Here is a 60,948-nt window from a genome sequence, read left to right on the forward strand (position 1 = left end):
CTCTTGCTTTTCCATCTGGGACCCTTATGAATTCTAGTCTTTCATGCCCTGTCTTAACCCAGGGTTCAACAGCAATGTTTACATTGCTTTGCACTTGCTTTCCTATGTCTGCTTCTGACCGAGGTTTTTCTGATCCCATGTCTTCACAGTCATTCACGCGTCCCTCTGCATTATCTAGTCTGCTTACGACTAAATTTTAGCCCTGATATTATCACATCCATTGAGTTTCCTGATATTTTTTGGCTCGTCTTTAGACTTTCTCTTCCCCTTTTCCGGTATTCTGCCTTATGTGATTCTGAGACACTGTTGTTTTTCAGTGATTTCCTGACCTCCATTTTCAACACATGGTCTGGATAGCGTTTTGCAGTCTAGTTGTTTGAAAGCTTATCTTTTGGGCCTTCAATATCTTTGGAACTGAAAATGGTACTTCCTGTTTCTTTTACTGTACTTCTTCACCTCTACTGCTCAGGTAATATCAGGTATGTAATGTGGACTTCTAGGGCTTTGTTAAGTGAAAATTTTAGACTTTTGGCTCTACGCAATTCCATGGGATTTCTGTGCGGACAATTTCTCCTAGACATTGATGCCATATCGTGTTCCTGTGTGTGTTGTCTGGTATATCTCCAATTGCTGTTGTTGCATTAGTTTTGATGAAAAACCAATACTATTTCGATTTGCATAACTTCATTTTGATAATGCTTATCTCACAATTCTGAAAGTGCGCAGGACACTTCCTCTTGTGGAAATGAAGCTTTTAAAGGTTCTCAGCTCTGCATTCTGCTCTATGTCATTTTGGAGTGTTTCCAAAACAGCAAACTGAGAGTGCACTTGTGCTTTGTAGTTCCACGGGAATGTCCCAATGAAAGCAGTTCTTCTCAGAGCTTCTCTGTCTACAGAAACACCAGTGGAAGCATATCTATGGATGTCACATATCAGGGCCTGCTGGAATGATCCCGCAGACCTACCTTGGTGTCCTCGGTGCCGTACCGTGCTGGTGCCATCCAAAATGTAGCATCCGCTTTAGGGAGATAATGCTGTAGGTAATGCTTCCTCTTCTAACGCTGTGGACTTGGACCACTCTTCCTTGTCCTCTCATCCTTGTGGCACGGGTGCACGAAGGCAACCACACAGCTGTTGCGCATCCTGTGCCTCAAACCAAACCATAATCCCAGCCCAGGTTATGAATGTAGCAGATCCTAAGGCTTTTCATTCTGATTTCAAAACCAAGGCCCCCTGGATCCCTCAGACCAGATGAACGATATCTCTGATTCAGCCCCACACGTGCTCTATTGGCAAAATGCCCAATTGGTCCCTGGTCCTGCAGATGCACTGGGTGTGGCCATGGGACATATTGGTAATCTCAACCACGTGACCAGTTTTGATGCTTTATCATTGGTACACATTTTGGTTTGCTCTCTTGATTCGACCCACCACATCCCACAATGCACTCCAGATCCCTGAGACTCAGCGTGTGCCATCATTCGTAGCCCTATCCCTCACAGAACGTTGCCTCTGCTACCTCAAATGTGGCAGCTGGGATCTTGGACTCCGAATCAACTGTGGGGATATTTTGCGCTGGTTTCTTTGAGTTCTGTCAGCCAAGCATCTGCTGTGCACTCTTGTAAATCTCAGCACATCACCTTCTATCCCATGTCTCCTGTCCGCTTGAGAGTGTGCGTCCAAGTTAAACAGAGTTTCACCCTTGTTGCTCCATCACCAGGGGTCAGACCCTCACTGGATTCCATTTCCTGCTTTGCCTTCTCCTGCTTCCAGGTGTCCTGAGGCCTCATCCTGTCTTTGGAAGTAACAGACCTCTCTTCGGCAAGTGTCCTGTGCCAAGGGCTGGGTGAGTGGATGTTTCCATTGCTCTGTTCATGGGAGCGAGTGAGTGCAGGTTGCACTTCTTCTCTGCCAACTGGGCATCGATGAATCAACACTATCCAGATACATTTCACAGAAATGTGATATTTGCTTAGCTCTTTGTTTCTATACAGCCGTGGTGGGAGGGATGGTCCGAATACACCTGTTTTGACATTGTGTTGATATCTCATTTGCAGTCTTTAAGAAGTTTAAAAGAATTCATTTACATGTTTTGGGAGTTATACGAAAATGAAGTTATTTTTTGAAACACACTCAATCGACCTAGAAGCCAGACTTGTCAATTTTGGTAACATTTTGTCAGCTCGACGGAAAACCTAGACAGATAGAATGCAAATTGGCAGTCCAAACTGTTAAAGGGTTCATGTCGGCTCTTTACGGTTGAAGCCTCCGAAACCAACAGCAACCATGAAATAACTATTGGAAACTTGAAATAACCCCCAAACTTGGATACACTTGTGCATTGGTGCCCTTTACTCCCAATGACACCTACTGGCCAATATTGGCATTTCAAGGGGTAACATCCCTCTCTAGGAAAATACAAGAGGAAAGAAACCAAATATATACATTTAGGTTTGAATCCAAAAGCACCTAGAGGCATTCTAGCTAGGAGAACCCTGCTGCAATTATGCTAGTCTATGGAGAACCAGGTGTTCTTCTATCAGTGATGAGAACGCTTAATCATCCGATCATGTTGGGTAAAGCCATTTAACGCAACCAAGTCTGCACCCGCATGATATAGTGCCCACGGGGGCTTGACTCAAGTGAAAGACGATCCACATAAGCTGTGTCTTTTATATCATTGGCGACTTTTACAGTACAGTTCTCTTTCTGACTTGTATTATTTACCTATACTGTCTTGAAAAATTGAGGCCTAATACAGATTCAAGTTCAGTCAGATTCCCCTCTCTTACCACACTCCCTTCACCCCAGGGAAGACATAAACACAACATTTGCTGAATCTAGCGGAAGGCCATCGTTTCTAGGTGTGAGCTAAGTATTCAATTCCTATCTATTTCAGCCAAGTTTATTGGACCTTTAAGGAGTTCACTGTTGTTCACAGAGTGTGAAGCTGGAGGAACTCTGATTCTAGGAGGGGCTTGTTTTACTCGTAATGGCTTCATTGCAGCTCAGCTACTGATCCTTCAAAATGGATGCCTGTGTGGAGGGGAGGGAAGGCAAGTGCTTGCTAGCTAGGCCCAAACCTGGGAAAAGGCTTACCTGGGCTTGGTGAATTCTGGTCTGAATGGCTTGGGAAGGCCCCTTGGGAAGTGTGGATTCCCATGACCTCTTCCAGGAACAGGAGCGTTTTGATCATCTCTGCCATCTCTTCTCTTGCAGACGTCAGGGACCTTGGACCCGTTCTTGGAGAAGAGAATTGAGGAACTTCCTCAAGTCCACGTTGGCACTCCGTATGTTTCTGCCTGTATCAGTGAGGTTCAATATGTCTCATGAATGTCTTTTGAGCCTGGTATCCTCTACAGCTGTCTCCACGCCAGTATTCTCCATTGTAGCAGAACATCTCTCATCCATGTGTTCGCATCTCTCCTCAATCCGTTCAGCCAGCTTTTCGGCCAGCTTCTCTTCGTGTCTCCCCTAAAGTTGACTTCACCAGGACTGGGCAAGTCTGAAAGTACCTCGGAGCCTCACCAGTAAGCTGATGACAGGCAGATCTTCCACTGTCTGCCCTTTCAGGTTCTGGAAACTGACCTGTGACCTCAGGTCTTTGGGCAGCAGCAGTATCTCGAACTTACACAGCTTCCCGGACCAAACACCTAAGCCAAGCTCCACAGAGGGCGGCAGCCCCTCCATCACACTGATCCACCCACAGAACTCTGCCCGGTTACCTAGGATCCAACAGCCACAACAAGCCTCGCGGTACACACCAACATTCCACCTGGAATCCAACCGCTAACTGCCATCCCCAATGGCTGCTGCATCTTGTCAGTGTTGGGGGAGGGGCTGCATCCGACGAGAAGTTCCTAAGGTAAATGTGATTCTACCCACTAGCGTCCCATGGGCCTTTCTTCTTCCCTCTTTCCTTTTGTTCAGATCTCTATGCACAGTACCAATGGAGGGAAGTGTGTCCCTTTTCAGTTGATGGTTTCACACGTCTTTAAACTTCTAACAGTTCACAGTACACAGAGACCCACTAAAGGAGACTTATGTTCCTCTAATATCCGTACACCCGGAATACATATGCGTCGCCTGATTTCTGCTGAAACACCCGCACTCTCAGGACATGGATCCATTGGTTTCATGGGGGCTGAAATTCCAAGAAATGAAACCAACCCCAATGTGCACTTTGCTGTCAGTCTCTTTTGCTCTTAGTACACTTTGGCAGAGCTACTTGCCTTTGTTATAGGCTTCTTACAATTCTTCTCTACGTAGCCTAGAATATGGCATTCCTTCATCCTGTTGGAAGACATACAAGTCTACATCACGGACTAGGAATCCATTTGATTCCAAATCGGCATTAGGGTTAGGTCACGATATGTTCTTATGAATCAAAATTTACGAATATGAATGCACGCCTCCGAATACAAGTGTGCTGAGTACATGCAAGCCGCGATAATGGGTCGATGCATGCTGAATGATCCTTGACATCACCTTAAGTATTTTCTTTTGAATAATCATGGTTCCCTTGGTAAATATCAGCCAACCGTACCATTTTGGTGTTTGTTTGTTGGTTTGATTCTTTGTTGGTCTGCTTCTCGCTTGTATTGCAAACACGACAGGCCATGCATCTCTCCTTAAGCTTGAAACAGAGAGTCAAATAAGCTGATTCACTTAAGAGAGTGCTTCCAATCACCTATGATTTCCTGCTTCCCTCTCCCATCTTTAGGGTTTTGATGTCCTCCTTGCCTTCTTCTTGTTTCTTCTTTGCCACTCATGCTCTTCTTGCATTTCCAATAATGGTTTCTTCTTTCCATTTCATCTTGCTGCTTTTCTATTCAGGGTAGATTTCTCAACCATTCTTGTAGGATAAGTTTTGAACTGCTGAATTCTTTTAAGATTTGCCGGTTTGTGGAATTTTCTAGCTCTGCCGTTATTAGGACTGGCGGTCATGTGGCATAGGCTCCCCTAGGTGGCAGCATTTGGCCATTCAGGATATGGTCTGTGTCCTGGCACTCCTCCCTCTCCTGCAATATTGCTGCCGAGATATCAGCTGAATCCCCTCTTGAGGTTCCCTTGTGACTATGTTGTTTCCTCCAGGTGCATTTTAAATCACTGTGATATTCGTGAGCTTTGTTGATTTGAATCATACAGCTGCTGGTAGGTCTATTGGGATTCCACCTCCTTTGGATGCTGTGTAATTCCTGAATTCGCATACATGATTCTTTCTTGGCTTTCAGGAAGTTTCAGTCTGATTTTTCTACAGATAAATTTTCAGACATTTTTTGTTTCCTTATCTCTTGCTTTTCCATCTGGGACCCTTATGAATTCTAGTCTTTCATGCCCTGTCTTAACCCAGGGTTCAACAGCAATGTTTACATTGCTTTGCACTTGCTTTCCTATGTCTGCTTCTGACCGAGGTTTTTCTGATCCCATGTCTTCACAGTCATTCACGCGTCCCTCTGCATTATCTAGTCTGCTTACGACTAAATTTTAGCCCTGATATTATCACATCCATTGAGTTTCCTGATATTTTTTGGCTCGTCTTTAGACTTTCTCTTCCCCTTTTCCGGTATTCTGCCTTATGTGATTCTGAGACACTGTTGTTTTTCAGTGATTTCCTGACCTCCATTTTCAACACATGGTCTGGATAGCGTTTTGCAGTCTAGTTGTTTGAAAGCTTATCTTTTGGGCCTTCAATATCTTTGGAACTGAAAATGGTACTTCCTGTTTCTTTTACTGTACTTCTTCACCTCTACTGCTCAGGTAATATCAGGTATGTAATGTGGACTTCTAGGGCTTTGTTAAGTGAAAATTTTAGACTTTTGGCTCTACGCAATTCCATGGGATTTCTGTGCGGACAATTTCTCCTAGACATTGATGCCATATCGTGTTCCTGTGTGTGTTGTCTGGTATATCTCCAATTGCTGTTGTTGCATTAGTTTTGATGAAAAACCAATACTATTTCGATTTGCATAACTTCATTTTGATAATGCTTATCTCACAATTCTGAAAGTGCGCAGGACACTTCCTCTTGTGGAAATGAAGCTTTTAAAGGTTCTCAGCTCTGCATTCTGCTCTATGTCATTTTGGAGTGTTTCCAAAACAGCAAACTGAGAGTGCGCTTGTGCTTTGTAGTTCCACGGGAATGTCCCAATGAAAGCAGTTCTTCTCAGAGCTTCTCTGTCTACAGAAACACCAGTGGAAGCATATCTATGGATGTCACATATCAGGGCCTGCTGGAATGATCCCGCAGACCTACCTTGGTGTCCTCGGTGCCGTACCGTGCTGGTGCCATCCAAAATGTAGCATCCGCTTTAGGGAGATAATGCTGTAGGTAATGCTTCCTCTTCTAACGCTGTGGACTTGGACCACTCTTCCTTGTCCTCTCATCCTTGTGGCACGGGTGCACGAAGGCAACCACACAGCTGTTGCGCATCCTGTGCCTCAAACCAAACCATAATCCCAGCCCAGGTTATGAATGTAGCAGATCCTAAGGCTTTTCATTCTGATTTCAAAACCAAGGCCCCCTGGATCCCTCAGACCAGATGAACGATATCTCTGATTCAGCCCCACACGTGCTCTATTGGCAAAATGCCCAATTGGTCCCTGGTCCTGCAGATGCACTGGGTGTGGCCATGGGACATATTGGTAATCTCAACCACGTGACCAGTTTTGATGCTTTATCATTGGTACACATTTTGGTTTGCTCTCTTGATTCGACCCACCACATCCCACAATGCACTCCAGATCCCTGAGACTCAGCGTGTGCCATCATTCGTAGCCCTATCCCTCACAGAACGTTGCCTCTGCTACCTCAAATTTGGCAGCTGGGATCTTGGACTCCGAATCAACTGTGGGGATATTTTGCGCTGGTTTCTTTGAGTTCTGTCAGCCAAGCATCTGCTGTGCACTCTTGTAAATCTCAGCACATCACCTTCTATCCCATGTCTCCTGTCCGCTTGAGAGTGTGCGTCCAAGTTAAACAGAGTTTCACCCTTGTTGCTCCATCACCAGGGGTCAGACCCTCACTGGATTCCATTTCCTGCTTTGCCTTCTCCTGCTTCCAGGTGTCCTGAGGCCTCATCCTGTCTTTGGAAGTAACAGACCTCTCTTCGGCAAGTGTCCTGTGCCAAGGGCTGGGTGAGTGGATGTTTCCATTGCTCTGTTCATGGGAGCGAGTGAGTGCAGGTTGCACTTCTTCTCTGCCAACTGGGCATCGATGAATCAACACTATCCAGATACATTTCACAGAAATGTGATATTTGCTTAGCTCTTTGTTTCTATACAGCCGTGGTGGGAGGGATGGTCCGAATACACCTGTTTTGACATTGTGTTGATATCTCATTTGCAGTCTTTAAGAAGTTTAAAAGAATTCATTTACATGTTTTGGGAGTTATACGAAAATGAAGTTATTTTTTGAAACACACTCAATCGACCTAGAAGCCAGACTTGTCAATTTTGGTAACATTTTGTCAGCTCGACGGAAAACCTAGACAGATAGAATGCAAATTGGCAGTCCAAACTGTTAAAGGGTTCATGTCGGCTCTTTACGGTTGAAGCCTCCGAAACCAACAGCAACCATGAAATAACTATTGGAAACTTGAAATAACCCCCAAACTTGGATACACTTGTGCATTGGTGCCCTTTACTCCCAATGACACCTACTGGCCAATATTGGCATTTCAAGGGGTAACATCCCTCTCTAGGAAAATACAAGAGGAAAGAAACCAAATATATACATTTAGGTTTGAATCCAAAAGCACCTAGAGGCATTCTAGCTAGGAGAACCCTGCTGCAATTATGCTAGTCTATGGAGAACCAGGTGTTCTTCTATCAGTGATGAGAACGCTTAATCATCCGATCATGTTGGGTAAAGCCATTTAACGCAACCAAGTCTGCACCCGCATGATATAGTGCCCACGGGGGCTTGACTCAAGTGAAAGACGATCCACATAAGCTGTGTCTTTTATATCATTGGCGACTTTTACAGTACAGTTCTCTTTCTGACTTGTACTATTTACCTATACTGTCTTGAAAAATTGAGGCCTAATACAGATTCAAGTTCAGTCAGATTCCCCTCTCTTACCACACTCCCTTCACCCCAGGGAAGACATAAGCACAACATTTGCTGAATCGAGCGGAAGGCCATCGTTTCTAGGTGTGAGCTAAGTATTCAATTCCTATCTATTTCAGCCAAGTTTATTGGACCTTTAAGGAGTTCACTGTTGTTCACAGAGTGTGAAGCTGGAGGAACTCTGATTCTAGGAGGGGCTTGTTTTACTCGTAATGGCTTCATTGCAGCTCAGCTACTGATCCTTCAAAATGGATGCCTGTGTGGAGGGGAGGGAAGGCAAGTGCTTGCTAGCTAGGCCCAAACCTGGGAAAAGGCTTACCTGGGCTTGGTGAATTCTGGTCTGAATGGCTTGGGAAGGCCCCTTGGGAAGTGTGGATTCCCATGACCTCTTCCAAGAACAGGAGCGTTTTGATCATCTCTGCCATCTCTTCTCTTGCAGACGTCAGGGACCTTGGACCCGTTCTTGGAGAAGAGAATTGAGGAACTTCCTCAAGTCCACGTTGGCACTCTGTATGTTTCTGCCAGTATCAGCGAGGTTCAATATGTCTCATGAATGTCTTTTGAGCCTGGTATCCTCTACAGCTGTCTCCACGCCAGTATTCTCCATTGTAGCAGAACATCTCTCATCCATGTGTTCGCATCTCACCTCAATCCGTTCAGCCAGCTTTTCGGCCAGCTTCTCTTCGTGTCTCCCCTAAAGTTGACTTCACCAGGACTGGGCAAGTCTGAAAGTACCTCGGAGCCTCACCAGTAAGCTGATGACAGGCAGATCTTCCACTGTCTGCCCTTTCAGGTTCTGGAAACTGACCTGTGACCTCAGGTCTTTGGGCAGCAGCAGTATCTCGAACTTACACAGCTTCCCGGACCAAACACCTAAGCCAAGCTCCACAGACGGTGGCAGCCCCTCCATCACACTGATCCACCCACAGAACTCTGCCCGGTTACCTAGGATCCAACAGCCACAACAAGCCTCGCGGTACACACCAACATTCCACCTGGAATCCAACCGCTAACTGCCATCCCCAATGGCTGCTGCATCTTGTCAGTGTTGGGGGAGGGGCTGCATCCGACGAGAAGTTCCTAAGGTAAATGTGATTCTACCCACTAGCGTCCCATGGGCCTTTCTTCTTCCCTCTTTCCTTTTGTTCAGATCTCTATGCACAGTACCAATGGAGGGAAGTGTGTCCCTTTTCAGTTGATGGTTTCACACGTCTTTAAACTTTCTAACAGTTCACAGTACACAGAGACCCACTAAAGGAGACTTATGTTCCTATAATATCCGTACACCCGGAATACATATGCGTCGCCTGATTTCTGCTGAAACACCCGCACTCTCAGGACATGGATCCATTGGTTTCATGGGGGCTGAAATTCCAAGAAATGAAACCAACCCCAATGTGCACTTTGCTGTCAGTCTCTTTTGCTCTTAGTACACTTTGGCAGAGCTACTTGCCTTTGTTATAGGCTTCTTACAATTCTTCTCTACGTAGCCTAGAATATGGCATTCCTTCATCCTGTTGGAAGACATACAAGTCTACATCACGGACTAGGAATCCATTTGATTCCAAATCGGCATTAGGGTTAGGTCACGATATGTTCTTATGAATCAGAATTTACGAATATGAATGCACGCCTCCGAATACAAGTGTGCTGAGTACATGCAAGCCGCGATAATGGGTCGATGCATGCTGAATGATCCTTGACATCACCTTAAGTATTTTCTTTTGAATAATCATGGTTCCCTTGGTAAATATCAGCCAACCGTACCATTTTGGTGTTTGTTTGTTGGTTTGATTCTTTGTTGGTCTGCTTCTCGCTTGTATTGCAAACACGACAGGCCATGCATCTCTCCTTAAGCTTGAAACAGAGAGTCAAATAAGCTGATTCACTTAAGAGAGTGCTTCCAATCACCTATGATTTCCTGCTTCCCTCTCCCATCTTTAGGGTTTTGATGTCCTCCTTGCCTTCTTCTTGTTTCTTCTTTGCCACTCATGCTCTTCTTGCATTTCCAATAATGGTTTCTTCTTTCCATTTCATCTTGCTGCTTTTCTATTCAGGGTAGATTTCTCAACCATTCTTGTAGGATAAGTTTTGAACTGCTGAATTCTTTTAAGATTTGCCGGTTTGTGGAATTTTCTAGCTCTGCCGTTATTAGGACTGGCGGTCATGTGGCATAGGCTCCCCTAGGTGGCAGCATTTGGCCATTCAGGATATGGTCTGTGTCCTGGCACTCCTCCCTCTCCTGCAATATTGCTGCCGAGATATCAGCTGAATCCCCTCTTGAGGTTCCCTTGTGACTATGTTGTTTCCTCCAGGTGCATTTTAAATCACTGTGATATTCGTGAGCTTTGTTGATTTGAATCATACAGCTGCTGGTAGGTCTATTGGGATTCCACCTCCTTTGGATGCTGTGTAATTCCTGAATTCGCATACATGATTCTTTCTTGGCTTTCAGGAAGTTTCAGTCTGATTTTTCTACAGATAAATTTTCAGACATTTTTTGTTTCCTTATCTCTTGCTTTTCCATCTGGGACCCTTATGAATTCTAGTCTTTCATGCCCTGTCTTAACCCAGGGTTCAACAGCAATGTTTACATTGCTTTGCACTTGCTTTCCTATGTCTGCTTCTGACCGAGGTTTTTCTGATCCCATGTCTTCACAGTCATTCACGCGTCCCTCTGCATTATCTAGTCTGCTTACGACTAAATTTTAGCCCTGATATTATCACATCCATTGAGTTTCCTGATATTTTTTGGCTCGTCTTTAGACTTTCTCTTCCCCTTTTCCGGTATTCTGCCTTATGTGATTCTGAGACACTGTTGTTTTTCAGTGATTTCCTGACCTCCATTTTCAACACATGGTCTGGATAGCGTTTTGCAGTCTAGTTGTTTGAAAGCTTATCTTTTGGGCCTTCAATATCTTTGGAACTGAAAATGGTACTTCCTGTTTCTTTTACTGTACTTCTTCACCTCTACTGCTCAGGTAATATCAGGTATGTAATGTGGACTTCTAGGGCTTTGTTAAGTGAAAATTTTAGACTTTTGGCTCTACGCAATTCCATGGGATTTCTGTGCGGACAATTTCTCCTAGACATTGATGCCATATCGTGTTCCTGTGTGTGTTGTCTGGTATATCTCCAATTGCTGTTGTTGCATTAGTTTTGATGAAAAACCAATACTATTTCGATTTGCATAACTTCATTTTGATAATGCTTATCTCACAATTCTGAAAGTGCGCAGGACACTTCCTCTTGTGGAAATGAAGCTTTTAAAGGTTCTCAGCTCTGCATTCTGCTCTATGTCATTTTGGAGTGTTTCCAAAACAGCAAACTGAGAGTGCGCTTGTGCTTTGTAGTTCCACGGGAATGTCCCAATGAAAGCAGTTCTTCTCAGAGCTTCTCTGTCTACAGAAACACCAGTGGAAGCATATCTATGGATGTCACATATCAGGGCCTGCTGGAATGATCCTGCAGACCTACCTTGGTGTCCTCGGTGCCGTACCGTGCTGGTGCCATCCAAAATGTAGCATCCGCTTTAGGGAGATAATGCTGTAGGTAATGCTTCCTCTTCTAACGCTGTGGACTTGGACCACTCTTCCTTGTCCTCTCATCCTTGTGGCACGGGTGCACGAAGGCAACCACACAGCTGTTGCGCATCCTGTGCCTCAAACCAAACCATAATCCCAGCCCAGGTTATGAATGTAGCAGATCCTAAGTCTTTTCATTCTGATTTCAAAACCAAGGCCCCCTGGATCCCTCAGACCAGATGAACGATATCTCTGATTCAGCCCCACACGTGCTCTATTGGCAAAATGCCCAATTGGTCCCTGGTCCTGCAGATGCACTGGGTGTGGCCATGGGACATATTGGTAATCTCAACCACGTGACCAGTTTTGATGCTTTATCATTGGTACACATTTTGGTTTGCTCTCTTGATTCGACCCACCACATCCCACAATGCACTCCAGATCCCTGAGACTCAGCGTGTGCCATCATTCGTAGCCCTATCCCTCACAGAACGTTGCCTCTGCTACCTCAAATGTGGCAGCTGGGATCTTGGTCTCAGAATCAACTGTGGGGATATTTTGCGCTGGTTTCTTTGAGTTCTGTCAGCCAAGCATCTGCTGTGTACTCTTGTAAATCTCAGCACATCACCTTCTATCCCATGTCTCCTGTCCGCTTGAGAGTGTGCGTCCAAGTTAAACAGAGTTTCACCCTTGTTGCTCCATCACCAGGGGTCAGACCCTCACTGGATTCCATTTCCTGCTTTGCCTTCTCCTGCTTCCAGGTGTCCTGAGGCCTCATCCTGTCTTTGGAAGTAACAGACCTCTCTTCGGCAAGTGTCCTGTGCCAAGGGCTGGGTGAGTGGATGTTTCCATTGCTCTGTTCATGGGAGCGAGTGAGTGCAGGTTGCACTTCTTCTCTGCCAACTGGGCATCGATGAATCAACACTATCCAGATACATTTCACAGAAATGTGATATTTGCTTAGCTCTTTGTTTCTATACAGCCGTGGTGGGAGGGATGGTCCGAATACACCTGTTTTGACATTGTGTTGATATCTCATTTGCAGTCTTTAAGAAGTTTAAAAGAATTCATTTACATGTTTTGGGAGTTATACGAAAATGAAGTTATTTTTTGAAACACACTCAATCGACCTAGAAGCCAGAGTTGTCAATTTTGGTAACATTTTGTCAGCTCGACGGAAAACCTAGACAGATAGAATGCAAATTGGCAGTCCAAACTGTTAAAGGGTTCATGTCGGCTCTTTACGGTTGAAGCCTCCGAAACCAACAGGAACCATGAAATAACTATTGGAAACTTGAAATAACCCCCAAACTTGGATACACTTGTGCATTGGTGCCCTTTACTCCCAATGACACCTACTGGCCAATATTGGCATTTCAAGGGGTAACATCCCTCTCTAGGAAAATACAAGAGGAAAGAAACCAAATATATACATTTAGGTTTGAATCCAAAAGCACCTAGAGGCATTCTAGCTAGGAGAACCCTGCTGCAATTATGCTAGTCTATGGAGAACCAGGTGTTCTTCTATCAGTGATGAGAACGCTTAATCATCCGATCATGTTGGGTAAAGCCATTTAACGCAACCAAGTCTGCACCCGCATGATATAGTGCCCACGGGGGCTTGACTCAAGTGAAAGACGATCCACATAAGCTGTGTCTTTTATATCATTGGCGACTTTTACAGTACAGTTCTCTTTCTGACTTGTACTATTTACCTATACTGTCTTGAAAAATTGAGGCCTAATACAGATTCAAGTTCAGTCAGATTCCCCTCTCTTACCACACTCCCTTCACCCCAGGGAAGACATAAACACAACATTTGCTGAATCTAGCGGAAGGCCATCGTTTCTAGGTGTGAGCTAAGTATTCAATTCCTATCTATTTCAGCCAAGTTTATTGGACCTTTAAGGAGTTCACTGTTGTTCACAGAGTGTGAAGCTGGAGGAACTCTGATTCTAGGAGGGGCTTGTTTTACTCGTAATGGCTTCATTGCAGCTCAGCTACTGATCCTTCAAAATGGATGCCTGTGTGGAGGGGAGGGAAGGCAAGTGCTTGCTAGCTAGGCCCAAACCTGGGAAAAGGCTTACCTGGGCTTGGTGAATTCTGGTCTGAATGGCTTGGGAAGGCCCCTTGGGAAGTGTGGATTCCCATGACCTCTTCCAAGAACAGGAGCGTTTTGATCATCTCTGCCATCTCTTCTCTTGCAGACGTCAGGGACCTTGGACCCGTTCTTGGAGAAGAGAATTGAGGAACTTCCTCAAGTCCACGTTGGCACTCCGTATGTTTCTGCCAGTATCAGCGAGGTTCAATATGTCTCATGAATGACTTTTGAGCCTGGTATCCTCTACAGCTGTCTCCACGCCAGTATTCTCCATTGTAGCAGAACATCTCTCATCCATGTGTTCGCATCTCTCCTCAATCCGTTCAGCCAGCTTTTCGGCCAGCTTCTCTTCGTGTCTCCCCTAAAGTTGACTTCACCAGGACTGGGCAAGTCTGAAAGTACCTCGGAGCCTCACCAGTAAGCTGATGACAGGCAGATCTTCCACTGTCTGCCCTTTCAGGTTGTGGAAACTGACCTGTGACCTCAGGTCTTTGGGCAGCAGCAGTATCTCGAACTTACACAGCTTCCCGGACCAAACACCTAAGCCAAGCTCCACAGAGGGCGGCAGCCCCTCCATCACACTGATCCACCCACAGAACTCTGCCCGGTTACCTAGGATCCAACAGCCACAACAAGCCTCGCGGTACACACCAACATTCCACCTGGAATCCAACCGCTAACTGCCATCCCCAATGGCTGCTGCATCTTGTCAGTGTTGGGGGAGGGGCTGCATCCGACGAGAAGTTCCTAAGGTAAATGTGATTCTACCCACTAGCGTCCCATGGGCCTTTCTTCTTCCCTCTTTCCTTTTGTTCAGATCTCTATGCACAGTACCAATGGAGGGAAGTGTGTCCCTTTTCAGTTGATGGTTTCACACGTCTTTAAACTTCTAACAGTTCACAGTACACAGAGACCCACTAAAGGAGACTTATGTTCCTCTAATATCCGTACACCCGGAATACATATGCGTCGCCTGATTTCTGCTGAAACACCCGCACTCTCAGGACATGGATCCATTGGTTTCATGGGGGCTGAAATTCCAAGAAATGAAACCAACCCCAATGTGCACTTTGCTGTCAGTCTCTTTTGCTCTTAGTACACTTTGGCAGAGCTACTTGCCTTTGTTATAGGCTTCTTACAATTCTTCTCTACGTAGCCTAGAATATGGCATTCCTTCATCCTGTTGGAAGACATACAAGTCTACATCACGGACTAGGAATCCATTTGATTCCAAATCGGCATTAGGGTTAGGTCACGATATGTTCTTATGAATCAGAATTTACGAATATGAATGCACGCCTCCGAATACAAGTGTGCTGAGTACATGCAAGCCGCGATAATGGGTCGATGCATGCTGAATGATCCTTGACATCACCTTAAGTATTTTCTTTTGAATAATCATGGTTCCCTTGGTAAATATCAGCCAACCGTACCATTTTGGTGTTTGTTTGTTGGTTTGATTCTTTGTTGGTCTGCTTCTCGCTTGTATTGCAAACACGACAGGCCATGCATCTCTCCTTAAGCTTGAAACAGAGAGTCAAATAAGCTGATTCACTTAAGAGAGTGCTTCCAATCACCTATGATTTCCTGCTTCCCTCTCCCATCTTTAGGGTTTTGATGTCCTCCTTGCCTTCTTCTTGTTTCTTCTTTGCCACTCATGCTCTTCTTGCATTTCCAATAATGGTTTCTTCTTTCCATTTCATCTTGCTGCTTTTCTATTCAGGGTAGATTTCTCAACCATTCTTGTAGGATAAGTTTTGAACTGCTGAATTCTTTTAAGATTTGCCGGTTTGTGGAATTTTCTAGCTCTGCCGTTATTAGGACTGGCGGTCATGTGGCATAGGCTCCCCTAGGTGGCAGCATTTGGCCATTCAGGATATGGTCTGTGTCCTGGCACTCCTCCCTCTCCTGCAATATTGCTGCCGAGATATCAGCTGAATCCCCTCTTGAGGTTCCCTTGTGACTATGTTGTTTCCTCCAGGTGCATTTTAAATCACTGTGATATTCGTGAGCTTTGTTGATTTGAATCATACAGCTGCTGGTAGGTCTATTGGGATTCCACCTCCTTTGGATGCTGTGTAATTCCTGAATTCGCATACATGATTCTTTCTTGGCTTTCAGGAAGTTTCAGTCTGATTTTTCTACAGATAAATTTTCAGACATTTTTTGTTTCCTTATCTCTTGCTTTTCCATCTGGGACCCTTATGAATTCTAGTCTTTCATGCCCTGTCTTAACCCAGGGTTCAACAGCAATGTTTACATTGCTTTGCACTTGCTTTCCTATGTCTGCTTCTGACCGAGGTTTTTCTGATCCCATGTCTTCACAGTCATTCACGCGTCCCTCTGCATTATCTAGTCTGCTTACGACTAAATTTTAGCCCTGATATTATCACATCCATTGAGTTTCCTGATATTTTTTGGCTCGTCTTTAGACTTTCTCTTCCCCTTTTCCGGTATTCTGCCTTATGTGATTCTGAGACACTGTTGTTTTTCAGTGATTTCCTGACCTCCATTTTCAACACATGGTCTGGATAGCGTTTTGCAGTCTAGTTGTTTGAAAGCTTATCTTTTGGGCCTTCAATATCTTTGGAACTGAAAATGGTACTTCCTGTTTCTTTTACTGTACTTCTTCACCTCTACTGCTCAGGTAATATCAGGTATGTAATGTGGACTTCTAGGGCTTTGTTAAGTGAAAATTTTAGACTTTTGGCTCTACGCAATTCCATGGGATTTCTGTGCGGACAATTTCTCCTAGACATTGATGCCATATCGTGTTCCTGTGTGTGTTGTCTGGTATATCTCCAATTGCTGTTGTTGCATTAGTTTTGATGAAAAACCAATACTATTTCGATTTGCATAACTTCATTTTGATAATGCTTATCTCACAATTCTGAAAGTGCGCAGGACACTTCCTCTTGTGGAAATGAAGCTTTTAAAGGTTCTCAGCTCTGCATTCTGCTCTATGTCATTTTGGAGTGTTTCCAAAACAGCAAACTGAGAGTGCGCTTGTGCTTTGTAGTTCCACGGGAATGTCCCAATGAAAGCAGTTCTTCTCAGAGCTTCTCTGTCTACAGAAACACCAGTGGAAGCATATCTATGGATGTCACATATCAGGGCCTGCTGGAATGATCCCGCAGACCTACCTTGGTGTCCTCGGTGCCGTACCGTGCTGGTGCCATCCAAAATGTAGCATCCGCTTTAGGGAGATAATGCTGTAGGTAATGCTTCCTCTTCTAACGCTGTGGACTTGGACCACTCTTCCTTGTCCTCTCATCCTTGTGGCACGGGTGCACGAAGGCAACCACACAGCTGTTGCGCATCCTGTGCCTCAAACCAAACCATAATCCCAGCCCAGGTTATGAATGTAGCAGATCCTAAGGCTTTTCATTCTGATTTCAAAACCAAGGCCCCCTGGATCCCTCAGACCAGATGAACGATATCTCTGATTCAGCCCCACACGTGCTCTATTGGCAAAATGCCCAATTGGTCCCTGGTCCTGCAGATGCACTGGGTGTGGCCATGGGACATATTGGTAATCTCAACCACGTGACCAGTTTTGATGCTTTATCATTGGTACACATTTTGGTTTGCTCTCTTGATTCGACCCACCACATCCCACAATGCACTCCAGATCCCTGAGACTCAGCGTGTGCCATCATTCGTAGCCCTATCCCTCACAGAACGTTGCCTCTGCTACCTCAAATTTGGCAGCTGGGATCTTGGACTCCGAATCAACTGTGGGGATATTTTGCGCTGGTTTCTTTGAGTTCTGTCAGCCAAGCATCTGCTGTGCACTCTTGTAAATCTCAGCACATCACCTTCTATCCCATGTCTCCTGTCCGCTTGAGAGTGTGCGTCCAAGTTAAACAGAGTTTCACCCTTGTTGCTCCATCACCAGGGGTCAGACCCTCACTGGATTCCATTTCCTGCTTTGCCTTCTCCTGCTTCCAGGTGTCCTGAGGCCTCATCCTGTCTTTGGAAGTAACAGACCTCTCTTCGGCAAGTGTCCTGTGCCAAGGGCTGGGTGAGTGGATGTTTCCATTGCTCTGTTCATGGGAGCGAGTGAGTGCAGGTTGCACTTCTTCTCTGCCAACTGGGCATCGATGAATCAACACTATCCAGATACATTTCACAGAAATGTGATATTTGCTTAGCTCTTTGTTTCTATACAGCCGTGGTGGGAGGGATGGTCCGAATACACCTGTTTTGACATTGTGTTGATATCTCATTTGCAGTCTTTAAGAAGTTTAAAAGAATTCATTTACATGTTTTGGGAGTTATACGAAAATGAAGTTATTTTTTGAAACACACTCAATCGACCTAGAAGCCAGACTTGTCAATTTTGGTAACATTTTGTCAGCTCGACGGAAAACCTAGACAGATAGAATGCAAATTGGCAGTCCAAACTGTTAAAGGGTTCATGTCGGCTCTTTACGGTTGAAGCCTCCGAAACCAACAGGAACCATGAAATAACTATTGGAAACTTGAAATAACCCCCAAACTTGGATACACTTGTGCATTGGTGCCCTTTACTCCCAATGACACCTACTGGCCAATATTGGCATTTCAAGGGGTAACATCCCTCTCTAGGAAAATACAAGAGGAAAGAAACCAAATATATACATTTAGGTTTGAATCCAAAAGCACCTAGAGGCATTCTAGCTAGGAGAACCCTGCTGCAATTATGCTAGTCTATGGAGAACCAGGTGTTCTTCTATCAGTGATGAGAACGCTTAATCATCCGATCATGTTGGGTAAAGCCATTTAACGCAACCAAGTCTGCACCCGCATGATATAGTGCCCACGGGGGCTTGACTCAAGTGAAAGACGATCCACATAAGCTGTGTCTTTTATATCATTGGCGACTTTTACAGTACAGTTCTCTTTCTGACTTGTATTATTTACCTATACTGTCTTGAAAAATTGAGGCCTAATACAGATTCAAGTTCAGTCAGATTCCCCTCTCTTACCACACTCCCTTCACCCCAGGGAAGGCATAAACACAACATTTGCTGAATCTAGCGGAAGGCCATCGTTTCTAGGTGTGAGCTAAGTATTCAATTCCTATCTATTTCAGCCAAGTTTATTGGACCTTTAAGGAGTTCACTGTTGTTCACAGAGTGTGAAGCTGGAGGAACTCTGATTCTAGGAGGGGCTTGTTTTACTCGTAATGGCTTCATTGCAGCTCAGCTACTGATCCTTCAAAATGGATGCCTGTGTGGAGGGGAGGGAAGGCAAGTGCTTGCTAGCTAGGCCCAAACCTGGGAAAAGGCTTACCTGGGCTTGGTGAATTCTGGTCTGAATGGCTTGGGAAGGCCCCTTGGGAAGTGTGGATTCCCATGACCTCTTCCAGGAACAGGAGCGTTTTGATCATCTCTGCCATCTCTTCTCTTGCAGACGTCAGGGACCTTGGACCCGTTCTTGGAGAAGAGAATTGAGGAACTTCCTCAAGTCCACGTTGGCACTCCGTATGTTTCTGCCTGTATCAGTGAGGTTCAATATGTCTCATGAATGTCTTTTGAGCCTGGTATCCTCTACAGCTGTCTCCACGCCAGTATTCTCCATTGTAGCAGAACATCTCTCATCCATGTGTTCGCATCTCTCCTCAATCCGTTCAGCCAGCTTTTCGGCCAGCTTCTCTTCGTGTCTCCCCTAAAGTTGACTTCACCAGGACTGGGCAAGTCTGAAAGTACCTCGGAGCCTCACCAGTAAGCTGATGACAGGCAGATCTTCCACTGTCTGCCCTTTCAGGTTCTGGAAACTGACCTGTGACCTCAGGTCTTTGGGCAGCAGCAGTATCTCGAACTTACACAGCTTCCCGGACCAAACACCTAAGCCAAGCTCCACAGAGGGCGGCAGCCCCTCCATCACACTGATCCACCCACAGAACTCTGCCCGGTTACCTAGGATCCAACAGCCACAACAAGCCTCGCGGTACACACCAACATTCCACCTGGAATCCAACCGCTAACTGCCATCCCCAATGGCTGCTGCATCTTGTCAGTGTTGGGGGAGGGGCTGCATCCGACGAGAAGTTCCTAAGGTAAATGTGATTCTACCCACTAGCGTCCCATGGGCCTTTCTTCTTCCCTCTTTCCTTTTGTTCAGATCTCTATGCACAGTACCAATGGAGGGAAGTGTGTCCCTTTTCAGTTGATGGTTTCACACGTCTTTAAACTTCTAACAGTTCACAGTACACAGAGACCCACTAAAGGAGACTTATGTTCCTCTAATATCCGTACACCCGGAATACATATGCGTCGCCTGATTTCTGCTGAAACACCCGCACTCTCAGGACATGGATCCATTGGTTTCATGGGGGCTGAAATTCCAAGAAATGAAACCAACCCCAATGTGCACTTTGCTGTCAGTCTCTTTTGCTCTTAGTACACTTTGGCAGAGCTACTTGCCTTTGTTATAGGCTTCTTACAATTCTTCTCTACGTAGCCTAGAATATGGCATTCCTTCATCCTGTTGGAAGACATACAAGTCTACATCACGGACTAGGAATCCATTTGATTCCAAATCGGCATTAGGGTTAGGTCACGATATGTTCTTATGAATCAAAATTTACGAATATGAATGCACGCCTCCGAATACAAGTGTGCTGAGTACATGCAAGCCGCGATAATGGGTCGATGCATGCTGAATGATCCTTGACATCACCTTAAGTATTTTCTTTTGAATAATCATGGTTCCCTTGGTAAATATCAGCCAACCGTACCATTTTGGTGTTTGTTTGTTGGTTTGATTCTTTGTTGGTCTGCTTCTCGCTTGTATTGCAAACACGACAGGCCATGCATCTCTCCTTAAGCTTGAAACAGAGAGTCAAATAAGCTGATTCACTTAAGAGAGTGCTTCCAATCACCTATGATTTCCTGCTTCCCTCTCCCATCTTTAGGGTTTTGATGTCCTCCTTGCCTTCTTCTTGTTTCTTCTTTGCCACTCATGCTCTTCTTGCATTTCCAATAATGGTTTCTTCTTTCCATTTCATCTTGCTGCTTTTCTATTCAGGGTAGATTTCTCAACCATTCTTGTAGGATAAGTTTTGAACTGCTGAATTCTTTTAAGATTTGCCGGTTTGTGGAATTTTCTAGCTCTGCCGTTATTAGGACTGGCGGTCATGTGGCATAGGCTCCCCTAGGTGGCAGCATTTGGCCATTCAGGATATGGTCTGTGTCCTGGCACTCCTCCCTCTCCTGCAATATTGCTGCCGAGATATCAGCTGAATCCCCTCTTGAGGTTCCCTTGTGACTATGTTGTTTCCTCCAGGTGCATTTTAAATCACTGTGATATTCGTGAGCTTTGTTGATTTGAATCATACAGCTGCTGGTAGGTCTATTGGGATTCCACCTCCTTTGGATGCTGTGTAATTCCTGAATTCGCATACATGATTCTTTCTTGGCTTTCAGGAAGTTTCAGTCTGATTTTTCTACAGATAAATTTTCAGACATTTTTTGTTTCCTTATCTCTTGCTTTTCCATCTGGGACCCTTATGAATTCTAGTCTTTCATGCCCTGTCTTAACCCAGGGTTCAACAGCAATGTTTACATTGCTTTGCACTTGCTTTCCTATGTCTGCTTCTGACCGAGGTTTTTCTGATCCCATGTCTTCACAGTCATTCACGCGTCCCTCTGCATTATCTAGTCTGCTTACGACTAAATTTTAGCCCTGATATTATCACATCCATTGAGTTTCCTGATATTTTTTGGCTCGTCTTTAGACTTTCTCTTCCCCTTTTCCGGTATTCTGCCTTATGTGATTCTGAGACACTGTTGTTTTTCAGTGATTTCCTGACCTCCATTTTCAACACATGGTCTGGATAGCGTTTTGCAGTCTAGTTGTTTGAAAGCTTATCTTTTGGGCCTTCAATATCTTTGGAACTGAAAATGGTACTTCCTGTTTCTTTTACTGTACTTCTTCACCTCTACTGCTCAGGTAATATCAGGTATGTAATGTGGACTTCTAGGGCTTTGTTAAGTGAAAATTTTAGACTTTTGGCTCTACGCAATTCCATGGGATTTCTGTGCGGACAATTTCTCCTAGACATTGATGCCATATCGTGTTCCTGTGTGTGTTGTCTGGTATATCTCCAATTGCTGTTGTTGCATTAGTTTTGATGAAAAACCAATACTATTTCGATTTGCATAACTTCATTTTGATAATGCTTATCTCACAATTCTGAAAGTGCGCAGGACACTTCCTCTTGTGGAAATGAAGCTTTTAAAGGTTCTCAGCTCTGCATTCTGCTCTATGTCATTTTGGAGTGTTTCCAAAACAGCAAACTGAGAGTGCACTTGTGCTTTGTAGTTCCACGGGAATGTCCCAATGAAAGCAGTTCTTCTCAGAGCTTCTCTGTCTACAGAAACACCAGTGGAAGCATATCTATGGATGTCACATATCAGGGCCTGCTGGAATGATCCCGCAGACCTACCTTGGTGTCCTCGGTGCCGTACCGTGCTGGTGCCATCCAAAATGTAGCATCCGCTTTAGGGAGATAATGCTGTAGGTAATGCTTCCTCTTCTAACGCTGTGGACTTGGACCACTCTTCCTTGTCCTCTCATCCTTGTGGCACGGGTGCACGAAGGCAACCACACAGCTGTTGCGCATCCTGTGCCTCAAACCAAACCATAATCCCAGCCCAGGTTATGAATGTAGCAGATCCTAAGGCTTTTCATTCTGATTTCAAAACCAAGGCCCCCTGGATCCCTCAGACCAGATGAACGATATCTCTGATTCAGCCCCACACGTGCTCTATTGGCAAAATGCCCAATTGGTCCCTGGTCCTGCAGATGCACTGGGTGTGGCCATGGGACATATTGGTAATCTCAACCACGTGACCAGTTTTGATGCTTTATCATTGGTACACATTTTGGTTTGCTCTCTTGATTCGACCCACCACATCCCACAATGCACTCCAGATCCCTGAGACTCAGCGTGTGCCATCATTCGTAGCCCTATCCCTCACAGAACGTTGCCTCTGCTACCTCAAATGTGGCAGCTGGGATCTTGGACTCCGAATCAACTGTGGGGATATTTTGCGCTGGTTTCTTTGAGTTCTGTCAGCCAAGCATCTGCTGTGCACTCTTGTAAATCTCAGCACATCACCTTCTATCCCATGTCTCCTGTCCGCTTGAGAGTGTGCGTCCAAGTTAAACAGAGTTTCACCCTTGTTGCTCCATTACCAGGGGTCAGACCCTCACTGGATTCCATTTCCTGCTTTGCCTTCTCCTGCTTCCAGGTGTCCTGAGGCCTCATCCTGTCTTTGGAAGTAACAGACCTCTCTTCGGCAAGTGTCCTGTGCCAAGGGCTGGGTGAGTGGATGTTTCCATTGCTCTGTTCATGGGAGCGAGTGAGTGCAGGTTGCACTTCTTCTCTGCCAACTGGGCATCGATGAATCAACACTATCCAGATACATTTCACAGAAATGTGATATTTGCTTAGCTCTTTGTTTCTATACAGCCGTGGTGGGAGGGATGGTCCGAATACACCTGTTTTGACATTGTGTTGATATCTCATTTGCAGTCTTTAAGAAGTTTAAAAGAATTCATTTACATGTTTTGGGAGTTATACGAAAATGAAGTTATTTTTTGAAACACACTCAATCGACCTAGAAGCCAGACTTGTCAATTTTGGTAACATTTTGTCAGCTCGACGGAAAACCTAGACAGATAGAATGCAAATTGGCAGTCCAAACTGTTAAAGGGTTCATGTCGGCTCTTTACGGTTGAAGCCTCCGAAACCAACAGGAACCATGAAATAACTATTGGAAACTTGAAATAACCCCCAAACTTGGATACACTTGTGCATTGGTGCCCTTTACTCCCAATGACACCTACTGGCCAATATTGGCATTTCAAGGGGTAACATCCCTCTCTAGGAAAATACAAGAGGAAAGAAACCAAATATATACATTTAGGTTTGAATCCAAAAGCACCTAGAGGCATTCTAGCTAGGAGAACCCTGCTGCAATTATGCTAGTCTATGGAGAACCAGGTGTTCTTCTATCAGTGATGAGAACGCTTAATCATCCGATCATGTTGGGTAAAGCCATTTAACGCAACCAAGTCTGCACCCGCATGATATAGTGCCCACGGGGGCTTGACTCAAGTGAAAGACGATCCACATAAGCTGTGTCTTTTATATCATTGGCGACTTTTACAGTACAGTTCTCTTTCTGACTTGTACTATTTACCTATACTGTCTTGAAAAATTGAGGCCTAATACAGATTCAAGTTCAGTCAGATTCCCCTCTCTTACCACACTCCCTTCACCCCAGGGAAGACATAAACACAACATTTGCTGAATCTAGCGGAAGGCCATCGTTTCTAGGTGTGAGCTAAGTATTCAATTCCTATCTATTTCAGCCAAGTTTATTGGACCTTTAAGGAGTTCACTGTTGTTCACAGAGTGTGAAGCTGGAGGAACTCTGATTCTAGGAGGGGCTTGTTTTACTCGTAATGGCTTCATTGCAGCTCAGCTACTGATCCTTCAAAATGGATGCCTGTGTGGAGGGGAGGGAAGGCAAGTGCTTGCTAGCTAGGCCCAAACCTGGGAAAAGGCTTACCTGGGCTTGGTGAATTCTGGTCTGAATGGCTTGGGAAGGCCCCTTGGGAAGTGTGGATTCCCATGACCTCTTCCAGGAACAGGAGCGTTTTGATCATCTCTGCCATCTCTTCTCTTGCAGACGTCAGGGACCTTGGACCCGTTCATGGAGAAGAGAATTGAGGAACTTCCTCAAGTCCACGTTGGCACTCCGTATGTTTCTGCCAGTATCAGTGAGGTTCAATATGTCTCATGAATGTCTTTTGAGCCTGGTATCCTCTACAGCTGTGTCCACGCCAGTATTCTCCATTGTAGCAGAACATCTCTCATCCATGTGTTCGCATCTCTCCTCAATCCGTTCAGCCAGCTTTTCGGCCAGCTTCTCTTCGTGTCTCCCCTAAAGTTGACTTCACCAGGACTGGGCAAGTCTGAAAGTACCTCGGAGCCTCACCAGTAAGCTGATGACAGGCAGATCTTCCACTGTCTGCCCTTTCAGGTTCTGGAAACTGACCTGTGACCTCAGGTCTTTGGGCAGCAGCAGTATCTCGAACTTACACAGCTTCCCGGACCAAACACCTAAGCCAAGCTCCACAGAGGGCGGCAGCCCCTCCATCACACTGATCCACCCACAGAACTCTGCCCGGTTACCTAGGATCCAACAGCCACAACAAGCCTCGCGGTACACACCAACATTCCACCTGGAATCCAACCGCTAACTGCCATCCCCAATGGCTGCTGCATCTTGTCAGTGTTGGGGGAGGGGCTGCATCCGACGAGAAGTTCCTAAGGTAAATGTGATTCTACCCACTAGCGTCCCATGGGCCTTTCTTCTTCCCTCTTTCCTTTTGTTCAGATCTCTATGCACAGTACCAATGGAGGGAAGTGTGTCCCTTTTCAGTTGATGGTTTCACACGTCTTTAAACTTTCTAACAGTTCACAGTACACAGAGACCCACTAAAGGAGACTTATGTTCCTCTAATATCCGTACACCCGGAATACATATGCGTCGCCTGATTTCTGCTGAAACACCCGCACTCTCAGGACATGGATCCATTGGTTTCATGGGGGCTGAAATTCCAAGAAATGAAACCAACCCCAATGTGCACTTTGCTGTCAGTCTCTTTTGCTCTTAGTACACTTTGGCAGAGCTACTTGCCTTTGTTATAGGCTTCTTACAATTCTTCTCTACGTAGCCTAGAATATGGCATTCCTTCATCCTGTTGGAAGACATACAAGTCTACATCACGGACTAGGAATCCATTTGATTCCAAATCGGCATTAGGGTTAGGTCACGATATGTTCTTATGAATCAAAATTTACGAATATGAATGCACGCCTCCGAATACAAGTGTGCTGAGTACATGCAAGCCGCGATAATGGGTCGATGCATGCTGAATGATCCTTGACATCACCTTAAGTATTTTCTTTTGAATAATCATGGTTCCCTTGGTAAATATCAGCCAACCGTACCATTTTGGTGTTTGTTTGTTGGTTTGATTCTTTGTTGGTCTGCTTCTCGCTTGTATTGCAAACACGACAGGCCATGCATCTCTCCTTAAGCTTGAAACAGAGAGTCAAATAAGCTGATTCACTTAAGAGAGTGCTTCCAATCACCTATGATTTCCTGCTTCCCTCTCCCATCTCTAGGGTTTTGATGTCCTCCTTGCCTTCTTCTTGTTTCTTCTTTGCCACTCATGCTCTTCTTGCATTTCCAATAATGGTTTCTTCTTTCCATTTCATCTTGCTGCTTTTCTATTCAGGGTAGATTTCTCAACCATTCTTGTAGGATAAGTTTTGAACTGCTGAATTCCTTTAAGATTTGCCGGTTTGTGGAAATTTCTAGCTCTGCCGTTATTAGGACTGGCGGTCATGTGGCATAGGCTCCCCTAGGTGGCAGCATTTGGCCATTCAGGATATGGTCTGTGTCCTGGCACTCCTCCCTCTCCTGCAATATTGCTGCCGAGATATCAGCTGAATCCCCGCTTGAGGTTCCCTTGTGACTATGTTGTTTCCTCCAGGTGCATTTTAAATCACTGTGATATTCGTGAGCTTTGTTGATTTGAATCATACAGCTGCTGGTAGGTCTATTGGGATTCCACCTCCTTTGGATGCTGTGTAATTCCTGAATTCGCATACATGATTCTTTCTTGGCTTTCAGGAAGTTTCAGTCTGATTTTTCTACAGATAAATTTTCAGACATTTTTTGTTTCCTTATCTCTTGCTTTTCCATCTGGGACCCTTATGAATTCTAGTCTTTCATGCCCTGTCTTAACCCAGGGTTCAACAGCAATGTTTACATTGCTTTGCACTTGCTTTCCTATGTCTGCTTCTGACCGAGGTTTTTCTGATCCCATGTCTTCACAGTCATTCACGCGTCCCTCTGCATTATCTAGTCTGCTTACGACTAAATTTTAGCCCTGATATTATCACATCCATTGAGTTTCCTGATATTTTTTGGCTCGTCTTTAGACTTTCTCTTCCCCTTTTCCGGTATTCTGCCTTATGTGATTCTGAGACACTGTTGTTTTTCAGTGATTTCCTGACCTCCATTTTCAACACATGGTCTGGATAGCGTTTTGCAGTCTAGTTGTTTGAAAGCTTATCTTTTGGGCCTTCAATATCTTTGGAACTGAAAATGGTACTTCCTGTTTCTTTTACTGTACTTCTTCACCTCTACTGCTCAGGTAATATCAGGTATGTAATGTGGACTTCTAGGGCTTTGTTAAGTGAAAATTTTAGACTTTTGGCTCTACGCAATTCCATGGGATTTCTGTGCGGACAATTTCTCCTAGACATTGATGCCATATCGTGTTCCTGTGTGTGTTGTCTGGTATATCTCCAATTGCTGTTGTTGCATTAGTTTTGATGAAAAACCAATACTATTTCGATTTGCATAACTTCATTTTGATAATGCTTATCTCACAATTCTGAAAGTGCGCAGGACACTTCCTCTTGTGGAAATGAAGCTTTTAAAGGTTCTCAGCTCTGCATTCTGCTCTATGTCATTTTGGAGTGTTTCCAAAACAGCAAACTGAGAGTGCGCTTGTGCTTTGTAGTTCCACGGGAATGTCCCAATGAAAGCAGTTCTTCTCAGAGCTTCTCTGTCTACAGAAACACCAGTGGAAGCATATCTATGGATGTCACATATCAGGGCCTGCTGGAATGATCCCGCAGACCTACCTTGGTGTCCTCGGTGCCGTACCGTGCTGGTGCCATCCAAAATGTAGCATCCGCTTTAGGGAGATAATGCTGTAGGTAATGCTTCCTCTTCTAACGCTGTGGACTTGGACCACTCTTCCTTGTCCTCTCATCCTTGTGGCACGGGTGCACGAAGGCAACCACACAGCTGTTGCGCATCCTGTGCCTCAAACCAAACCATAATCCCAGCCCAGGTTATGAATGTAGCAGATCCTAAGGCTTTTCATTCTGATTTCAAAACCAAGGCCCCCTGGATCCCTCAGACCAGATGAACGATATCTCTGATTCAGCCCCACACGTGCTCTATTGGCAAAATGCCCAATTGGTCCCTGGTCCTGCAGATGCACTGGGTGTGGCCATGGGACATATTGGTAATCTCAACCACGTGACCAGTTTTGATGCTTTATCATTGGTACACATTTTGGTTTGCTCTCTTGATTCGACCCACCACATCCCACAATGCACTCCAGATCCCTGAGACTCAGCGTGTGCCATCATTCGTAGCCCTATCCCTCACAGAACGTTGCCTCTGCTACCTCAAATGTGGCAGCTGGGATCTTGGACTCCGAATCAACTGTGGGGATATTTTGCGCTGGTTTCTTTGAGTTCTGTCAGCCAAGCATCTGCTGTGCACTCTTGTAAATCTCAGCACATCACCTTCTATCCCATGTCTCCTGTCCGCTTGAGAGTGTGCGTCCAAGTTAAACAGAGTTTCACCCTTGTTGCTCCATCACCAGGGGTCAGACCCTCACTGGATTCCATTTCCTGCTTTGCCTTCTCCTGCTTCCAGGTGTCCTGAGGCCTCATCCTGTCTTTGGAAGTAACAGACCTCTCTTCGGCAAGTGTCCTGTGCCAAGGGCTGGGTGAGTGGATGTTTCCATTGCTCTGTTCATGGGAGCGAGTGAGTGCAGGTTGCACTTCTTCTCTGCCAACTGGGCATCGATGAATCAACACTATCCAGATACATTTCACAGAAATGTGATATTTGCTTAGCTCTTTGTTTCTATACAGCCGTGGTGGGAGGGATGGTCCGAATACACCTGTTTTGACATTGTGTTGATATCTCATTTGCAGTCTTTAAGAAGTTTAAAAGAATTCATTTACATGTTTTGGGAGTTATACGAAAATGAAGTTATTTTTTGAAACACACTCAATCGACCTAGAAGCCAGACTTGTCAATTTTGGTAACATTTTGTCAGCTCGACGGAAAACCTAGACAGATAGAATGCAAATTGGCAGTCCAAACTGTTAAAGGGTTCATGTCGGCTCTTTACGGTTGAAGCCTCCGAAACCAACAGGAACCATGAAATAACTATTGGAAACTTGAAATAACCCCCAAACTTGGATACACTTGTGCATTGGTGCCCTTTACTCCCAATGACACCTACTGGCCAATATTGGCATTTCAAGGGGTAACATCCCTCTCTAGGAAAATACAAGAGGAAAGAAACCAAATATATACATTTAGGTTTGAATCCAAAAGCACCTAGAGGCATTCTAGCTAGGAGAACCCTGCTGCAATTATGCTAGTCTATGGAGAACCAGGTGTTCTTCTATCAGTGATGAGAACGCTTAATCATCCGATCATGTTGGGTAAAGCCATTTAACGCAACCAAGTCTGCACCCGCATGATATAGTGCCCACGGGGGCTTGACTCAAGTGAAAGACGATCCACATAAGCTGTGTCTTTTATATCATTGGCGACTTTTACAGTACAGTTCTCTTTCTGACTTGTACTATTTACCTATACTGTCTTGAAAAATTGAGGCCTAATACAGATTCAAGTTCAGTCAGATTCCCCTCTCTTACCACACTCCCTTCACCCCAGGGAAGACATAAACACAACATTTGCTGAATCTAGCGGAAGGCCATCGTTTCTAGGTGTGAGCTAAGTATTCAATTCCTATCTATTTCAGCCAAGTTTATTGGACCTTTAAGGAGTTCACTGTTGTTCACAGAGTGTGAAGCTGGAGGAACTCTGATTCTAGGAGGGGCTTGTTTTACTCGTAATGGCTTCATTGCAGCTCAGCTACTGATCCTTCAAAATGGATGCCTGTGTGGAGGGGAGGGAAGGCAAGTGCTTGCTAGCTAGGCCCAAACCTGGGAAAAGGCTTACCTGGGCTTGGTGAATTCTGGTCTGAATGGCTTGGGAAGGCCCCTTGGGAAGTGTGGATTCCCATGACCTCTTCCAGGAACAGGAGCGTTTTGATCATCTCTGCCATCTCTTCTCTTGCAGACGTCAGGGTCCTTGGACCCGTTCATGGAGAAGAGAATTGAGGAACTTCCTCAAGTCCACGTTGGCACTCCGTATGTTTCTGCCAGTATCAGTGAGGTTCAATATGTCTCATGAATGTCTTTTGAGCCTGGTATCCTCTACAGCTGTCTCCACGCCAGTATTCTCCATTGTAGCAGAACATCTCTCATCCATGTGTTCGCATCTCTCCTCAATCCGTTCAGCCAGCTTTTCGGCCAGCTTCTCTTCGTGTCTCCCCTAAAGTTGACTTCACCAGGACTGGGCAAGTCTGAAAGTACCTCGGAGCCTCACCAGTAAGCTGATGACAGGCAGATCTTCCACTGTCTGCCCTTTCAGGTTCTGGAAACTGACCTGTGACCTCAGGTCTTTGGGCAGCAGCAGTATCTCGAACTTACACAGCTTCCCGGACCAAACACCTAAGCCAAGCTCCACAGAGGGCGGCAGCCCCTCCATCACACTGATCCACCCACAGAACTCTGCCCGGTTACCTAGGATCCAACAGCCACAACAAGCCTCGCGGTACACACCAACATTCCACCTGGAATCCAACCGCTAACTGCCATCCCCAATGGCTGCTGCATCTTGTCAGTGTTGGGGGAGGGGCTGCATCCGACGAGAAGTTCCTAAGGTAAATGTGATTCTACCCACTAGCGTCCCATGGGCCTTTCTTCTTCCCTCTTTCCTTTTGTTCAGATCTCTATGCACAGTACCAATGGAGGGAAGTGTGTCCCTTTTCAGTTGATGGTTTCACACGTCTTTAAACTTTCTAACAGTTCACAGTACACAGAGACCCACTAAAGGAGACTTATGTTCCTCTAATATCCGTACACCCGGAATACATATGCGTCGCCTGATTTCTGCTGAAACACCCGCACTCTCAGGACATGGATCCATTGGTTTCATGGGGGCTGAAATTCCAAGAAATGAAACCAACCCCAATGTGCACTTTGCTGTCAGTCTCTTTTGCTCTTAGTACACTATGGCAGAGCTACTTGCCTTTGTTATAGGCTTCTTACAATTCTTCTCTACGTAGCCTAGAATATGGCATTCCTTCATCCTGTTGGAAGACATACAAGTCTACATCACGGACTAGGAATCCATTTGATTCCAAATCGGCATTAGGGTTAGGTCACGATATGTTCTTATGAATCAAAATTTACGAATATGAATGCACGCCTCCGAATACAAGTGTGCTGAGTACATGCAAGCCGCGATAATGGGTCGATGCATGCTGAATGATCCTTGACATCACCTTAAGTATTTTCTTTTGAATAATCATGGTTCCCTTGGTAAATATCAGCCAACCGTACCATTTTGGTGTTTGTTTGTTGGTTTGATTCTTTGTTGGTCTGCTTCTCGCTTGTATTGCAAACACGACAGGCCATGCATCTCTCCTTAAGCTTGAAACAGAGAGTCAAATAAGCTGATTCACTTAAGAGAGTGCTTCCAATCACCTATGATTTCCTGCTTCCCTCTCCCATCTCTAGGGTTTTGATGTCCTCCTTGCCTTCTTCTTGTTTCTTCTTTGCCACTCATGCTCTTCTTGCATTTCCAATAATGGTTTCTTCTTTCCATTTCATCTTGCTGCTTTTCTATTCAGGGTAGATTTCTCAACCATTCTTGTAGGATAAGTTTTGAACTGCTGAATTCCTTTAAGATTTGCCGGTTTGTGGAAATTTCTAGCTCTGCCGTTATTAGGACTGGCGGTCATGTGGCATAGGCTCCCCTAGGTGGCAGCATTTGGCCATTCAGGATATGGTCTGTGTCCTGGCACTCCTCCCTCTCCTGCAATATTGCTGCCGAGATATCAGCTGAATCCCCGCTTGAGGTTCCCTTGTGACTATGTTGTTTCCTCCAGGTGCATTTTAAATCACTGTGATATTCGTGAGCTTTGTTGATTTGAATCATACAGCTGCTGGTAGGTCTATTGGGATTCCACCTCCTTTGGATGCTGTGTAATTCCTGAATTCGCATACATGATTCTTTCTTGGCTTTCAGGAAGTTTCAGTCTGATTTTTCTACAGATAAATTTTCAGACATTTTTTGTTTCCTTATCTCTTGCTTTTCCATCTGGGACCCTTATGAATTCTAGTCTTTCATGCCCTGTCTTAACCCAGGGTTCAACAGCAATGTTTACATTGCTTTGCACTTGCTTTCCTATGTCTGCTTCTGACCGAGGTTTTTCTGATCCCATGTCTTCACAGTCATTCACGCGTCCCTCTGCATTATCTAGTCTGCTTACGACTAAATTTTAGCCCTGATATTATCACATCCATTGAGTTTCCTGATATTTTTTGGCTCGTCTTTAGACTTTCTCTTCCCCTTTTCCGGTATTCTGCCTTATGTGATTCTGAGACACTGTTGTTTTTCAGTGATTTCCTGACCTCCATTTTCAACACATGGTCTGGATAGCGTTTTGCAGTCTAGTTGTTTGAAAGCTTATCTTTTGGGCCTTCAATATCTTTGGAACTGAAAATGGTACTTCCTGTTTCTTTTACTGTACTTCTTCACCTCTACTGCTCAGGTAATATCAGGTATGTAATGTGGACTTCTAGGGCTTTGTTAAGTGAAAATTTTAGACTTTTGGCTCTACGCAATTCCATGGGATTTCTGTGCGGACAATTTCTCCTAGACATTGATGCCATATCGTGTTCCTGTGTGTGTTGTCTGGTATATCTCCAATTGCTGTTGTTGCATTAGTTTTGATGAAAAACCAATACTATTTCGATTTGCATAACTTCATTTTGATAATGCTTATCTCACAATTCTGAAAGTGCGCAGGACACTTCCTCTTGTGGAAATGAAGCTTTTAAAGGTTCTCAGCTCTGCATTCTGCTCTATGTCATTTTGGAGTGTTTCCAAAACAGCAAACTGAGAGTGCGCTTGTGCTTTGTAGTTCCACGGGAATGTCCCAATGAAAGCAGTTCTTCTCAGAGCTTCTCTGTCTACAGAAACACCAGTGGAAGCATATCTATGGATGTCACATATCAGGGCCTGCTGGAATGATCCCGCAGACCTACCTTGGTGTCCTCGGTGCCGTACCGTGCTGGTGCCATCCAAAATGTAGCATCCGCTTTAGGGAGATAATGCTGTAGGTAATGCTTCCTCTTCTAACGCTGTGGACTTGGACCACTCTTCCTTGTCCTCTCATCCTTGTGGCACGGGTGCACGAAGGCAACCACACAGCTGTTGCGCATCCTGTGCCTCAAACCAAACCATAATCCCAGCCCAGGTTATGAATGTAGCAGATCCTAAGGCTTTTCATTCTGATTTCAAAACCAAGGCCCCCTGGATCCCTCAGACCAGATGAACGATATCTCTGATTCAGCCCCACACGTGCTCTATTGGCAAAATGCCCAATTGGTCCCTGGTCCTGCAGATGCACTGGGTGTGGCCATGGGACATATTGGTAATCTCAACCACGTGACCAGTTTTGATGCTTTATCATTGGTACACATTTTGGTTTGCTCTCTTGATTCGACCCACCACATCCCACAATGCACTCCAGATCCCTGAGACTCAGCGTGTGCCATCATTCGTAGCCCTATCCCTCACAGAACGTTGCCTCTGCTACCTCAAATGTGGCAGCTGGGATCTTGGACTCCGAATCAACTGTGGGGATATTTTGCGCTGGTTTCTTTGAGTTCTGTCAGCCAAGCATCTGCTGTGCACTCTTGTAAATCTCAGCACATCACCTTCTATCCCATGTCTCCTGTCCGCTTGAGAGTGTGCGTCCAAGTTAAACAGAGTTTCACCCTTGTTGCTCCATCACCAGGGGTCAGACCCTCACTGGATTCCATTTCCTGCTTTGCCTTCTCCTGCTTCCAGGTGTCCTGAGGCCTCATCCTGTCTTTGGAAGTAACAGACCTCTCTTCGGCAAGTGTCCTGTGCCAAGGGCTGGGTGAGTGGATGTTTCCATTGCTCTGTTCATGGGAGCGAGTGAGTGCAGGTTGCACTTCTTCTCTGCCAACTGGGCATCGATGAATCAACACTATCCAGATACATTTCACAGAAATGTGATATTTGCTTAGCTCTTTGTTTCTATACAGCCGTGGTGGGAGGGATGGTCCGAATACACCTGTTTTGACATTGTGTTGATATCTCATTTGCAGTCTTTAAGAAGTTTAAAAGAATTCATTTACATGTTTTGGGAGTTATACGAAAATGAAGTTATTTTTTGAAACACACTCAATCGACCTAGAAGCCAGACTTGTCAATTTTGGTAACATTTTGTCAGCTCGACGGAAAACCTAGACAGATAGAATGCAAATTGGCAGTCCAAACTGTTAAAGGGTTCATGTCGGCTCTTTACGGTTGAAGCCTCCGAAACCAACAGGAACCATGAAATAACTATTGGAAACTTGAAATAACCCCCAAACTTGGATACACTTGTGCATTGGTGCCCTTTACTCCCAATGACACCTACTGGCCAATATTGGCATTTCAAGGGGTAACATCCCTCTCTAGGAAAATACAAGAGGAAAGAAACCAAATATATACATTTAGGTTTGAATCCAAAAGCACCTAGAGGCATTCTAGCTAGGAGAACCCTGCTGCAATTATGCTAGTCTATGGAGAACCAGGTGTTCTTCTATCAGTGATGAGAACGCTTAATCATCCGATCATGTTGGGTAAAGCCATTTAACGCAACCAAGTCTGCACCCGCATGATATAGTGCCCACGGGGGCTTGACTCAAGTGAAAGACGATCCACATAAGCTGTGTCTTTTATATCATTGGCGACTTTTACAGTACAGTTCTCTTTCTGACTTGTACTATTTACCTATACTGTCTTGAAAAATTGAGGCCTAATACAGATTCAAGTTCAGTCAGATTCCCCTCTCTTACCACACTCCCTTCACCCCAGGGAAGACATAAACACAACATTTGCTGAATCTAGCGGAAGGCCATCGTTTCTAGGTGTGAGCTAAGTATTCAATTCCTATCTATTTCAGCCAAGTTTATTGGACCTTTAAGGAGTTCACTGTTGTTCACAGAGTGTGAAGCTGGAGGAACTCTGATTCTAGGAGGGGCTTGTTTTACTCGTAATGGCTTCATTGCAGCTCAGCTACTGATCCTTCAAAATGGATGCCTGTGTGGAGGGGAGGGAAGGCAAGTGCTTGCTAGCTAGGCCCAAACCTGGGAAAAGGCTTACCTGGGCTTGGTGAATTCTGGTCTGAATGGCTTGGGAAGGCCCCTTGGGAAGTGTGGATTCCCATGACCTCTTCCAGGAACAGGAGCGTTTTGATCATCTCTGCCATCTCTTCTCTTGCAGACGTCAGGGTCCTTGGACCCGTTCATGGAGAAGAGAATTGAGGAACTTCCTCAAGTCCACGTTGGCACTCCGTATGTTTCTGCCAGTATCAGTGAGGTTCAATATGTCTCATGAATGTCTTTTGAGCCTGGTATCCTCTACAGCTGTCTCCACGCCAGTATTCTCCATTGTAGCAGAACATCTCTCATCCATGTGTTCGCATCTCTCCTCAATCCGTTCAGCCAGCTTTTCGGCCAGCTTCTCTTCGTGTCTCCCCTAAAGTTGACTTCACCAGGACTGGGCAAGTCTGAAAGTACCTCGGAGCCTCACCAGTAAGCTGATGACAGGCAGATCTTCCACTGTCTGCCCTTTCAGGTTCTGGAAACTGACCTGTGACCTCAGGTCTTTGGGCAGCAGCAGTATCTCGAACTTACACAGCTTCCCGGACCAAACACCTAAGCCAAGCTCCACAGAGGGCGGCAGCCCCTCCATCACACTGATCCACCCACAGAACTCTGCCCGGTTACCTAGGATCCAACAGCCACAACAAGCCTCGCGGTACACACCAACATTCCACCTGGAATCCAACCGCTAACTGCCATCCCCAATGGCTGCTGCATCTTGTCAGTGTTGGGGGAGGGGCTGCATCCGACGAGAAGTTCCTAAGGTAAATGTGATTCTACCCACTAGCGTCCCATGGGCCTTTCTTCTTCCCTCTTTCCTTTTGTTCAGATCTCTATGCACAGTACCAATGGAGGGAAGTGTGTCCCTTTTCAGTTGATGGTTTCACACGTCTTTAAACTTTCTAACAGTTCACAGTACACAGAGACCCACTAAAGGAGACTTATGTTCCTCTAATATCCATACACCCGGAATACATATGCGTCGCCTGATTTCTGCTGAAACACCCGCACTCTCAGGACATGGATCCATTGGTTTCATGGGGGCTGAAATTCCAAGAAATGAAACCAACCCCAATGTGCACTTTGCTGTCAGTCTCTTTTGCTCTTAGTACACTTTGGCAGAGCTACTTGCCTTTGTTATAGGCTTCTTACAATTCTTCTCTACGTAGCCTAGAATATGGCATTCCTTCATCCTGTTGGAAGACATACAAGTCTACATCACGGAGTAGGAATCCATTTGATTCCAAATCGGCATTAGGGTTAGGTCACGATATGTTCTTATGAATCAAAATTTACGAATATGAATGCACGCCTCCGAATACAAGTGTGCTGAGTACATGCAAGCCGCGATAATGGGTCGATGCATGCTGAATGATCCTTGACATCACCTTAAGTATTTTCTTTTGAATAATCATGGTTCCCTTGGTAAATATCAGCCAACCGTACCATTTTGGTGTTTGTTTGTTGGTTTGATTCTTTGTTGGTCTGCTTCTCGCTTGTATTGCAAACACGACAGGCCATGCATCTCTCCTTAAGCTTGAAACAGAGAGTCAAATAAGCTGATTCACTTAAGAGAGTGCTTCCAATCACCTATGATTTCCTGCTTCCCTCTCCCATCTCTAGGGTTTTGATGTCCTCCTTGCCTTCTTCTTGTTTCTTCTTTGCCACTCATGCTCTTCTTGCATTTCCAATAATGGTTTCTTCTTTCCATTTCATCTTGCTGCTTTTCTATTCAGGGTAGATTTCTCAACCATTCTTGTAGGATAAGTTTTGAACTGCTGAATTCCTTTAAGATTTGCCGGTTTGTGGAAATTTCTAGCTCTGCCGTTATTAGGACTGGCGGTCATGTGGCATAGGCTCCCCTAGGTGGCAGCATTTGGCCATTCAGGATATGGTCTGTGTCCTGGCACTCCTCCCTCTCCTGCAATATTGCTGCCGAGATATCAGCTGAATCCCCTCTTGAGGTTCCCTTGTGTCTATGTTGTTTCCTCCAGGTGCATTTTAAATCACTGTGATATTCGTGAGCTTTGTTGATTTGAATCATACAGCTGCTGGTAGGTCTATTGGGATTCCACCTCCTTTGGATGCTGTGTAATTCCTGAATTCGCATACATGATTCTTTCTTGGCTTTCAGGAAGTTTCAGTCTGATTTTTCTACAGATAAATTTTCAGACATTTTTTGTTTCCTTATCTCTTGCTTTTCCATCTGGGACCCTTATGAATTCTAGTCTTTCATGCCCTGTCTTAACCCAGGGTTCAACAGCAATGTTTACATTGCTTTGCACTTGCTTTCCTATGTCTGCTTCTGACCGAGGTTTTTCTGATCCCATGTCTTCACAGTCATTCACGCGTCCCTCTGCATTATCTAGTCTGCTTACGACTAAATTTTAGCCCTGATATTATCACATCCATTGAGTTTCCTGATATTTTTTGGCTCGTCTTTAGACTTTCTCTTCCCCTTTTCCGGTATTCTGCCTTATGTGATTCTGAGACACTGTTGTTTTTCAGTGATTTCCTGACCTCCATTTTCAACACATGGTCTGGATAGCGTTTTGCAGTCTAGTTGTTTGAAAGCTTATCTTTTGGGCCTTCAATATCTTTGGAACTGAAAATGGTACTTCCTGTTTCTTTTACTGTACTTCTTCACCTCTACTGCTCAGGTAATATCAGGTATGTAATGTGGACTTCTAGGGCTTTGTTAAGTGAAAATTTTAGACTTTTGGCTCTACGCAATTCCATGGGATTTCTGTGCGGACAATTTCTCCTAGACATTGATGCCATATCGTGTTCCTGTGTGTGTTGTCTGGTATATCTCCAATTGCTGTTGTTGCATTAGTTTTGATGAAAAACCAATACTATTTCGATTTGCATAACTTCATTTTGATAATGCTTATCTCACAATTCTGAAAGTGCGCAGGACACTTCCTCTTGTGGAAATGAAGCTTTTAAAGGTTCTCAGCTCTGCATTCTGCTCTATGTCATTTTGGAGTGTTTCCAAAACAGCAAACTGAGAGTGCGCTTGTGCTTTGTAGTTCCACGGGAATGTCCCAATGAAAGCAGTTCTTCTCAGAGCTTCTCTGTCTACAGAAACACCAGTGGAAGCATATCTATGGATGTCACATATCAGGGCCTGCTGGAATGATCCCGCAGACCTACCTTGGTGTCCTCGGTGCCGTACCGTGCTGGTGCCATCCAAAATGTAGCATCCGCTTTAGGGAGATAATGCTGTAGGTAATGCTTCCTCTTCTAACGCTGTGGACTTGGACCACTCTTCCTTGTCCTCTCATCCTTGTGGCACGGGTGCACGAAGGCAACCACACAGCTGTTGCGCATCCTGTGCCTCAAACCAAACCATAATCCCAGCCCAGGTTATGAATGTAGCAGATCCTAAGTCTTTTCATTCTGATTTCAAAACCAAGGCCCCCTGGATCCCTCAGACCAGGTGAACGATATCTCTGATTCAGCCCCACACGTGCTCTATTGGCAAAATGCCCAATTGGTCCCTGGTCCTGCAGATGCACTGGGTGTGGCCATGGGACATATTGGTAATCTCAACCACGTGACCAGTTTTGATGCTTTATCATTGGTACACATTTTGGTTTGCTCTCTTGATTCGACCCACCACATCCCACAATGCACTCCAGATCCCTGAGACTCAGCGTGTGCCATCATTCGTAGCCCTATCCCTCACAGAACGTTGCCTCTGCTACCTCAAATGTGGCAGCTGGGATCTTGGTCTCCGAATCAACTGTGGGGATATTTTGCGCTGGTTTCTTTGAGTTCTGTCAGCCAAGCATCTGCTGTGCACTCTTGTAAATCTCAGCACATCACCTTCTATCCCATGTCTCCTGTCCGCTTGAGAGTGTGCGTCCAAGTTAAACAGAGTTTCACCCTTGTTGCTCCATCACCAGGGGTCAGACCCTCACTGGATTCCATTTCCTGCTTTGCCTTCTCCTGCTTCCAGGTGTCCTGAGGCCTCATCCTGTCTTTGGAAGTAACAGACCTCTCTTCGGCAAGTGTCCTGTGCCAAGGGCTGGGTGAGTGGATGTTTCCATTGCTCTGTTCATGGGAGCGAGTGAGTGCAGGTTGCACTTCTTCTCTGCCAACTGGGCATCGATGAATCAACACTATCCAGATACATTTCACAGAAATGTGATATTTGCTTAGCTCTTTGTTTCTATACAGCCGTGGTGGGAGGGATGGTCCGAATACACCTGTTTTGACATTGTGTTGATATCTCATTTGCAGTCTTTAAGAAGTTTAAAAGAATTCATTTACATGTTTTGGGAGTTATACGAAAATGAAGTTATTTTTTGAAACACACTCAATCGACCTAGAAGCCAGACTTGTCAATTTTGGTAACATTTTGTCAGCTCGACGGAAAACCTAGACAGATAGAATGCAAATTGGCAGTCCAAACTGTTAAAGGGTTCATGTCGGCTCTTTACGGTTGAAGCCTCCGAAACCAACAGCAACCATGAAATAACTATTGGAAACTTGAAATAACCCCCAAACTTGGATACACTTGTGCATTGGTGCCCTTTACTCCCAATGACACCTACTGGCCAATATTGGCATTTCAAGGGGTAACATCCCTCTCTAGGAAAATACAAGAGGAAAGAAACCAAATATATACATTTAGGTTTGAATCCAAAAGCACCTAGAGGCATTCTAGCTAGGAGAACCCTGCTGCAATTATGCTAGTCTATGGAGAACCAGGTGTTCTTCTATCAGTGATGAGAACGCTTAATCATCCGATCATGTTGGGTAAAGCCATTTAACGCAACCAAGTCTGCACCCGCATGATATAGTGCCCACGGGGGCTTGACTCAAGTGAAAGACGATCCACATAAGCTGTGTCTTTTATATCATTGGCGACTTTTACAGTACAGTTCTCTTTCTGACTTGTACTATTTACCTATACTGTCTTGAAAAATTGAGGCCTAATACAGATTCAAGTTCAGTCAGATTCCCCTCTCTTACCACACTCCCTTCACCCCAGGGAAGACATAAGCACAACATTTGCTGAATCTAGCGGAAGGCCATCGTTTCTAGGTGTGAGCTAAGTATTCAATTCCTATCTATTTCAGCCAAGTTTATTGGACCTTTAAGGAGTTCACTGTTGTTCACAGAGTGTGAAGCTGGAGGAACTCTGATTCTAGGAGGGGCTTGTTTTACTCGTAATGGCTTCATTGCAGCTCAGCTACTGATCCTTCAAAATGGATGCCTGTGTGGAGGGGAGGGAAGGCAAGTGCTTGCTAGCTAGGCCCAAACCTGGGAAAAGGCTTACCTGGGCTTGGTGAATTCTGGTCTGAATGGCTTGGGAAGGCCCCTTGGGAAGTGTGGATTCCCATGACCTCTTCCAAGAACAGGAGCGTTTTGATCATCTCTGCCATCTCTTCTCTTGCAGACGTCAGGGACCTTGGACCCGTTCTTGGAGAAGAGAATTGAGGAACTTCCTCAAGTCCACGTTGGCACTCTGTATGTTTCTGCCAGTATCAGCGAGGTTCAATATGTCTCATGAATGTCTTTTGAGCCTGGTATCCTCTACAGCTGTCTCCACGCCAGTATTCTCCATTGTAGCAGAACATCTCTCATCCATGTGTTCGCATCTCTCCTCAATCCGTTCAGCCAGCTTTTCGGCCAGCTTCTCTTCGTGTCTCCCCTAAAGTTGACTTCACCAGGACTGGGCAAGTCTGAAAGTACCTCGGAGCCTCACCAGTAAGCTGATGACAGGCAGATCTTCCACTGTCTGCCCTTTCAGGTTCTGGAAACTGACCTGTGACCTCAGGTCTTTGGGCAGCAGCAGTATCTCGAACTTACACAGCTTCCCGGACCAAACACCTAAGCCAAGCTCCACAGAGGGTGGCAGCCCCTCCATCACACTGATCCACCCACAGAACTCTGCCCGGTTACCTAGGATCCAACAGCCACAACAAGCCTCGCGGTACACACCAACATTCCACCTGGAATCCAACCGCTAACTGCCATCCCCAATGGCTGCTGCATCTTGTCAGTGTTGGGGGAGGGGCTGCATCCGACGAGAAGTTCCTAAGGTAAATGTGATTCTACCCACTAGCGTCCCATGGGCCTTTCTTCTTCCCTCTTTCCTTTTGTTCAGATCTCTATGCACAGTACCAATGGAGGGAAGTGTGTCCCTTTTCAGTTGATGGTTTCACACGTCTTTAAACTTCTAACAGTTCACAGTACACAGAGACCCACTAAAGGAGACTTATGTTCCTCTAATATCCGTACACCCGGAATACATATGCGTCGCCTGATTTCTGCTGAAACACCCGCACTCTCAGGACATGGATCCATTGGTTTCATGGGGGCTGAAATTCCAAGAAATGAAACCAACCCCAATGTGCACTTTGCTGTCAGTCTCTTTTGCTCTTAGTACACTTTGGCAGAGCTACTTGCCTTTGTTATAGGCTTCTTACAATTCTTCTCTACGTAGCCTAGAATATGGCATTCCTTCATCCTGTTGGAAGACATACAAGTCTACATCACGGACTAGGAATCCATTTGATTCCAAATCGGCATTAGGGTTAGGTCACGATATGTTCTTATGAATCAAAATTTACGAATATGAATGCACGCCTCCGAATACAAGTGTGCTGAGTACATGCAAGCCGCGATAATGGGTCGATGCATGCTGAATGATCCTTGACATCACCTTAAGTATTTTCTTTTGAATAATCATGGTTCCCTTGGTAAATATCAGCCAACCGTACCATTTTGGTGTTTGTTTGTTGGTTTGATTCTTTGTTGGTCTGCTTCTCGCTTGTATTGCAAACACGACAGGCCATGCATCTCTCCTTAAGCTTGAAACAGAGAGTCAAATAAGCTGATTCACTTAAGAGAGTGCTTCCAATCACCTATGATTTCCTGCTTCCCTCTCCCATCTTTAGGGTTTTGATGTCCTCCTTGCCTTCTTGTTTCTTCTTTGCCACTCATGCTCTTCTTGCATTTCCAATAATGGTTTCTTCTTTCCATTTCATCTTGCTGCTTTTCTATTCAGGGTAGATTTCTCAACCATTCTTGTAGGATAAGTTTTGAACTGCTGAATTCTTTTAAGATTTGCCGGTTTGTGGAATTTTCTAGCTCTGCCGTTATTAGGACTGGCGGTCATGTGGCATAGGCTCCCCTAGGTGGCAGCATTTGGCCATTCAGGATATGGTCTGTGTCCTGGCACTCCTCCCTCTCCTGCAATATTGCTGCCGAGATATCAGCTGAATCCCCTCTTGAGGTTCCCTTGTGACTATGTTGTTTCCTCCAGGTGCATTTTAAATCACTGTGATATTCGTGAGCTTTGTTGATTTGAATCATACAGCTGCTGGTAGGTCTATTGGGATTCCACCTCCTTTGGATGCTGTGTAATTCCTGAATTCGCATACATGATTCTTTCTTGGCTTTCAGGAAGTTTCAGTCTGATTTTTCTACAGATAAATTTTCAGACATTTTTTGTTTCCTTATCTCTTGCTTTTCCATCTGGGACCCTTATGAATTCTAGTCTTTCATGCCCTGTCTTAACCCAGGGTTCAACAGCAATGTTTACATTGCTTTGCACTTGCTTTCCTATGTCTGCTTCTGACCGAGGTTTTTCTGATCCCATGTCTTCACAGTCATTCACGCGTCCCTCTGCATTATCTAGTCTGCTTACGACTAAATTTTAGCCCTGATATTATCACATCCATTGAGTTTCCTGATATTTTTTGGCTCGTCTTTAGACTTTCTCTTCCCCTTTTCCGGTATTCTGCCTTATGTGATTCTGAGACACTGTTGTTTTTCAGTGATTTCCTGACCTCCATTTTCAACACATGGTCTGGATAGCGTTTTGCAGTCTAGTTGTTTGAAAGCTTATCTTTTGGGCCTTCAATATCTTTGGAACTGAAAATGGTACTTCCTGTTTCTTTTACTGTACTTCTTCACCTCTACTGCTCAGGTAATATCAGGTATGTAATGTGGACTTCTAGGGCTTTGTTAAGTGAAAATTTTAGACTTTTGGCTCTACGCAATTCCATGGGATTTCTGTGCGGACAATTTCTCCTAGACATTGATGCCATATCGTGTTCCTGTGTGTGTTGTCTGGTATATCTCCAATTGCTGTTGTTGCATTAGTTTTGATGAAAAACCAATACTATTTCGATTTGCATAACTTCATTTTGATAATGCTTATCTCACAATTCTGAAAGTGCGCAGGACACTTCCTCTTGTGGAAATGAAGCTTTTAAAGGTTCTCAGCTCTGCATTCTGCTCTATGTCATTTTGGAGTGTTTCCAAAACAGCAAACTGAGAGTGCGCTTGTGCTTTGTAGTTCCACGGGAATGTCCCAATGAAAGCAGTTCTTCTCAGAGCTTCTCTGTCTACAGAAACACCAGTGGAAGCATATCTATGGATGTCACATATCAGGGCCTGCTGGAATGATCCCGCAGACCTACCTTGGTGTCCTCGGTGCCGTACCGTGCTGGTGCCATCCAAAATGTAGCATCCGCTTTAGGGAGATAATGCTGTAGGTAATGCTTCCTCTTCTAACGCTGTGGACTTGGACCACTCTTCCTTGTCCTCTCATCCTTGTGGCACGGGTGCACGAAGGCAACCACACAGCTGTTGCGCATCCTGTGCCTCAAACCAAACCATAATCCCAGCCCAGGTTATGAATGTAGCAGATCCTAAGGCTTTTCATTCTGATTTCAAAACCAAGGCCCCCTGGATCCCTCAGACCAGATGAACGATATCTCTGATTCAGCCCCACACGTGCTCTATTGGCAAAATGCCCAATTGGTCCCTGGTCCTGCAGATGCACTGGGTGTGGCCATGGGACATATTGGTAATCTCAACCACGTGACCAGTTTTGATGCTTTATCATTGGTACACATTTTGGTTTGCTCTCTTGATTCGACCCACCACATCCCACAATGCACTCCAGATCCCTGAGACTCAGCGTGTGCCATCATTCGTAGCCCTATCCCTCACAGAACGTTGCCTCTGCTACCTCAAATGTGGCAGCTGGGATCTTGGTCTCAGAATCAACTGTGGGGATATTTTGCGCTGGTTTCTTTGAGTTCTGTCAGCCAAGCATCTGCTGTGCACTCTTGTAAATCTCAGCACATCACCTTCTATCCCATGTCTCCTGTCCGCTTGAGAGTGTGCGTCCAAGTTAAACAGAGTTTCACCCTTGTTGCTCCATCACCAGGGGTCAGACCCTCACTGGATTCCATTTCCTGCTTTGCCTTCTCCTGCTTCCAGGTGTCCTGAGGCCTCATCCTGTCTTTGGAAGTAACAGACCTCTCTTCGGCAAGTGTCCTGTGCCAAGGGCTGGGTGAGTGGATGTTTCCATTGCTCTGTTCATGGGAGCGAGTGAGTGCAGGTTGCACTTCTTCTCTGCCAACTGGGCATCGATGAATCAACACTATCCAGATACATTTCACAGAAATGTGATATTTGCTTAGCTCTTTGTTTCTATACAGCCGTGGTGGGAGGGAAGGTCCGAATACACCTGTTTTGACATTGTGTTGATATCTCATTTGCAGTCTTTAAGAAGTTTAAAAGAATTCATTTACATGTTTTGGGAGTTATACGAAAATGAAGTTATTTTTTGAAACACACTCAATCGACCTAGAAGCCAGACTTGTCAATTTTGGTAACATTTTGTCAGCTCGACGGAAAACCTAGACAGATAGAATGCAAATTGGCAGTCCAAACTGTTAAAGGGTTCATGTCGGCTCTTTACGGTTGAAGCCTCCGAAACCAACAGCAACCATGAAATAACTATTGGAAACTTGAAATAACCCCCAAACTTGGATACACTTGTGCATTGGTGCCCTTTACTCCCAATGACACCTACTGGCCAATATTGGCATTTCAAGGGGTAACATCCCTCTCTAGGAAAATACAAGAGGAAAGAAACCAAATATATACATTTAGGTTTGAATCCAAAAGCACCTAGAGGCATTCTAGCTAGGAGAACCCTGCTGCAATTATGCTAGTCTATGGAGAACCAGGTGTTCTTCTATCAGTGATGAGAACGCTTAATCATCCGATCATGTTGGGTAAAGCCATTTAACGCAACCAAGTCTGCACCCGCATGATACAGTGCCCACGGGGGCTTGACTCAAGTGAAAGACGATCCACATAAGCTGTGTCTTTTATATCATTGGCGACTTTTACAGTACAGTTCTCTTTCTGACTTGTACTATTTACCTATACTGTCTTGAAAAATTGAGGCCTAATACAGATTCAAGTTCAGTCAGATTCCCCTCTCTTACCACACTCCCTTCACCCCAGGGAAGACATAAACACAACATTTGCTGAATCTAGCGGAAGGCCATCGTTTCTAGGTGTGAGCTAAGTATTCAATTCCTATCTATTTCAGCCAAGTTTATTGGACCTTTAAGGAGTTCACTGTTGTTCACAGAGTGTGAAGCTGGAGGAACTCTGATTCTAGGAGGGGCTTGTTTTACTCGTAATGGCTTCATTGCAGCTCAGCTACTGATCCTTCAAAATGGATGCCTGTGTGGAGGGGAGGGAAGGCAAGTGCTTGCTAGCTAGGCCCAAACCTGGGAAAAGGCTTACCTGGGCTTGGTGAATTCTGGTCTGAATGGCTTGGGAAGGCCCCTTGGGAAGTGTGGATTCCCATGACCTCTTCCAAGAACAGGAGCGTTTTGATCATCTCTGCCATCTCTTCTCTTGCAGACGTCAGGGACCTTGGACCCGTTCTTGGAGAAGAGAATTGAGGAACTTCCTCAAGTCCACGTTGGCACTCCGTATGTTTCTGCCTGTATCAGTGAGGTTCAATATGTCTCATGAATGTCTTTTGAGCCTGGTATCCTCTACAGCTGTCTCCACGCCAGTATTCTCCATTGTAGCAGAACATCTCTCATCCATGTGTTCGCATCTCTCCTCAATCCGTTCAGCCAGCTTTTCGGCCAGCTTCTCTTCGTGTCTCCCCTAAAGTTGACTTCACCAGGACTGGGCAAGTCTGAAAGTACCTCGGAGCCTCACCAGTAAGCTGATGACAGGCAGATCTTCCACTGTCTGCCCTTTCAGGTTCTGGAAACTGACCTGTGACCTCAGGTCTTTGGGCAGCAGCAGTATCTCGAACTTACACAGCTTCCCGGACCAAACACCTAAGCCAAGCTCCACAGAGGGCGGCAGCCCCTCCATCACACTGATCCACCCACAGAACTCTGCCCGGTTACCTAGGATCCAACAGCCACAACAAGCCTCGCGGTACACACCAACATTCCACCTGGAATCCAACCGCTAACTGCCATCCCCAATGGCTGCTGCATCTTGTCAGTGTTGGGGGAGGGGCTGCATCCGACGAGAAGTTCCTAAGGTAAATGTGATTCTACCCACTAGCGTCCCATGGGCCTTTCTTCTTCCCTCTTTCCTTTTGTTCAGATCTCTATGCACAGTACCAATGGAGGGAAGTGTGTCCCTTTTCAGTTGATGGTTTCACACGTCTTTAAACTTCTAACAGTTCACAGTACACAGAGACCCACTAAAGGAGACTTATGTTCCTCTAATATCCGTACACCCGGAATACATATGCGTCGCCTGATTTCTGCTGAAACACCCGCACTCTCAGGACATGGATCCATTGGTTTCATGGGGGCTGAAATTCCAAGAAATGAAACCAACCCCAATGTGCACTTTGCTGTCAGTCTCTTTTGCTCTTAGTACACTTTGGCAGAGCTACTTGCCTTTGTTATAGGCTTCTTACAATTCTTCTCTACGTAGCCTAGAATATGGCATTCCTTCATCCTGTTGGAAGACATACAAGTCTACATCACGGACTAGGAATCCATTTGATTCCAAATCGGCATTAGGGTTAGGTCACGATATGTTCTTATGAATCAGAATTTACGAATATGAATGCACGCCTCCGAATACAAGTGTGCTGAGTACATGCAAGCCGCGATAATGGGTCGATGCATGCTGAATGATCCTTGACATCACCTTAAGTATTTTCTTTTGAATAATCATGGTTCCCTTGGTAAATATCAGCCAACCGTACCATTTTGGTGTTTGTTTGTTGGTTTGATTCTTTGTTGGTCTGCTTCTCGCTTGTATTGCAAACACGACAGGCCATGCATCTCTCCTTAAGCTTGAAACAGAGAGTCAAATAAGCTGATTCACTTAAGAGAGTGCTTCCAATCACCTATGATTTCCTGCTTCCCTCTCCCATCTTTAGGGTTTTGATGTCCTCCTTGCCTTCTTCTTGTTTCTTCTTTGCCACTCATGCTCTTCTTGCATTTCCAATAATGGTTTCTTCTTTCCATTTCATCTTGCTGCTTTTCTATTCAGGGTAGATTTCTCAACCATTCTTGTAGGATAAGGTTTGAACTGCTGAATTCTTTTAAGATTTGCCGGTTTGTGGAATTTTCTAGCTCTGCCGTTATTAGGACTGGCGGTCATGTGGCATAGGCTCCCCTAGGTGGCAGCATTTGGCCATTCAGGATATGGTCTGTGTCCTGGCACTCCTCCCTCTCCTGCAATATTGCTGCCGAGATATCAGCTGAATCCCCTCTTGAGGTTCCCTTGTGACTATGTTGTTTCCTCCAGGTGCATTTTAAATCACTGTGATATTCGTGAGCTTTGTTGATTTGAATCATACAGCTGCTGGTAGGTCTATTGGGATTCCACCTCCTTTGGATGCTGTGTAATTCCTGAATTCGCATACATGATTCTTTCTTGGCTTTCAGGAAGTTTCAGTCTGATTTTTCTACAGATAAATTTTCAGACATTTTTTGTTTCCTTATCTCTTGCTTTTCCATCTGGGACCCTTATGAATTCTAGTCTTTCATGCCCTGTCTTAACCCAGGGTTCAACAGCAATGTTTACATTGCTTTGCACTTGCTTTCCTATGTCTGCTTCTGACCGAGGTTTTTCTGATCCCATGTCTTCACAGTCATTCACGCGTCCCTCTGCATTATCTAGTCTGCTTACGACTAAATTTTAGCCCTGATATTATCACATCCATTGAGTTTCCTGATATTTTTTGGCTCGTCTTTAGACTTTCTCTTCCCCTTTTCCGGTATTCTGCCTTATGTGATTCTGAGACACTGTTGTTTTTCAGTGATTTCCTGACCTCCATTTTCAACACATGGTCTGGATAGCGTTTTGCAGTCTAGTTGTTTGAAAGCTTATCTTTTGGGCCTTCAATATCTTTGGAACTGAAAATGGTACTTCCTGTTTCTTTTACTGTACTTCTTCACCTCTACTGCTCAGGTAATATCAGGTATGTAATGTGGACTTCTAGGGCTTTGTTAAGTGAAAATTTTAGACTTTTGGCTCTACGCAATTCCATGGGATTTCTGTGCGGACAATTTCTCCTAGACATTGATGCCATATCGTGTTCCTGTGTGTGTTGTCTGGTATATCTCCAATTGCTGTTGTTGCATTAGTTTTGATGAAAAACCAATACTATTTCGATTTGCATAACTTCATTTTGATAATGCTTATCTCACAATTCTGAAAGTGCGCAGGACACTTCCTCTTGTGGAAATGAAGCTTTTAAAGGTTCTCAGCTCTGCATTCTGCTCTATGTCATTTTGGAGTGTTTCCAAAACAGCAAACTGAGAGTGCGCTTGTGCTTTGTAGTTCCACGGGAATGTCCCAATGAAAGCAGTTCTTCTCAGAGCTTCTCTGTCTACAGAAACACCAGTGGAAGCATATCTATGGATGTCACATATCAGGGCCTGCTGGAATGATCCCGCAGACCTACCTTGGTGTCCTCGGTGCCGTACCGTGCTGGTGCCATCCAAAATGTAGCATCCGCTTTAGGGAGATAATGCTGTAGGTAATGCTTCCTCTTCTAACGCTGTGGACTTGGACCACTCTTCCTTGTCCTCTCATCCTTGTGGCACGGGTGCACGAAGGCAACCACACAGCTGTTGCGCATCCTGTGCCTCAAACCAAACCATAATCCCAGCCCAGGTTATGAATGTAGCAGATCCTAAGGCTTTTCATTCTGATTTCAAAACCAAGGCCCCCTGGATCCCTCAGACCAGATGAACGATATCTCTGATTCAGCCCCACACGTGCTCTATTGGCAAAATGCCCAATTGGTCCCTGGTCCTGCAGATGCACTGGGTGTGGCCATGGGACATATTGGTAATCTCAACCACGTGACCAGTTTTGATGCTTTATCATTGGTACACATTTTGGTTTGCTCTCTTGATTCGACCCACCACATCCCACAATGCACTCCAGATCCCTGAGACTCAGCGTGTGCCATCATTCGTAGCCCTATCCCTCACAGAACGTTGCCTCTGCTACCTCAAATTTGGCAGCTGGGATCTTGGACTCCGAATCAACTGTGGGGATAATTTGCGCTGGTTTCTTTGAGTTCTGTCAGCCAAGCATCTGCTGTGCACTCTTGTAAATCTCAGCACATCACCTTCTATCCCATGTCTCCTGTCCGCTTGAGAGTGTGCGTCCAAGTTAAACAGAGTTTCACCCTTGTTGCTCCATCACCAGGGGTCAGACCCTCACTGGATTCCATTTCCTGCTTTGCCTTCTCCTGCTTCCAGGTGTCCTGAGGCCTCATCCTGTCTTTGGAAGTAACAGACCTCTCTTCGGCAAGTGTCCTGTGCCAAGGGCTGGGTGAGTGGATGTTTCCATTGCTCTGTTCATGGGAGCGAGTGAGTGCAGGTTGCACTTCTTCTCTGCCAACTGGGCATCGATGAATCAACACTATCCAGATACATTTCACAGAAATGTGATATTTGCTTAGCTCTTTGTTTCTATACAGCCGTGGTGGGAGGGATGGTCCGAATACACCTGTTTTGACATTGTGTTGATATCTCATTTGCAGTCTTTAAGAAGTTTAAAAGAATTCATTTACATGTTTTGGGAGTTATACGAAAATGAAGTTATTTTTTGAAACACACTCAATCGACCTAGAAGCCAGACTTGTCAATTTTGGTAACATTTTGTCAGCTCGACGGAAAACCTAGACAGATAGAATGCAAATTGGCAGTCCAAACTGTTAAAGGGTTCATGTCGGCTCTTTACGGTTGAAGCCTCCGAAACCAACAGGAACCATGAAATAACTATTGGAAACTTGAAATAACCCCCAAACTTGGATACACTTGTGCATTGGTGCCCTTTACTCCCAATGACACCTACTGGCCAATATTGGCATTTCAAGGGGTAACATCCCTCTCTAGGAAAATACAAGAGGAAAGAAACCAAATATATACATTTAGGTTTGAATCCAAAAGCACCTAGAGGCATTCTAGCTAGGAGAACCCTGCTGCAATTATGCTAGTCTATGGAGAACCAGGTGTTCTTCTATCAGTGATGAGAACGCTTAATCATCCGATCATGTTGGGTAAAGCCATTTAACGCAACCAAGTCTGCACCCGCATGATATAGTGCCCACGGGGGCTTGACTCAAGTGAAAGACGATCCACATAAGCTGTGTCTTTTATATCATTGGCGACTTTTACAGTACAGTTCTCTTTCTGACTTGTACTATTTACCTATACTGTCTTGAAAAATTGAGGCCTAATACAGATTCAAGTTCAGTCAGATTCCCCTCTCTTACCACACTCCCTTCACCCCAGGGAAGACATAAACACAACATTTGCTGAATCTAGCGGAAGGCCATCGTTTCTAGGTGTGAGCTAAGTATTCAATTCCTATCTATTTCAGCCAAGTTTATTGGACCTTTAAGGAGTTCACTGTTGTTCACAGAGTGTGAAGCTGGAGGAACTCTGATTCTAGGAGGGGCTTGTTTTACTCGTAATGGCTTCATTGCAGCTCAGCTACTGATCCTTCAAAATGGATGCCTGTGTGGAGGGGAGGGAAGGCAAGTGCTTGCTAGCTAGGCCCAAACCTGGGAAAAGGCTTACCTGGGCTTGGTGAATTCTGGTCTGAATGGCTTGGGAAGGCCCCTTGGGAAGTGTGGATTCCCATGACCTCTTCCAGGAACAGGAGCGTTTTGATCATCTCTGCCATCTCTTCTCTTGCAGACGTCAGGGACCTTGGACCCGTTCTTGGAGAAGAGAATTGAGGAACTTCCTCAAGTCCACGTTGGCACTCCGTATGTTTCTGCCTGTATCAGTGAGGTTCAATATGTCTCATGAATGTCTTTTGAGCCTGGTATCCTCTACAGCTGTCTCCACGCCAGTATTCTCCATTGTAGCAGAACATCTCTCATCCATGTGTTCGCATCTCTCCTCAATCCGTTCAGCCAGCTTTTCGGCCAGCTTCTCTTCGTGTCTCCCCTAAAGTTGACTTCACCAGGACTGGGCAAGTCTGAAAGTACCTCGGAGCCTCACCAGTAAGCTGATGACAGGCAGATCTTCCACTGTCTGCCCTTTCAGGTTCTGGAAACTGACCTGTGACCTCAGGTCTTTGGGCAGCAGCAGTATCTCGAACTTACACAGCTTCCCGGACCAAACACCTAAGCCAAGCTCCACAGAGGGCGGCAGCCCCTCCATCACACTGATCCACCCACAGAACTCTGCCCGGTTACCTAGGATCCAACAGCCACAACAAGCCTCGCGGTACACACCAACATTCCACCTGGAATCCAACCGCTAACTGCCATCCCCAATGGCTGCTGCATCTTGTCAGTGTTGGGGGAGGGGCTGCATCCGACGAGAAGTTCCTAAGGTAAATGTGATTCTACCCACTAGCGTCCCATGGGCCTTTCTTCTTCCCTCTTTCCTTTTGTTCAGATCTCTATGCACAGTACCAATGGAGGGAAGTGTGTCCCTTTTCAGTTGATGGTTTCACACGTCTTTAAACTTCTAACAGTTCACAGTACACAGAGACCCACTAAAGGAGACTTATGTTCCTCTAATATCCGTACACCCGGAATACATATGCGTCGCCTGATTTCTGCTGAAACACCCGCACTCTCAGGACATGGATCCATTGGTTTCATGGGGGCTGAAATTCCAAGAAATGAAACCAACCCCAATGTGCACTTTGCTGTCAGTCTCTTTTGCTCTTAGTACACTTTGGCAGAGCTACTTGCCTTTGTTATAGGCTTCTTACAATTCTTCTCTACGTAGCCTAGAATATGGCATTCCTTCATCCTGTTGGAAGACATACAAGTCTACATCACGGACTAGGAATCCATTTGATTCCAAATCGGCATTAGGGTTAGGTCACGATATGTTCTTATGAATCAAAATTTACGAATATGAATGCACGCCTCCGAATACAAGTGTGCTGAGTACATGCAAGCCGCGATAATGGGTCGATGCATGCTGAATGATCCTTGACATCACCTTAAGTATTTTCTTTTGAATAATCATGGTTCCCTTGGTAAATATCAGCCAACCGTACCATTTTGGTGTTTGTTTGTTGGTTTGATTCTTTGTTGGTCTGCTTCTCGCTTGTATTGCAAACACGACAGGCCATGCATCTCTCCTTAAGCTTGAAACAGAGAGTCAAATAAGCTGATTCACTTAAGAGAGTGCTTCCAATCACCTATGATTTCCTGCTTCCCTCTCCCATCTTTAGGGTTTTGATGTCCTCCTTGCCTTCTTCTTGTTTCTTCTTTGCCACTCCTGCTCTTCTTGCATTTCCAATAATGGTTTCTTCTTTCCATTTCATCTTGCTGCTTTTCTATTCAGGGTAGATTTCTCAACCATTCTTGTAGGATAAGTTTTGAACTGCTGAATTCTTTTAAGATTTGCCGGTTTGTGGAATTTTCTAGCTCTGCCGTTATTAGGACTGGCGGTCATGTGGCATAGGCTCCCCTAGGTGGCAGCATTTGGCCATTCAGGATATGGTCTGTGTCCTGGCACTCCTCCCTCTCCTGCAATATTGCTGCCGAGATATCAGCTGAATCCCCTCTTGAGGTTCCCTTGTGACTATGTTGTTTCCTCCAGGTGCATTTTAAATCACTGTGATATTCGTGAGCTTTGTTGATTTGAATCATACAGCTGCTGGTAGGTCTATTGGGATTCCACCTCCTTTGGATGCTGTGTAATTCCTGAATTCGCATACATGATTCTTTCTTGGCTTTCAGGAAGTTTCAGTCTGATTTTTCTACAGATAAATTTTCAGACATTTTTTGTTTCCTTATCTCTTGCTTTTCCATCTGGGACCCTTATGAATTCTAGTCTTTCATGCCCTGTCTTAACCCAGGGTTCAACAGCAATGTTTACATTGCTTTGCACTTGCTTTCCTATGTCTGCTTCTGACCGAGGTTTTTCTGATCCCATGTCTTCACAGTCATTCACGCGTCCCTCTGCATTATCTAGTCTGCTTACGACTAAATTTTAGCCCTGATATTATCACATCCATTGAGTTTCCTGATATTTTTTGGCTCGTCTTTAGACTTTCTCTTCCCCTTTTCCGGTATTCTGCCTTATGTGATTCTGAGACACTGTTGTTTTTCAGTGATTTCCTGACCTCCATTTTCAACACATGGTCTGGATAGCGTTTTGCAGTCTAGTTGTTTGAAAGCTTATCTTTTGGGCCTTCAATATCTTTGGAACTGAAAATGGTACTTCCTGTTTCTTTTACTGTACTTCTTCACCTCTACTGCTCAGGTAATATCAGGTATGTAATGTGGACTTCTAGGGCTTTGTTAAGTGAAAATTTTAGACTTTTGGCTCTATGCAATTCCATGGGATTTCTGTGCGGACAATTTCTCCTAGACATTGATGCCATATCGTGTTCCTGTGTGTGTTGTCTGGTATATCTCCAATTGCTGTTGTTGCATTAGTTTTGATGAAAAACCAATACTATTTCGATTTGCATAACTTCATTTTGATAATGCTTATCTCACAATTCTGAAAGTGCGCAGGACACTTCCTCTTGTGGAAATGAAGCTTTTAAAGGTTCTCAGCTCTGCATTCTGCTCTATGTCATTTTGGAGTGTTTCCAAAACAGCAAACTGAGAGTGCGCTTGTGCTTTGTAGTTCCACGGGAATGTCCCAATGAAAGCAGTTCTTCTCAGAGCTTCTCTGTCTACAGAAACACCAGTGGAAGCATATCTATGGATGTCACATATCAGGGCCTGCTGGAATGATCCCGCAGACCTACCTTGGTGTCCTCGGTGCCGTACCGTGCTGGTGCCATCCAAAATGTAGCATCCGCTTTAGGGAGATAATGCTGTAGGTAATGCTTCCTCTTCTAACGCTGTGGACTTGGACCACTCTTCCTTGTCCTCTCATCCTTGTGGCACGGGTGCACGAAGGCAACCACACAGCTGTTGCGCATCCTGTGCCTCAAACCAAACCATAATCCCAGCCCAGGTTATGAATGTAGCAGATCCTAAGGCTTTTCATTCTGATTTCAAAACCAAGGCCCCCTGGATCCCTCAGACCAGATGAACGATATCTCTGATTCAGCCCCACACGTGCTCTATTGGCAAAATGCCCAATTGGTCCCTGGTCCTGCAGATGCACTGGGTGTGGCCATGGGACATATTGGTAATCTCAACCACGTGACCAGTTTTGATGCTTTATCATTGGTACACATTTTGGTTTGCTCTCTTGATTCGACCCACCACATCCCACAATGCACTCCAGATCCCTGAGACTCAGCGTGTGCCATCATTCGTAGCCCTATCCCTCACAGAACGTTGCCTCTGCTACCTCAAATGTGGCAGCTGGGATCTTGGACTCCGAATCAACTGTGGGGATATTTTGCGCTGGTTTCTTTGAGTTCTGTCAGCCAAGCATCTGCTGTGCACTCTTGTAAATCTCAGCACATCACCTTCTATCCCATGTCTCCTGTCCGCTTGAGAGTGTGCGTCCAAGTTAAACAGAGTTTCACCCTTGTTGCTCCATCACCAGGGGTCAGACCCTCACTGGATTCCATTTCCTGCTTTGCCTTCTCCTGCTTCCAGGTGTCCTGAGGCCTCATCCTGTCTTTGGAAGTAACAGACCTCTCTTCGGCAAGTGTCCTGTGCCAAGGGCTGGGTGAGTGGATGTTTCCATTGCTCTGTTCATGGGAGCGAGTGAGTGCAGGTTGCACTTCTTCTCTGCCAACTGGGCATCGATGAATCAACACTATCCAGATACATTTCACAGAAATGTGATATTTGCTTAGCTCTTTGTTTCTATACAGCCGTGGTGGGAGGGATGGTCCGAATACACCTGTTTTGACATTGTGTTGATATCTCATTTGCAGTCTTTAAGAAGTTTAAAAGAATTCATTTACATGTTTTGGGAGTTATACGAAAATGAAGTTATTTTTTGAAACACACTCAATCGACCTAGAAGCCAGACTTGTCAATTTTGGTAACATTTTGTCAGCTCGACGGAAAACCTAGACAGATAGAATGCAAATTGGCAGTCCAAACTGTTAAAGGGTTCATGTCGGCTCTTTACGGTTGAAGCCTCCGAAACCAACAGGAACCATGAAATAACTATTGGAAACTTGAAATAACCCCCAAACTTGGATACACTTGTGCATTGGTGCCCTTTACTCCCAATGACACCTACTGGCCAATATTGGCATTTCAAGGGGTAACATCCCTCTCTAGGAAAATACAAGAGGAAAGAAACCAAATATATACATTTAGGTTTGAATCCAAAAGCACCTAGAGGCATTCTAGCTAGGAGAACCCTGCTGCAATTATGCTAGTCTATGGAGAACCAGGTGTTCTTCTATCAGTGATGAGAACGCTTAATCATCCGATCATGTTGGGTAAAGCCATTTAACGCAACCAAGTCTGCACCCGCATGATATAGTGCCCACGGGGGCTTGACTCAAGTGAAAGACGATCCACATAAGCTGTGTCTTTTATATCATTGGCGACTTTTACAGTACAGTTCTCTTTCTGACTTGTACTATTTACCTATACTGTCTTGAAAAATTGAGGCCTAATACAGATTCAAGTTCAGTCAGATTCCCCTCTCTTACCACACTCCCTTCACCCCAGGGAAGACATAAACACAACATTTGCTGAATCTAGCGGAAGGCCATCGTTTCTAGGTGTGAGCTAAGTATTCAATTCCTATCTATTTCAGCCAAGTTTATTGGACCTTTAAGGAGTTCACTGTTGTTCACAGAGTGTGAAGCTGGAGGAACTCTGATTCTAGGAGGGGCTTGTTTTACTCGTAATGGCTTCATTGCAGCTCAGCTACTGATCCTTCAAAATGGATGCCTGTGTGGAGGGGAGGGAAGGCAAGTGCTTGCTAGCTAGGCCCAAACCTGGGAAAAGGCTTACCTGGGCTTGGTGAATTCTGGTCTGAATGGCTTGGGAAGGCCCCTTGGGAAGTGTGGATTCCCATGACCTCTTCCAGGAACAGGAGCGTTTTGATCATCTCTGCCATCTCTTCTCTTGCAGACGTCAGGGACCTTGGACCCGTTCATGGAGAAGAGAATTGAGGAACTTCCTCAAGTCCACGTTGGCACTCCGTATGTTTCTGCCAGTATCAGTGAGGTTCAATATGTCTCATGAATGTCTTTTGAGCCTGGTATCCTCTACAGCTGTCTCCACGCCAGTATTCTCCATTGTAGCAGAACATCTCTCATCCATGTGTTCGCATCTCTCCTCAATCCGTTCAGCCAGCTTTTCGGCCAGCTTCTCTTCGTGTCTCCCCTAAAGTTGACTTCACCAGGACTGGGCAAGTCTGAAAGTACCTCGGAGCCTCACCAGTAAGCTGATGACAGGCAGATCTTCCACTGTCTGCCCTTTCAGGTTCTGGAAACTGACCTGTGACCTCAGGTCTTTGGGCAGCAGCAGTATCTCGAACTTACACAGCTTCCCGGACCAAACACCTAAGCCAAGCTCCACAGAGGGCGGCAGCCCCTCCATCACACTGATCCACCCACAGAACTCTGCCCGGTTACCTAGGATCCAACAGCCACAACAAGCCTCGCGGTACACACCAACATTCCACCTGGAATCCAACCGCTAACTGCCATCCCCAATGGCTGCTGCATCTTGTCAGTGTTGGGGGAGGGGCTGCATCCGACGAGAAGTTCCTAAGGTAAATGTGATTCTACCCACTAGCGTCCCATGGGCCTTTCTTCTTCCCTCTTTCCTTTTGTTCAGATCTCTATGCACAGTACCAATGGAGGGAAGTGTGTCCCTTTTCAGTTGATGGTTTCACACGTCTTTAAACTTTCTAACAGTTCACAGTACACAGAGACCCACTAAAGGAGACTTATGTTCCTCTAATATCCGTACACCCGGAATACATATGCGTCGCCTGATTTCTGCTGAAACACCCGCACTCTCAGGACATGGATCCATTGGTTTCATGGGGGCTGAAATTCCAAGAAATGAAACCAACCCCAATGTGCACTTTGCTGTCAGTCTCTTTTGCTCTTAGTACACTTTGGCAGAGCTACTTGCCTTTGTTATAGGCTTCTTACAATTCTTCTCTACGTAGCCTAGAATATGGCATTCCTTCATCCTGTTGGAAGACATACAAGTCTACATCACGGACTAGGAATCCATTTGATTCCAAATCGGCATTAGGGTTAGGTCACGATATGTTCTTATGAATCAAAATTTACGAATATGAATGCACGCCTCCGAATACAAGTGTGCTGAGTACATGCAAGCCGCGATAATGGGTCGATGCATGCTGAATGATCCTTGACATCACCTTAAGTATTTTCTTTTGAATAATCATGGTTCCCTTGGTAAATATCAGCCAACCGTACCATTTTGGTGTTTGTTTGTTGGTTTGATTCTTTGTTGGTCTGCTTCTCGCTTGTATTGCAAACACGACAGGCCATGCATCTCTCCTTAAGCTTGAAACAGAGAGTCAAATAAGCTGATTCACTTAAGAGAGTGCTTCCAATCACCTATGATTTCCTGCTTCCCTCTCCCATCTTTAGGGTTTTGATGTCCTCCTTGCCTTCTTCTTGTTTCTTCTTTGCCACTCATGCTCTTCTTGCATTTCCAATAATGGTTTCTTCTTTCCATTTCATCTTGCTGCTTTTCTATTCAGGGTAGATTTCTCAACCATTCTTGTAGGATAAGTTTTGAACTGCTGAATTCCTTTAAGATTTGCCGGTTTGTGGAAATTTCTAGCTCTGCCGTTATTAGGACTGGCGGTCATGTGGCATAGGCTCCCCTAGGTGGCAGCATTTGGCCATTCAGGATATGGTCTGTGTCCTGGCACTCCTCCCTCTCCTGCAATATTGCTGCCGAGATATCAGCTGAATCCCCTCTTGAGGTTCCCTTGTGACTATGTTGTTTCCTCCAGGTGCATTTTAAATCACTGTGATATTCGTGAGCTTTGTTGATTTGAATCATACAGCTGCTGGTAGGTCTATTGGGATTCCACCTCCTTTGGATGCTGTGTAATTCCTGAATTCGCATACATGATTCTTTCTTGGCTTTCAGGAAGTTTCAGTCTGATTTTTCTACAGATAAATTTTCAGACATTTTTTGTTTCCTTATCTCTTGCTTTTCCATCTGGGACCCTTATGAATTCTAGTCTTTCATGCCCTGTCTTAACCCAGGGTTCAACAGCAATGTTTACATTGCTTTGCACTTGCTTTCCTATGTCTGCTTCTGACCGAGGTTTTTCTGATCCCATGTCTTCACAGTCATTCACGCGTCCCTCTGCATTATCTAGTCTGCTTACGACTAAATTTTAGCCCTGATATTATCACATCCATTGAGTTTCCTGATATTTTTTGGCTCGTCTTTAGACTTTCTCTTCCCCTTTTCCGGTATTCTGCCTTATGTGATTCTGAGACACTGTTGTTTTTCAGTGATTTCCTGACCTCCATTTTCAACACATGGTCTGGATAGCGTTTTGCAGTCTAGTTGTTTGAAAGCTTATCTTTTGGGCCTTCAATATCTTTGGAACTGAAAATGGTACTTCCTGTTTCTTTTACTGTACTTCTTCACCTCTACTGCTCAGGTAATATCAGGTATGTAATGTGGACTTCTAGGGCTTTGTTAAGTGAAAATTTTAGACTTTTGGCTCTACGCAATTCCATGGGATTTCTGTGCGGACAATTTCTCCTAGACATTGATGCCATATCGTGTTCCTGTGTGTGTTGTCTGGTATATCTCCAATTGCTGTTGTTGCATTAGTTTTGATGAAAAACCAATACTATTTCGATTTGCATAACTTCATTTTGATAATGCTTATCTCACAATTCTGAAAGTGCGCAGGACACTTCCTCTTGTGGAAATGAAGCTTTTAAAGGTTCTCAGCTCTGCATTCTGCTCTATGTCATTTTGGAGTGTTTCCAAAACAGCAAACTGAGAGTGCGCTTGTGCTTTGTAGTTCCACGGGAATGTCCCAATGAAAGCAGTTCTTCTCAGAGCTTCTCTGTCTACAGAAACACCAGTGGAAGCATATCTATGGATGTCACATATCAGGGCCTGCTGGAATGATCCCGCAGACCTACCTTGGTGTCCTCGGTGCCGTACCGTGCTGGTGCCATCCAAAATGTAGCATCCGCTTTAGGGAGATAATGCTGTAGGTAATGCTTCCTCTTCTAACGCTGTGGACTTGGACCACTCTTCCTTGTCCTCTCATCCTTGTGGCACGGGTGCACGAAGGCAACCACACAGCTGTTGCGCATCCTGTGCCTCAAACCAAACCATAATCCCAGCCCAGGTTATGAATGTAGCAGATCCTAAGGCTTTTCATTCTGATTTCAAAACCAAGGCCCCCTGGATCCCTCAGACCAGATGAACGATATCTCTGATTCAGCCCCACACGTGCTCTATTGGCAAAATGCCCAATTGGTCCCTGGTCCTGCAGATGCACTGGGTGTGGCCATGGGACATATTGGTAATCTCAACCACGTGACCAGTTTTGATGCTTTATCATTGGTACACATTTTGGTTTGCTCTCTTGATTCGACCCACCACATCCCACAATGCACTCCAGATCCCTGAGACTCAGCGTGTGCCATCATTCGTAGCCCTATCCCTCACAGAACGTTGCCTCTGCTACCTCAAATGTGGCAGCTGGGATCTTGGACTCCGAATCAACTGTGGGGATATTTTGCGCTGGTTTCTTTGAGTTCTGTCAGCCAAGCATCTGCTGTGCACTCTTGTAAATCTCAGCACATCACCTTCTATCCCATGTCTCCTGTCCGCTTGAGAGTGTGCGTCCAAGTTAAACAGAGTTTCACCCTTGTTGCTCCATCACCAGGGGTCAGACCCTCACTGGATTCCATTTCCTGCTTTGCCTTCTCCTGCTTCCAGGTGTCCTGAGGCCTCATCCTGTCTTTGGAAGTAACAGACCTCTCTTCGGCAAGTGTCCTGTGCCAAGGGCTGGGTGAGTGGATGTTTCCATTGCTCTGTTCATGGGAGCGAGTGAGTGCAGGTTGCACTTCTTCTCTGCCAACTGGGCATCGATGAATCAACACTATCCAGATACATTTCACAGAAATGTGATATTTGCTTAGCTCTTTGTTTCTATACAGCCGTGGTGGGAGGGATGGTCCGAATACACCTGTTTTGACATTGTGTTGATATCTCATTTGCAGTCTTTAAGAAGTTTAAAAGAATTCATTTACATGTTTTGGGAGTTATACGAAAATGAAGTTATTTTTTGAAACACACTCAATCGACCTAGAAGCCAGACTTGTCAATTTTGGTAACATTTTGTCAGCTCGACGGAAAACCTAGACAGATAGAATGCAAATTGGCAGTCCAAACTGTTAAAGGGTTCATGTCGGCTCTTTACGGTTGAAGCCTCCGAAACCAACAGGAACCATGAAATAACTATTGGAAACTTGAAATAACCCCCAAACTTGGATACACTTGTGCATTGGTGCCCTTTACTCCCAATGACACCTACTGGCCAATATTGGCATTTCAAGGGGTAACATCCCTCTCTAGGAAAATACAAGAGGAAAGAAACCAAATATATACATTTAGGTTTGAATCCAAAAGCACCTAGAGGCATTCTAGCTAGGAGAACCCTGCTGCAATTATGCTAGTCTATGGAGAACCAGGTGTTCTTCTATCAGTGATGAGAACGCTTAATCATCCGATCATGTTGGGTAAAGCCATTTAACGCAACCAAGTCTGCACCCGCATGATATAGTGCCCACGGGGGCTTGACTCAAGTGAAAGACGATCCACATAAGCTGTGTCTTTTATATCATTGGCGACTTTTACAGTACAGTTCTCTTTCTGACTTGTACTATTTACCTATACTGTCTTGAAAAA

The 60,948-nt window shown here is 45.1% G+C and overlaps 2 long non-coding RNA genes across 2 annotated transcripts; both read left to right on the plus strand.

The window, feature by feature from the left end:
* The first annotated feature begins 3,738 nt into the window (after positions 1–3,738).
* LOC140695239 (uncharacterized) lies at positions 3,739–8,704 on the plus strand. The gene is made up of 3 exons (XR_012070933.1): positions 3,739–3,865; positions 7,065–7,137; positions 8,511–8,704. It is a non-coding gene; the product is annotated as an uncharacterized lncRNA (long non-coding RNA).
* A 26,783-nt stretch (positions 8,705–35,487) lies between these two features.
* LOC140695240 (uncharacterized) lies at positions 35,488–40,454 on the plus strand. Its single transcript, XR_012070934.1, has 3 exons — positions 35,488–35,614; positions 38,815–38,887; positions 40,261–40,454. It is a non-coding gene; the product is annotated as an uncharacterized lncRNA (long non-coding RNA).
* The last annotated feature ends 20,494 nt before the right edge of the window (positions 40,455–60,948 follow it).

Source organism: Vicugna pacos, unplaced genomic scaffold (assembly GCF_048564905.1).
Source record: "Vicugna pacos unplaced genomic scaffold, VicPac4 scaffold_192, whole genome shotgun sequence".
In the NCBI taxonomy this organism is placed as follows: Eukaryota; Metazoa; Chordata; class Mammalia; order Artiodactyla; family Camelidae; genus Vicugna; species Vicugna pacos.